This window comes from Hyperoodon ampullatus (genome assembly GCF_949752795.1).
Source record: "Hyperoodon ampullatus genome assembly, chromosome: 4".
Lineage (NCBI taxonomy): Eukaryota > Metazoa > Chordata > Mammalia > Artiodactyla > Ziphiidae > Hyperoodon > Hyperoodon ampullatus.
Genome location: NC_136917.1, coordinates 38,540,116 through 38,609,952, shown reverse-complemented (window position 1 = coordinate 38,609,952; position 69,837 = coordinate 38,540,116). Strand labels below are relative to the sequence as shown.

The 69,837-nt window shown below is 49.0% G+C and overlaps 4 protein-coding genes and 1 pseudogene across 7 annotated transcripts in view; 3 read left to right on the top strand and 2 right to left on the bottom strand.

Moving 5' to 3' along the window:
* The window catches only part of HSH2D (hematopoietic SH2 domain containing), a 6,506-nt gene extending 3,451 nt beyond the window's left edge, over nucleotides 1-3,055 (top strand). Inside the window, exons 4-5 of the mRNA XM_079702834.1 lie at nucleotides 188-322; nucleotides 2,468-3,055. Of these exons, the coding sequence (XP_079558960.1) occupies nucleotides 188-322; nucleotides 2,468-2,992 (660 nt within the window). The 3' untranslated portion in view covers nucleotides 2,993-3,055. The remainder of the gene's footprint in view (nucleotides 1-187; nucleotides 323-2,467) is intronic.
* Nucleotides 3,056-5,119: 2,064 nt separating this feature from the next.
* Nucleotides 5,120-10,886, bottom strand: CIB3 (calcium and integrin binding family member 3; the record flags this gene model as incomplete). Of its 2 annotated transcripts, XM_079703023.1 has the most annotated exons (6): nucleotides 5,120-5,141; nucleotides 6,362-6,557; nucleotides 7,384-7,531; nucleotides 8,535-8,646; nucleotides 10,585-10,619; nucleotides 10,836-10,886. In XM_079703023.1, 6 exons carry the CDS (start codon nucleotides 10,884-10,886, stop codon nucleotides 5,120-5,122), a joined length of 564 nt encoding a protein of 187 aa, XP_079559149.1. The 2 variants fall into 2 exon arrangements, with proteins under 2 accessions (XP_079559149.1, XP_079559150.1); XM_079703024.1 differs by lacking the exons at nucleotides 8,535-8,646; nucleotides 10,585-10,619.
* An 11,013-nt stretch (nucleotides 10,887-21,899) lies between these two features.
* Nucleotides 21,900-27,926, top strand: FAM32A (family with sequence similarity 32 member A). Its single transcript, XM_079701960.1, has 4 exons — nucleotides 21,900-22,017; nucleotides 22,108-22,249; nucleotides 26,408-26,461; nucleotides 26,764-27,926. Exons 1-4 carry the CDS (start codon nucleotides 21,944-21,946, stop codon nucleotides 26,830-26,832), a joined length of 339 nt encoding a protein of 112 aa, XP_079558086.1. The 5' UTR covers nucleotides 21,900-21,943; the 3' UTR covers nucleotides 26,833-27,926.
* Nucleotides 27,927-30,454: 2,528 nt separating this feature from the next.
* On the top strand, nucleotides 30,455-60,574 carry AP1M1 (adaptor related protein complex 1 subunit mu 1; the record flags this gene model as incomplete). Of its 2 annotated transcripts, XM_079703702.1 has the most annotated exons (13): nucleotides 30,455-30,496; nucleotides 36,381-36,537; nucleotides 39,031-39,098; nucleotides 40,859-40,989; nucleotides 42,092-42,239; nucleotides 43,187-43,222; nucleotides 50,691-50,817; nucleotides 51,865-52,007; nucleotides 52,473-52,544; nucleotides 53,180-53,338; nucleotides 58,672-58,797; nucleotides 59,435-59,510; nucleotides 59,672-60,574. In XM_079703702.1, the coding sequence occupies 13 exons, from the start codon at nucleotides 30,455-30,457 to the stop codon at nucleotides 59,692-59,694; spliced, it is 1,308 nt and encodes a 435-aa protein (XP_079559828.1). In that variant the 3' UTR covers nucleotides 59,695-60,574. The 2 variants fall into 2 exon arrangements, with proteins under 2 accessions (XP_079559828.1, XP_079559829.1); XM_079703703.1 differs by lacking the exon at nucleotides 43,187-43,222.
* A 3,165-nt stretch (nucleotides 60,575-63,739) lies between these two features.
* Nucleotides 63,740-64,633, bottom strand: LOC307051874 (NADH-cytochrome b5 reductase 3-like; annotated as a pseudogene). The gene has a single exon. The product of its transcript is annotated as an NADH-cytochrome b5 reductase 3-like (transcript).
* Nucleotides 64,634-69,837: the final 5,204 nt, after the last annotated feature.

The following is a 69,837-nucleotide window of genomic DNA, read 5'->3' as shown; positions in this document are numbered from 1 at the left end:
GTGGCATATTCCTTATAAGGCCCAGAGGGCAGGGCCTAGCCCTCAGTAGCTGCTGTGGGAGGGGCATTCTTCCTTACAAGGTTTGTGGATGGGGCAACCTCTGAGTCCCCATTTCCAGGATCTGGGACCAGAGCCCCATCCCTGTACCCTCCTTGGGATTAAGCTGCATGTCCCCTCTGCCCCACAGAAGGATCCAGCAAATGCGGATTATAAGGATCTCTTCCTTTTCTCCAACGCATTGGCTGAGGAAGCCACCAGCTCTGCTCTTGGCCTCAGCAAACATCAGAATCCCTCCTCTTGTCGCATGGCCCCACTTGAGGAGGTATGTGACAGAAAACTGGCACCTTCAATCTGGAAGGTGGGAGGTGGGGCAGGGGGGTGCAGGAGCAGAGGTGGCCAACAGCTGCCCGAGGAGACTTTCTAGAATGAAGATTAGATCCCGTAGCTCCAAGCTTAAAACTTTTCAGGGAGACTTCCCTGGTAGTCCAGTGGTCAAGACTCTGTACTTCCAATGCACGGGGCGCGGGTTTGATCCCTGGTCAGGGAACAAAGATCCCACATGCCACGTGGGGTGTGGCAAAAAAAACCCCAAAAAACCAAAAACAAACAAAAAACTTTTCAGTGATTTCCCAAGGCACTGAGATTAAAATCCCAACTATGATCTCAGGTCCCGCTACCCATCACCAGCCCAACTTCAGCCCCTCTGCCAACCCTTCTGCTGTTCTGACACATCAAGCTAACCTCAGGGCCTTTGCATGTGCTGTGTGCTCTGCCCCCAGATTTCCCATGCCTGGCTTCTTTCATCACTTCTTCTTCAAGTATCTCTCTCCCCAGTCTCCAGACCTAAAGTAGCCCCTCTGCCTTCTCCATCACATCATCCTGTTTATTTGCAACAGAGCAGTCTGTAAAATTTGAAAAGTCTTATTTATGAGTTTTCATGTTTCCTGCCTGCCTCTCCCATCAGACTGTGAGCTTTGGGAGGCCTGGGAATCTGGCTTCTCCTGTCCCTCAGAGAGGACCTGGCACATCAGTGGGTTTGCAGGTGAGGGTGGGGGAACAGTCAGGGAAGGCTTCCTGGAGTAGGTGGCATAGAGCTGAGACATTCAGGATGAGGAGGAGCCAACCACACACAGAGATGCAGGGAGGGCATTCCAGACAGAGGAAACAGCACATGCAAATGTCCTGAGGCTCAGGATGAAAAACAGAAGAACAACAAAAGCCAATGTGTGGACAGAGTGGAGTGAGCAAAAGGGAGATTGTTGGGAGGTGAGGGGCCAGAGTCGGCAGGGGTCATTCATGCAGGGTCTTGGGGCCAGGGTGAGGCGCTTGGATCTATTCCAGGTGTGCTGGGGAGCCATGAGAGAGCTTGAGCATGGTGGGATTGATGGTGTTCCCTGTGGCTGCTGACTGCAGAAGGGGCTGTCTGGGGGCGGGAAGGAGGCAGGGACAGTATCCACGTGGGAGAAACTAGAAAGGGAGCCCTAAAGGTGGATCTTGCTGATGGCTTGGAGGTGGAGGGTGAAGGGAAGAGGGTCATTGTCATGGTTTGAGTCCCTCAGTCATCCATTATTTGGGAAGTGATCCCAGGAGGTGCCATGAGGGGAGCAGGAAAGTGGGTCAGGAGAGAGAGGGCCACCAAAAGAGGGTGCTGTAATGAGCAGGTTACCCCTGTGGACTCTGTGGAACACGCACTTCAGTTATCCCACCTTAGGGGCAAGGAGCTGTGGTACTGATCCTCCCTTCCATTAATCATTAGTCAAGCGCTGTCTCTGGGAGGTTTTAATTCTCTGGTACCTCTGGTCTGCAAAGTGGTCAAAGAAGTCCCCAAGGCAGAGTCCCCACTCCTGGCATTTGGGAGTGGAGCTGGGGGCACCAAAATGCTCAGGACAAAGGGATGTGAATGGGGCATTGACAGCATCTGCCACAAATGACACCCAAGTTGGGGAACTGAACAACCTGGTAGATCAGGGGTTGGCAAACTACTGCCCAAGGACCACATCTGGCCCACTGCCTCCTTCTGTATGGCCCATGAGCTAAGCATGACTTTTACGTTTTTGAATGGCTGAAAGAAATCAAAAGAAAAATAGTATTTCATGACCCTTGAAAATCAGATGAAACCCACATTTCCGTGTCCATAAAGTATTATAGGAACACAGGCACGCTCGCTCACTGACGTATGATCTCTGGCTGCTTTGGCCCTACAATGTAATGAAACATAGACTGACCTGCAAAGCTGAAAACATTTCCTCTCTGACCCCTTACAGAAAAAGTTTGCCAACCACTGAGGGAGACAGTGAAGCCCTTTACTGAGGCAGGAAGGGTGGGTCGTGGGATCAGGCTTGGGGGTTCTCACTGGGACTTTCTTGGCCCCAGGACGTCTGGGTGGAACCCAGATCCCAATTTCTGGGGCAGATTCAGAGCTGTGGTAGGTGGGGTAGCCCCAGGTCTCACCTGCTCTCGGTTTCAGGCCTTCACAAACCCAGTCCTGCTCCATCGGCGAAAAGAAAGGAAGCCGTTGGCAGAGCCGGACGGGGCGTCCACGGAGGAAGCTACTTCCTCCTGCCCCCCGAAATCTCCTCTTGACGAGGCCCGCCAGAAAATCTGGAGGAATCTCAAGATGCTCCCCCGGACGGGCAAGAAGGTCCAGCAGCAGCTGAAATCCCAGCTGGTGGCTGCGAGCTCATCGCTCTGGGACGCCAGGCCATTGGTGGTGACCCATAGTTCTGGAGCTGGAGCAGGGGACTCAGCCCGGAAAAATAACGTCTACACAGACCGCCAAGCTCCAAGAAACAGAGATGAGCCCTCCAGGAAAGCCTCAAGGTCGGCCAGCTGGAGCGAGACAACCTCGAGGGTCAGGGACTGGCACCAGGCAGTAGTGAGGGCCCTGTCCTCACAGGTGTCCAAACCAGAGACAAGGGACTTGAAAGAACCACAGGACTGTCTCCCTGAAGAGTACCACTTACCACCACCCTTCGCCCCTGGGTACTGCTAGGTTCGCCCCGGCTCTGGGACCCTCTCTGCCGGGGGCCGTTCACACCTGGACCTTTTGCTCTCTGCCATGACCCACTAGCCCTCAGGGACCTGAGGAATGTAATAAAGACATTGCTTGGGTCTGGTCCTGCGATTGCCAGTAAGGTGACCTGGTCATTTTAATAATAATTAGTAATAGTAATAATAATAATAGTAATGTTACAGCAGTGGCGTCTAGGACACCTACCCTGTGCCTGGCCTCACACCAGACCCTCCATGTTCATTATTTCTTTTATGCCTCTGAGCAGGCCCATCAGGTAGGCTCATTCTGCACATTTTAAAGAAGAGACAGGAATTTCCCTGGCAGTCCAGTGGTTAGGGCTCTGTGCTCTCATTGTCAAGGGCCTGGGTTCGATCCCTCGTCGGGGAACTAAGATCCCACAAGCTGCGCGATGCAGCCAAAACAATTAAATTATATTAAATTAAAATTAAAAACATCAAGAAGAGCCAGGTTCAGAGAGGAGAAGAGGTGTGGCCAAGGTCACATGGCTGGGGTGTCAGCACCAGGATTCGAAGCCAGGTCAGTTTGAGCCCTTTCCCCACGTAACCTAGGCACAACTCATAGAGCACATCCTTGTCTGTAACAGGGCTGTTCATGCCTTCCCCTCAGGGTTCTTGTGCAAATGGAGGAGATGAAACTTGTGGACGGCTTGGCACACAGTAAGCACTCCTGACATCAACGGCAGCTTTAGGAGAAGCATAAGAGGCCCTTTCCTTTAATAAGGGAGAGGCATGGGGCTTCCCTGGTTGCACAGTGGTTGAGAGTCCGCCTGCCGATGCAGGGGACACGGGTTCGTGCCCTGGTCCGGGAAGATCCCACATGCCGCGGAGCGGCTGGGCCCATGAGCCATGGCCACTGAGCCTGTGCGTCTGGAGCCTGTGCTCCGCAACGGGAGAGACCACAACAGTGAGAGGCCCGCGTACCGCAAAAAATAAATAAATAAATAAATAAATAAATAAAATAAAATAAAAAGGGAGAGGCAGCCTAGGGCTGTGGATGGGGATGGGCTCTGGAGGGAATCTTGGGTTGTGGGGCTGTGTGACCTTTGGTGAGTCACTAGACATCTCTGGGCCTGTTTCCTCATCTGGAAAATGAGGAGAAGAGCAGTCCCTCTTTCTCAGGATGAACCAGCAGAATTCAAATAAAACCTAGGGCTTTAGTGCACAGTAGGTGCTTAATAAATGGGGGTTAGGGTGGGAGTGGGCACCCTAGAAATTATACACAGTGGAGGTGTCTGGGAGGGTCCCTGGGGGGCTGGTCTCTGTTGCAGGAATGACCACTCCTTGGATTGACTGGGGACATGGAATGGGCCCCCAGGCTAACCATAGGTGGACTGGGTATGGGGCTTCCCAAATCTGCAAGATGTAGAGGTCTGGGATCTGGAGTGAAGTGGGCCTGGGTTCAAGTCCACTCTGCAGATGACTTCAGGTGTGGCCTTGGGCAAGTCACCCCGTTGCCTCTGAATGAAGTGTGAGTTCTCCTCAGCCAACCCTGCTGGGATATCACAGGCAGCCAATGTGATGAAAGAATGGCAGGTGTTTCATGAACTGTAAAGCACTGTGCCAGCCTCAGTGAATGACATTCCTGCCACCACACCATTTCCAGAGGCCTCCTCTGGCGATTCTAATGAATCAGTGCGGAGGTGAAGCTTTAGTCTCCTTGAGGAATTCAGGGATTGAGGGGGAAAAAGGCAACTTGAGCAGTCAAGGGTAGGGCCTTGGGAGGCCCTGAGCTGGGACAGCACGGGCCTGATCTCCACACCTCGCCTCTGCCCACCGAGACCCACAGTGAGGCACTTCCAGCCCTCTCAGTGGAGAGACATCCAGAAGTCACCCCTTTCCTTGTACAAATGGGGAAATTGTGGCCCAGAGAGGGTACAGCCACACCCAGGATCACATAGGGAGAACAGAGGTTAGATCCTTGGCCGCCTCCCTCTTGTCTGCCAGGTTTAAGTTGGGAAACATGTTTTCGGAGCAGCTGTGGCTCAGTGATGCGTGTTTATTCCCGGAGCCCAGGGAGACCAGATTCTACAGTGAGATGAGGGGTCGCCCTGCCTTCCTCTGGCCCGGCTCCTCCTCCGCGGTACCCTCAGATGCGGATGTGGAAGGTGCTGGGTGCAAAGAGAAAAGGAGTCTGTCAGCAGGCAGAGGGTACCCTTCCTTCGTCCTTCTCCCCAACACTCCCACCGGGAGTCCCCGAGGCATGCAAGGAGCCACAGTGGGTGGGGGAGAGATGGACCCCCTCAATAAACCCCAGGCCATGGCCTTCCTGACCCCCACAGGGATTGAGAGCACATCACTTTGGATCAGAGTTTACATCCTGGCTCCGCCCCAGACTCTAAGTGCATGGCTACCCCTCTCTGGGCCTCAGTTTACTCCCCTGTAAAATGGGGATAAGCTGTCCCTCCTTCACTGTGCTGTAATAAGGGCTAAAAAGAGGCCAATGTACAGCGCGGGACATGTAGTAGGTGCTCAATTAGTAGCAAGGGATTCATCCTGGTGTCATCATTCATGTCTCTGTGGCAGGAGACCAGCTTTGCTTATCCAGGGTAGAGGAAGGAGGCCCTCTGGTCATGAAAGGATACCACTAATGATAACAGCCACAACAGCAACCATAAAGCACAGTTATTGAGCACCTACTGTATGCCAGGCACTGCTCTAAATTCTTTCCATGTACTAGCTCAGAGGTCACTCAACTTTTCTCTGCAAAGGGCCAAATAGTTGATATTTCCAACTTTGCACAATGACTCAGCGCCACCATGTAGCTCAAAAGCAGCCATAGACACTATGTATACAAATAGGCATGGCTGTGTGCCAATAAAACTAGCATTAGACACGGAAATTTGAATTTCATATGGCTTTCATGTGTCGTGGAGTATGATTATTCTTTTATTTTCTCCCCCAACCATTTAAAACTGTAAAAACCATTCTTAGCTCACGGGAGGTACAAAAACAGGTGGTGGGCCACCCCCTGTATTAACTCATTTAACCCATGCTATCCGCCCTACAGTGGGAGCACTGATTCTCCCCAGGGCTGCCAAGTGCTATTGTACAGTCTGTTCACTACAAAATGTTCAAGCAACTGAGGGCTGAAGTCCAACCATATTCCACTCACCCAAAGAGCTGTGTCCGCCTGGAGGAGATGTTCACAAGGTCTCTAATTATCCCCATTTTAAAGACACAGGGACTGAGGCTAGGGAGGTCGGAAAAGTTCCCCAAGGTCATAAATGAATGAACAGAGGGATTTTCACAAAGGGAGTCTATGAACCCTTTCCATAAGAGCCTCTCTCATACATGGGAACGGATTGTGCAGGGTGGAGAGGAATGTCACCTGAGGAAGTCCGGCGCCCGCAGGATCATGTTCTGGAAGTCTTCCAGGGACAGTCGCCCGTCGTGGTCCCCATCGGCCTCATCCAGAACCTTCTCACACACCAGGCTCACCTCCTCAGCGCTCAGCTCTCCCCGTGTTAGCTTGGTCACCGTCTGCTCCAGGTCCCACACACAGATGTAGTCATCGTTGTTAAAGTCTGCACAGCAGAACAGGTGGGGCTGTGGTGGTGAGGGGACACAGGGGCAGGCAGGCTGGGCCAGTCATGGACACATCTTTTCCCTGTCTTACAGAGGAGGAAACTGAGCCACTGGAGGGAACCCAAGACCCTAGGGTAATATCTGGATCTTGCTTTGGAATTGGGCAGGGAACTGCTGGGAGGTCATTCATTCATTCAAGTATTTATTGAGCACCTACTATGTGTCAGGCGTGTGATAATTGTTATTCATTCCCTCTTTCAACAAGTATTTATTGAGTGCCTACTGTGTGCCAGGCACTGTGATAAATTTTCATTCATTCATTCATTCAGCAAATATTTACTGAGTACCTACCATGTGTCAGGCGCAGAGACAGATGGTGAACCAAAAAGACACTGTCACTGCCCTTGTGTCTCCTCAGAGAGAAAGTCAATAAGGAGTGAACAGATGAATGAACAAGAAATTAAGCAACATTGCTCCATGCAAGGAGAGAAATAGGCTGTGGCATGGAGAGTAACTCGGGGGCAGGAGTTACTTTTCACCAAAATTTCAAGGTAAGAAGGAGCCAGGGGAAAGGTATTCTAGACAAGGGCACAACAGAGGCAAAGGCCTAGAGGCAGAAAGAGTTTGGTGTGTTGGGGAAACAGCCAGGCCATTGTGGCTGGAATGGAGTCAGTAAACGGATGAGGTGGGGAGGTACCAGGGTGAGGTGAAGGACAGGGCCATGCAGGGCCTCGGAGCCCTTGGGGAGACATTTGTGATGGCAGGGCAGCCCCTGGCCCGACCCGGTCTCATTCCCGCTTCCCCACCCCGGGGCCCTGCACACACCATAAATTTTAAAAGCGTAGTAGGCTTTGAGGTCACGGGGAGCCATTTCACTCATCACAGAAAACATGTCCAAGAAGTTGTCCAAGGTCATGTGGCCATCCCCATCCTCGGAGAAGACCTGGGCGATCCTCTGACGGAAAGGGTTGTCCTAGAGACAGGAAGCAGGGAGCCAATCCCTGACCAGGACCTTGTGGGGAGGGCTCCGCATGGTTTCACTCTCAACCCCTCCCTTCCTGGGAACCTCCAAGTACCCCTCACCAAGACTCTCTTCCTCCCATGCTCCCTGGAGAGGACTTCAGGCAACTCCAATCTCCACCCCAGTAGTCTGGGTGTCGTTAACCCCATTTCCAGCTTCAGAGGCAGTCACATGACCCGGGTGAGGCCAATCAGGGATTTCCATTCACCTGGTAACCGTGATTGCCTCTGGGATGAGCATATGACTCAAACTTGCCAATCAGAGGCTGCCCTGGGAGAGTTGCTGAAAAGTTGGGGTGGGGGGACCTTATTTCTGCTTGTTGCAGAGCTTATGGGAGGAAATCTGAGGCAGCTGGTGTTTCCCTTCACTACCTCAAGAGAACAAGCTGCCTGAGACTAAAGCCTCTTCCTGGGAGAAGCTGAAAGATGGAGGGAGATTCCCAAGCATATCCTCAGAGACCCTGGTTCCAGCTGTACGTGATGCTAGGCCTCTCCCTGCAGTTTTTGCTCATGTGATCGAACCTATTCTGTCCCTCTTGAATGAGGTTTCTGTCCCCTGTGATAAAATAATCTCTATTCACAGTCCCTCACCCCAAAAGTCCCCTCCAGAGTAACAAACTATGTGTCAAACATCCAGCTGAGAAAAACCCACATTTAATAGTTCCTACTATGAAAAGAAAAACTAATGTTCCCTGAGTACTTACCATGTCACAGGCCCTGTACTGAGCCCTTTACCTGCATTATCTCATCTCATCTTCCCAACAACCCAGGGTTTAAATCCTGTCTATGTCATGTCTTAGCTGTGTGATTATGAACAAGTATCTTAACCTCTCTGAAATTCAGTTTCTTCATATGTAATATGTAAAATGGAAATAATCACAGTACTCACCTCATAGGAATGCAGCAAGGGGCATCCCTACTATTTTTTCCCTGCCTGCCCCATGGCCCAGGCATACCTTCAGCTCAGGCATGCTGCCAATGAGCTCGTAGGGAACCTTCACATCAGGGTAGCTGGTATAGTCGAGAGGGACAAGCTGGGGGGCAAGGTCCTGGTAGCGATAGAAGAGCCTGGTGTGGGGACGGAAACAACGAGAAGGTCTGGGAGATGGGTGTGTGTGGCCTTGTCCCTACTCTCTCACTCTTGCAGCTGCTTACTCTACACTGAAAGATGCTGAGTCCCCAAGAGCCATTAGCCGTGGGCCTAAGCCTCACACACACAAAGCCAGACACAGGTGCCTCTATCACCCTGGGGACAAGGCCAAGGTAAAGAGAGGACTCCAGAACTAGGGAAAACTAGAGTGCAGGAAGCAAGCCAGGGAGGAGGAAATTCTTCCTGGAGGAGGGGGCATTGATGCTGGGTTTTGAAGCATGAGTAGGAGCTTACCAAGCAGATGGGGTTGACAAAGGGAGAGTGTTCATTCATACATTCCCTCTTTCAACAAGTAGTTATTGAGTGCCTACAGTGTGCCAGGCACTGTGATAAATTTTCATTCATTCATTCATTCATTCATTCAACAAGTATTTACTGAGTACCTACTATGTGCCAGGCACAGAGACGGATGGTGAACAAAACAGACACTGTCTCTGCCCTTGGGTCTCCTCAGAGAGAAAGTCAGTAAGAAGTAAGCAGATGAAAGAAAAAAAATTAAACAGTGTTGCTCCATGCTAGGAGAGAAATAGCATTCACATTTAGCATTCAGAGAATCTGAGCCAATCTATGTATCTCTGGACATTATCACACTGTTGGCAAGGCCTCTAAAGGCCCACATCGTCACACTTTCCTTCTCTCCCTTCATAATGGGGGGCAGGGTTCTCTCAATGGGGCGGAGCAAACACAAAAGTCTAATATTCAGGTTTTTCAAAAGGGTAAATGAAAGACATTTTGCAAAACACCAAATGCCATACACACTACCTAGATGGTAGAGCCAGCTCTCCACCCTAATGCCCTCACCTGGTGACACCATACCATCATTGAAGCATGCTGAGCAGTAGCCTTGTAGAGACCATCCTTGATGAGTCAGAGGTCCCCAAGTTGCTAGGGACTGTCTCTGAGGGCGACAGGAGCCCCTTGGTCACATGATGGCTAGGAACTCGAGGAGGACATATCTGGAACTTCAGTCCTGAGTTCCTTCAGAGAATAGCCTGGGCTTGGGTTTGGGCTTCTGTATGGCCTTGACTAAAGCCTCATCCCCCTTTCTCCTCATCCCCCTTTCCTCTCAGTAGGTCTGTCTGACAAGGGAGAAGCTTGAGGCAGACAAAATGTTAGTCTCCAACTCCTTGGGGCTCTACCCATCTACCCAGGGGCCTGGGGTCAGCCTCCCCTGTCTGAGCCTCAGTTTCCCCATCAGTAATCCAATCGTGATGGCCAGGATGACCTTGCAAGCTGTCCTCACCCAGACAATGGGGCTCACTGGTGAAAGGTGTGTCCATCAATAATGGATGTCCTGTGCCCACACAGTTGGGGCCTTGGCCCCGATCACCCTGCAGCCAAACCCCAGCCAGCTTCAGTTTCACAGCTCCAAGTTCATGGGTCGGGGCCTCTGGATAACAGCTCCATGGGATGAGTGATGATGTAGAATACCCATCTATGCCTGTCTCGCTCACACCAGGGACCTGCAGCAGCCTGGAGCCACCTTCTCACTCTCTAACATTGATGTCGACCCCACAGCCCAGAACTGGGTCTAGACTCTGCCCCTGGCCTCCCAGCCTCTTCACACTGGCCTCCGGGGGATCTTTCTAACATGCGGCTCTGCATCTGCCATGCTCACACACTTTCTATGGCTCCCCGCCACCTTTGGGAGAAAGCCCAAGCTTGTCAGCCTAGAGACATGACAGCAGGACCAGATGTGACTTCTCAGCCTTCCTGTCTCTGCATCTATCCACCGACCATGCACGCAATCCCCCAATTAGTGCTTTAACCCTTATGAAGCATTGAGCGTGGTCAAATTGCAAATCAAGCGACATATAGCAAGTTTCCATCTCTTCCTCCCTCCTCCCTAGACTGACCTCATGATTTCCTTCCTCGTGAAGAAGGTGCAGTCCTGTGGAGAGAGATGTTGGCTTGACCCAGATCCTGCCTGGGGGGCTCCTCCTTCTTCTCCCACAAGCCCACATCCATCGCTGCCTGAAACCACACACAGAGCCTCCCCAGAACGCTTGCTGACTGCACACCCAGGACGAAGAGATGTTGTTCCCATTTCTTGGGCCAGGAAACCAAGGCTGCCAAACCCACCGAGGGCTCGACCCATCACCCCTACCTGATATGCTTCCAGCTGCTCATGAGTAAAGACTGTTTGCTTGTTGCCCATGGTGAAGACCACTGCCAGGACTCTGGAACAAGCTCCCAAAGCCCCCAAACTCCTCGGGGCCACACCGGTCGGCAGGCTGCTGTGTACCAGTGTCTGGGCAAATCTCCCTGCCCTGGTTGTCACCTGCCCACCCTCCTCATCACCCCCAGCCTGGGTGAGACTCAAGTTACAGCCGAGCTCTCTGGGCAACAGCCTGAGTATGTCCACAGCCACCAGAGCAAGGAGAAGGGCTTTGGGAGGTCACAGGGTAGCCCTCAGTGGGGAGAGCACACCTGCCACCACCAGGTGAGACCGAGGGTATGGGGCACCTTTGAGAGATGGGCAGGGTGGTGGAGAGGCTGCCAGCACACCCCAGGTCAAATTCTAGCTCTTTAGCCACTAGTTGTGTAGCCTTAGGCAAGTCATCTGGCCTCTCTGAGCCTTGTTTGTAAGTTAGAAATTATATTAGTACCTACCTCATAGAGTTGTTCTGAAGATCTAATGAGGTCATTAATACAACTCCCCAAAAATACAACCCCCCCAAAAATATTTGACCACTGGATACAAGCAAGCTCTAGGCACATTATGGTAAACAAGCTAGATGAGGTATGCATTGGAGATGATGATGAGGATGATGCTATGGCTTGAGAAGAGCAATCCAATGTCTAAGTTTAGGTTAAATAACGCCAGAGTTCTTTATTGCAGGACTTGTCAGAGGCTTTAATATGTTAATGTGCACCATACATCCTCAAGGGGTAAATACAATGTAGCAGCTCCCAACCTTATTAAGACTCAGAATCCTCTTGGGCAGAAAATCTGGGAGTTGAGAGTTCCCAGCCTGGCACTCCCTGCCCTGCTCACTCTGGATCTGGCCTCCTTCCACTTTCCTCTCCTGCTCAGCCAGTTCCAGCCCCGTACCCCAGGCCCCCGAATCACTCTTGAGTCTTCCCCTTCCCTCATCCCCACTCTCCCTGGCCTGGACCATTGCAGTTCCTCCCACAAGACTCCTCTGGCCCCTGCCTCAGCTTCCATACTTTGCCCCAGCGTGTGAAGCCATCTTGTAAAATATGACTATGATCAAGCTTTAAAGACCCCCCTGAAGGTAATTTTTTTGGGGAAAAAAACTGACAACACCAAGTGTTGACAAAGATATGGAGCAACTGGAACTCTTATACATTGAGGGTGTGACGCAAAATGGTACAGCCACTATGGAAAATAGGTTGGCAGTTTTTTATAAAGTTAAACATACACTTACACATGACTCAGCAATCCCACTCCTGGGTATTTGTCCAGGGGAAATGAAAACCTATGTGCACACAAAAACCTGTATGTGTCCACAAAATAGAGACAATATTCGCAAATCATATAACTGGTAAGGGACTAGTCTCCAAGCTATATACAGAACTATTAGAATTTTACAACAAAAAGACAAATAACCCAAGAAAAAAATGGACAAATGTTGGGGGGAGGGAGGGATGAATAGGTGAAACACAGAGGATTTTTAGGGTAGTAAAACTACTCTGTATGATACTATAACGATGGCTATGCATCGTTATACATTTGCCCAAACCCACAGAATGTACAACATGAAGAGTAAGTTCTAATTAAACTATGGACTTTGGCTGATGATGGGTCAATGTAGGTTCATCACCTGTGACAAATGCACCACTCTGGTGGAGGATGTTGATATCTGGGGAGGCTGTGCATTAGTGGGGCAGGAGATGTAAGGGAAGACTCTGAATACCTTCTTCTCAATTTTGCTGTGAACCTAAAACTTCTCTAAAACCAAAGTCTATTAAAACAAAACAAAATGGGTTAAGGATTTGAATAGACATCTCTCCAAAAAAGATATACAAATGGCCAGTAAGCACGTGAAAAGATGCTCGACATCACTAGTAATTAGGTAAATGGAAATCAAAACCACAGTGAGATACCACTTCACACCCACTAGGACAGCTATACTAAAAAAGACAGACAATAACAGGTGTTAGCCAGGATGTGGAGATATTGGGAACATCATACACTGCTGGTGGGAATGTAAAATGGTGCAGCCGCTTTGGGAAACAGTCTGGCAGTTCTTTAAAAAGTTAAACTTATAGTTACCATATGACCCAGCAATTTTTACTCCTAGGTGAAGAGAATTGAAAATATATGTCCACATAAAAACTTGTACATGAAAGAAAAGTAGAAATAACCCAAATGGCCATCAATGGGTGAATGGATAAAGAAATTGCGGTCTATCCATATAACGGAATACTATCCAGTCATACCAAGGAATGATGCACTGATTCATGCTATGACGTGGATGAAGCTCAAAACCATTATGCTGAGTGAAAGAAGCCAGACACAAAATGTCACATATTGTATGATCCCATTTATATAAAATGTCCAGAACAGGCAAATCCACAGAGACAGAAAATAGATACATGGTTGCCAGAGGCTGAGGGAGGGGGAATGGGGAGTGACTTCTAATGGGTATGGGGTTTCTTTTTTCTTTTCTTTTTTTTTTGGTGTTACGCGGGCCTCTCACCGTTGTGGCCTCTCCCGTTGCGGAGCACAGGCTCCAGACACGCAGGCTCAGCGGCCATGGCTCACGGGCTCAGCTGCTCCGTGGCATGTGGGATCCTCCCAGACCGGGGCACGAACCCGTGTCCCCTGCATCGGCAGGTGGACTCTCAACCACTGCGCCACCAGGGAAGCCCCTGGGGTTTCTTTTTGAGGTGATGAAAATGTTCTGGAATTGAATAGTGGTGAAGGTTACACAACACTGTGAACGTACTGAATGTGACTGAATTGTACACTTTAAAGGGTGACTTTTATGGCATGTGAATTATATTTCAGCTTTAAAAGAATTTTTTGTACATAAATTTTTATAGCAGCCTTATTCATAACCTTCAAAAATGGGAAACAACACAAATGTCCTTCACCTGGGGAATGGATAAACAAACTGGTTTGTCCATACAATAGAATACTACTTAGCCATAAAAAAGAATGACCTATTGATATGCACAATGTGAATGAATCTCAAATGCATTACGCTTAGTGAAAGAAGCCTCACTTCTTTCAAGTGAGTCAAGAAGACATCTACTAGATGATTTCATCCACTTATGTGACATTCTCAAAAAGACAAGACTATAGGAACAGAAAATATATTAATGGTTGCCAGGGGCTGGGGGGTGGGAGGAGGAACAAGGGAATTTGGGGGGTGATGGAACTGTTCTATATCTTGATTGTAGTGTTGGTGACATGGCTGTATTCATTTGTGAAAACTCATAGTACTGTACACAAAATGGTGAATTTTATTGCTTGTCAATACATGTTTTAAATGAAGACAATAACAAAACTAATTTTTAAAGACCTCCTTGCTCCCCATTGCCTCATGGTTGAAATCCAAATTCCTATGCCTGACCCCATCAAACACTTTGTGATTTGGTTATGTAACTCCCCCCCCCAATTAATTAATGTTCAATTAATGATCAAACATGTACTGTGTGCCAGGCACTGTCCTAGGTCCTGGTAATACATTCGTGGAAAAAATGAGTTCCTGATCTCATGGATCTCACATTCCAGTGAGCAAGCAACCAAATAAACACATAATTAGTCAGGAGGGCTAAGTTCTAAGAAGAAAAATAAAACCGGGCAGAGATAGAGATGAGGGTGAGCTATGTAGATTAGGAAGGGAAGGCACCTCTGTTGGGGTGACATATGAGTAGTGACTGGAAGGAAGTGAGTGGGAAGTAAGCTGAGTGGGAAGAGAGTCCTTGGCAGTGGGAACAGCAAGTGCAAAGGCCCTGAGGCTGGAGCAAGCATCACACAGTTGAGAGAGAGCAAGCCAGCCAGTGCTGTATGTAGGGGCTCAGCAAACACTAACTATGATTAAGTTAATTAATAACTGTTAATTAAGCTGCTGCTCATGTCTGCCATTAGAGGCTGCTTCTCTGATACACCAGCTCCAATGATGGAATTTTTTTTTTTTGCATTTCCAAGAAATCATTTTTCATGGTATAAATAAATTAATTTTATCTTGGCATAGATCAATTTCAGCTTTATTATGATAAACTATATGCAACAATATCTTATAGTATATCCTGGACTTCAACCATGAGGCAATGGGAAACAAGGAGATCTTTTTAAGTCCCCCTATAATATAGTCTATAGGACTTCCCTGGTTGCACAGTGGTTAAGAATCTGCCTGCCAATACAGGGAACATGGGTTCGATCCCTGGCTTGGGAAGATCCCACATGCCACAGAGCAACAAAGCCTGTGCACCACAACTGCTGAGCCTGCGCTCTAGAGCCTGTGAGCCACAACTACTGAGCCCGTGTGCTGCAACTACTGAAAACTGTGTGACTAGAACCCGTGCTCCGCAACAAGAGAAGCCATTGCCATGAGAAACCTGCGCACCGCAAGAAAAGTAGTCGCCGCTCTCCGCAACTAGAGAAAACCCACGTGCAGCAAAGAAGACCCAACACAGCCAAAAAAAAAAAAAACACCCAATAATAATATAGGCTGTAGAACCCAGAATCAACAATACTGCATGTCACTAACCATCAGGGAAATGCAAATCAAAACCAGAATGAGGGCTTCCCTGGTGGCACAGTGGTTGAGAGTCCGCCTGCCGATGCAGGGGACACGGGGTCCGGGAAGATCCCACGTGCCGCGGAGCAGCTAGGCCCGTGAGCCATGGCCGCTGAGCCTGCACATCCGGAGCCTGTTCTCCGCAACGGGAGAGGCCACAACAGTGAGAAGCCCGCGTACCGCAAAAAAAACCCCCCAAAAACCCCCACACAATGAGATATCACTTCACATCTGCAAAAACAAAACAAAACAAAATAAACACAAAAAACAAGTGTTGGCAAGGATGTGGAGAAATTGGAACACTTGCACACTGTGGGTGGGAATGCAAAATGGTGCAGCCTCTGTGGAAAACAGTATGGAGGTTCCTCAAAAATTAAAAATAGAACTACCATATGATCCAGCAATCCCACTTCTGGGTATACATCTAAAAGAAGGTAAATCAGGACCTTGAAGAGATGTTAGCATTCTTATGTCCACTGTAGCACTGTTCACAGTACCCACAATATGGAAACAGCCTGAAAGTCCATCGATGAATGAATGGATAAAGATGTGGTATATATATAAACAGTGCAATATTATTCAACCTGTAAAAAGAAGGAAATTCTGCAATATGTGACAACATGGTTGAACTTTGAGGATGTTTGCTAAGTGAAATAAACCGGTCACAGAAAGACAAACACTGCATGATTCCACTTATATGAGATATCTAAAATAAATTCTTGGAAGCAGAGAGTAGAAATGGTTGGCAGGGACTTGAGGGAGGAAATGAAACGTACTAATCAATAGGCATAATGTTTCAATCATGCAAGATGAATAAGCTCCAGAGATCTGCTGGACAACATTGTATCTCTAGCCAACAATAATGTAGTATACACTTTGTTAAGAGGGTAGATCTCAAGTTAAGTGTTCTTACCACAATAAAATAAAATAAACAAAATACATGCAACTACCATACGACCCAGCACTTGCACTCATGGGCAACCCCCAGAGAAATGAAAACTTATATTCACACAAAAACCTAAAATGGCTATTTTATTCATAATAGCCCCAAACAGGAAACACCTCATTTGCCCTTCTTCATTGTAATTGAACCAAACTTGGGTCTGCTTGCCTGCATGCAGCAAACCCAATCTACTGACACCAGGTCTTGCTGAAGGAAAGTTCAGTGTTTTTTGCAAGGTGCCCAATGCAGGGCCAAACAAGAATGGGCAGCTCATGCTCAAAAGACCTGAACTCCCGGATGGTTTTCAGGGAAGTGTTTTTAAAGGCTAGGTGAGGGAGAGGGTCATAGGGTGCGGGATCAGCTCGTGTATGTCCTTTTGATTGGTTGGTGGTGAGGTAGCAGGGCAGTATTTGGGGAATCTCAATCATCAACCTTCTGGTTCCAACCGGTCTGGGGTCTACGTGCTGGTGGTCAGCATGCAGTTAACGTCTTCCATCTGGTAGGGGTTTTAGTATCTGCAAAACAACTCAAGGATATGGCTCAGAATATTATCTATAGACCTTGAGGAGGAACCAAAGGTCCCTTACTTTGTTTAATGGCTAAACTATTATTATTTTGTCTCACTTGACTGTTTTCTTTTGTTTCTGCATCTTCTCACTTCTCTGATTAAGTTTGCTCTTTGGAACTTGGGGAAGGCGTAGGAGGCTAAAGCTTGTCTACAAACAAGAGGTGGAGGACATGGGGTGTGTCCCCAGGAAGGCCCTGCAGAGTCCTGCTCAGTTTCATCATCACATCATACCAGGAGCTATGCCATGTCACCAACAACATTGGCTTTGATCACTTGGAAGACGATATGTCCCATGTTTTCCCACCATACCCTATGTTTTTTCCCTTTCCATACCCTATTCTTTGGAAACAGTGTGGATTGTCTTAAGAAATGCTCCTTATGGGAGTCCTTGATGGCACAGAGGGAGATGTCACATGATAAAGCACAGGCATTGACAACCTAGAGTTGGAAAGTGACTTTGAAGAGTATACTCTGAATATGCAGACATTTAGGAAGCCTTAACTGATTTACTGGTTTTCTTTGTATGTATACACAGCAGTAGCATATAATGAAAATCTCAAGACGCTTTAAAAGGATATAAAATAAAAATTTTAAGGGATCAAAAGCATTGTGTCATAGTTCACTTGTCACATTTTCCCTCTTAGAACACAAATTATCAGTGGGGGTAATACTGCCCCCAAGGGGGTGAAAATTGGTTTGGGGGGAGGAGGTGACAAAAAAATCTTAGATATTTCAGTGGTTTGTGGCCCTCCAAAGATTAACCCTCCCTGGCAAAATCTTATTTATCAGCATTTAACTTCTCTAATTAAATTAAATTAAAATGGTCTCTTTAGGGGGGAGTAAGGGGGGGAAAGGTTGAAAAACACTTTCTTAAGGTTTATAAGACAGTGACGCATCTAATTTGAGTGGATGGCCTCATAGTGGTTGACAAAAGCAAGGCTCATACACTACTCAGTGTGCATTGGATTATGTCTGTGTCTCAGTTTCCCGACCTGTAAAATCAGGATGGTTTACATAATAGGGTGGCTGTGAAAGTAAATTAGATGATCTCCATATGAGTCCATATAAAGTATTAGCTGTTACTGTTATCATCATCATCACTCCCATTTTATAAAAGAGGAAAGAGAAGCTCAGAGAGGTCAGACCACTTGCTCCAGGGCACACAGCCTTGGAAGTGCCAAAAAGGAGCTCCAAGGCTGCTGGGTTGGCTTGGAGAGGACAGATTTCCACACCTGAATCTGTCCTGTCCCTCCCTGCGGAGTTCATTCTGTCGTGGACAGCCCCACAAGTAAGCTGGCGCCACTTGGTCGCCCCATTCACTGGTGCAGGGAAGCCCCTTCTTTCTTTTTCTTTTTTTAAAATTTGTATTGGGGTACAGTTGATTTACAATGTTATGTTACTTTCAGGAGTACAACAAAGTGAATCTGTTATATATATATTTACATCCACTCCTTTCTTGGCGATCTCATCAATTCCGGTTCGCAAAAGGTTGAGCCTATGGCTGGAGAATTGAGCAGTCATTTGCTGCCCCCTGCAGGTAGAATGGGAAAAGGCAGGCATCGTGCCCTCCTTTGTCAACCCCCTCTAGATTTGGGAGCGCTTGCTTCTCTCTTCTTCTCTCTCCTCCACCCCCATAATGCCCTCCAAAAAAGGTCCCTGGCACAATTTGGGCAACAGCAGTCCAAATTTAAATGCACAAATGCACATACTCTTGGACTCAGCAATTCCACTGCTACAGATTCAGGCCACTTGCAAAATTCAGATAAGATTTGTGGGCACCTAGATGGTCCTTGGTTGGGGAGGGCTTCACTCAGCCATAAGACATCCAGCTTTGAGGAAGGTGGGGTGGAAGTGTACCTGCTGTCTTGTAAAGAGCTTCAAGACATTTTGATAAGTGAAAAGCTGAAGGCAGAAATAAAAGAACATCGCAAAGATATATATATGTATATATATGTATGTATATATATATATATATATGTTGGTATATACACATTTTGTGCTGCAAAAAATCAAAATGAACTTGTTAATCGCTTTGGAAGGAGGTGGGAAGGGAAGCTTCTACTTTTTTGTTTTCCTTTTTCTTTCTTTCTTTTAACCTTTTTTTTACTGTGTGGTTTTCTTACATGGAACATGTGGATTTATACATATATCTTAATGTCAGCAAAAGATTATGGGAGATTTTGGGGTCCTTCCCTGTTTCTCTCAGTGTTAAAAATCCAATGATAAAATTTTTAACTCAGTACATGAAAGCAGTCACAGTATTCTGATGGGGCAAGGGTCAGTGACAAAGCAAGTATAGAATAAGATCCCATTTTTATTTTTTAAAATTATAAATAATAATAGACTGAAATAAAGAAATCAAAACACTAACATTTTTTTTTTCTGGACGGGAGTGATTTCTACTGTCTTCTTTGGGTTTCTCTGTATTTTTTTCTATTATGTATTCCACAATTAATGTTTGTATATCTTTTGTAATCTGAAAAAAATAGATACACAGCATTGTGAATGCATTTAATGTTGGTGAGTTGTACAATTTAAAGTGGTTACAATGGTAAGTTTTATGTTTTATGCTATTTACCTGGTTGGTTATTGCAAGGTTACTTTTCTTTAGGGGATGGTAGGAGTCTATCAGGCAGATGACCTAACTAGTGCTGACCAGGTAATTTCTGATTGACTAGTTGAGATTCCATTTCTGGAAAAGCCAAAACTGTAATTAAGTCTCAGTTTGGTGATGTGGTACTTAGTATAAGTGACTCCATTTGAGGTCTTTCCATTTATTGAATTGAGGCTTATTTACTACATAAAGTGAGTTTCCTCTATGTCACATGAAAAAATGAGAGGAGAGCCATGGGGCTGACAGCATTTTCATCCAGGGCAGAGGAAGATGATCCACAATGAAAAATATAATGTTTAAAAGAATGGAAGGAAACAAAGATAGAACTGTGTTTTTGTTATGACAATAGTTCTGCTTATTCAACAAACAAATTACTTGTGATATCAGGGAATTAAAAGCCCAACTCACTGGAGTCCCAAGTGTTATGACACTATTAGATCAGGTTTTTTGGTACACCTTCTGCAACTATTTTCTCTTATCAGAGCCTCAAAGCCAGAGTGGCTGAGAATCAACATTTTATTCTGAGGAAAACCAAATCTTGCTACAATTCTACCTCAAGAAGCAAAGGCATCTGGAGTGAGCCCAAGAGAAATGAGAAATATGTCCACACAAAGATATATACTATGTTCACAGAAGCTCTATTCATTATAGCCACAAACTGGAAACAACCCAGATATCTATCCACGGGTGAGTGGATAAGCAAGTTGAATACATTTATATATAATGTTGTTACCAAACCAAACTTGGGTCTGCTTGCTTCTGTGCAGTAAAGCCAATCTACTGACACTGGATTGTGGTGAAGGAAAGTGTAGCGTTTATCGCAGGGTGCCAAGCAAGGAGTCCAGGTGGCTAGTGCTTAAAAGGCCTGAACTCCCTGAAGACTTTCATGGAAAGATTTTTAATGACAGTGTGAGGAAGGGGGATTGTGGGGTATGTGATCAGCTCATGGGCTTTCTTCTGATTGTTTGGTCATGAGGCAATTGGGAGTCAACATCATCAATCTTCTGGTTCCAACAGGTCTGGGATCTATGTGCTTGTGGTCAGCATACAGTTAACTTCTTCTACCTGGTGGGGAAACTCTCAAAGGGTATGGCTCAGAATATTATCTGTAGCCCTTGAGGAGGAACTGAATGTCCTTGACTTTGTTTTTGTTTTTTAAGTATTTATTTATTTATTTGGCTACGCTGGGTCTTAGTAGCGGCATGTGGACTCTTAGTTGCGGCATGCATGCGGGATCTAGTTCCCCAACCAGGGATCGAATCCAGGCTCCCTGCATTGGGAGCACAGAGTCTTAGCCACTGGCCCACCAAGCAAGTCCCCTTGACTTTGTTTAATGGCTAAACTATTATTACTTTGTCTTCCTTTCTTTCTGCATTGTCTCACTCCTCAGATTAAATTTACACTTTGGAACTTGGGGACAGCCTAGGAGGCTAAAGCTCTTCTACAAACGAGAGGCAGGCAGAAGAGATGGTGGGTGAGTGGGTGGGGGAGAGTGTGTTCCAGGAAGGGTCCTACTCAGTTACAATGGAATAACACTTACCAATAAAAATGCAGTACTGTTATACCCAACAACAGGAAGAATCTCAAACACAGTATGCCCAGTGCAAGTACTCTAACTCAAGAGAACACGTTTTATGATTCCACCTATATGAAACTTAAAAAAAAAAAAAGACCATTATGACCTATAGTGAGAGAAAACAAATTTAGAGTTGCCTGGGGAAAGGGATGGGAGAATTAACAACTGTAAAGAGGAACAAAGGAATTTGGGGGTGAAGGAATGTTCTTTATCTTGATTCTGAAGGTGATTACATAGGTGTATAAATGTGACTACAATACACTCGTGGAAGGCTACAGTTTAAATGGGTGCATTTTACTGTTTATAAATTGTACCTCAATGAAATCGATTTTTATTTTAAATACCACGAACATATATTTCACATACTACCGTCATTTACCCAAAGCTGAAAAACTAAGGAGTACTTATTAGGCTTACAAAATTGGGTTATCTATTGAACCCTCAAAATATGGCAATAAAGGAGAACAGAACATTCAAATACGCGTAAAACACTCAATAAAACGTTGGGTTTTAGGAAACCGATGCTTTGTCAAAAAGGCTTCCAAGGTCTAGGTGCCCAAGGCGGGGGAAATTGGAAGTGGGCGCCAAAGCCGGAAGTGTGGCAGGAAACCGGATGCAGAAGCTGGGGACGCGCTTGACGCTCCAAGTCCGGCCCTGAACCCGGAAGTGTGGCCCACGTCCAGATGCAACTACGCATGCGCACAACCTAGATCGGCCAATCAAAACGAAGGAAGGCGGGCGTTCGGGTGAAAATCGGGAAGGGTGGCCTTTTTACGTTCCGGACGTCAGCCGAGCGCCATGGAGGCCTACGAGCAGGTCCAGAAGGCCCCCCTGAAGCTGAAAGGCGTGGCAGAGCTCGGAGTGACTAAGCGGTGAGTCCCGAGAGGCTGTCCCTTTGAGCCTCTTCCTGAGACCCCGGAGCGTTGCCCTCTGACCCGCCGTTACCCCGTCTCCCCTCCCAGGAAGAAGAAAAAGAAGGACAAAGACAAGGCGAAACTGCTGGAAGCGATGGGAACAAGCAAAAAGAACGAGGAGGAGAAGCGGCGCGGCCTGGACAAGCGGACACCGGCCCAGGCGGCCTTCGAGAAGATGCAGGAGAAGCGGGTAAGGCGGGTGGGAAGCCTAGGGATGCCCCGCATCGCTGGCCTGGGTCTCCTGGGGTGGATTCAGAGGCAGGACCCGGAGACCCGTAACCGGGGTCTACCCCAGAACGCTCCGGGGAGGGCAAGCGGTCAATGAGGACCTTAATTCCGGGGAGAAGATGCTGCGTGAGTGAGGGAGGAAGAGTCCACGGTGGGGGAGCTCCGAGGACAAGAAGGTCTTCTGGCCGGATTGGACCGTAGAGGGGAGAGCTAGAGACCCGGCTTTGGATTCCAGCGCTGTCGCTCGTTTGACCCGTAACACTGGTCGGTGACTCACCTCTTGATGCCTCAGTTTCCACATATGTAGGGGTCAGGATCATGCTTTCTCCTAAGAGGGATGGGAACTTTGGATGAGGTAACGCGGGCAAATGGCACCCAGTCTGGCATAAAGTCAGTGCTCAATGGATGTTAGCTGTTGACATTAAATGGGCATACTCACTGCTGTAGGTCACCACGAAGTGTTCCCATGACGACTTTGGCGGCTTCAGATACGTTGTATTTTCAGGCCCTGAAAAATGATTTCTCTTAATATTAAATACTTAATAAATTTGGGTGGCGAAGGGTAGGAGAGGTCAGCGTAGCATAGATACGTTCAGCCCATTATGTTTGGGGGGAATAATCAGTCTAGGTCAGTGGTTCTCAACTGGGGGCCATTTTGTCCCCCACCTCCACCCCCAAGAAGACATTTGGCAATGTTTAGAGACATTTTTGTTTGTTACAACTTGGGTGGGGCGGGGGTGGGCAGGGATGCTGCTCAACATCCTGAAGTGCTTGAGACAATGTCCCCCAGAGCAAAGATTGATCTGGCCCAAAATGTCAGTAGTGCCCAGGCTGAGAAACGCTAATGGTGGTCTTGGTGATTTGGTCCAGTAACATCAGGAAAAAGTTAACTCATTACTCCCAGGCCTAATTGAGTCATAGGAGAGAAAAAGGAGAGAGAGAGAGAGAGAGAGAGAGGCTCACTGGCTTTGACACGACAGACCTGCGTCCCATTCTGTCTCTACCACTGTTGGTGGTGTAACTCTGGACAAGTTGGCTCACCTCCCACACCTTAATTTCTTCATCTGTAAAGTGGGACTCAAGTTCCAATCTCATAGGTAGTGAGGATTTAACAAGTGAATGCACTTAAGCCCGTTCCTTAAGGTTATAGTCAGAGGCAGGGCTGGGATTTTACTGCTGGAGTTGGGGTGGAGAGGGGGAGAGGCTCATGCAACCATCAGAGTGACTAATAATGGCCCCTCAGAGTAGGGCAGCAATAGTGGAGGTGATGGAATGTATCGGGTTTGGGATAGGTTTTTTTTTTTTTTTTTTTTTTGCGGTATGCGGGCCTCTCACTGTTGTGGCCTGTCCCGTTGCGGAGCACAGCCTCCGGACGCGCAGGCTCAGCGGCCATGGCTCACAGGCCCAGCTGCTCCACGGCATGTGGGATCTTCCCGGACCGGGGCCCGAACCCGTGTCCCCTGCATCGGCAGGCGGGCTCTCAACCATTGCGCCACCAGGGAAGCCCTGGGATAGGTTTTGAAGGAAGAACAGCCAGATTAGCTGATGGGTTGGGTGTGGGCTGGGAAAGAAGAATCAAGGATGACCAAGATTTTTGGTGGGAGAAGCTGGGTGAATGAAGGTGCTGTTTTACTGAAACAGGAAGGACTGTAAGTAAAGCAGGTTTCTAAAGTGGGGGGATCAAGATCTTCGTTTTAGAGGTTAAATTTGAGGTGCCTGTTAGAAACCCAAGTGGAGAATTCTCATGGACAGTTCGATACCTGAATCTGCAGTTTAGAGGAAAGGTCTGGGCCCAGATAAACATTTGGGAAGTGCTCTGGGGACTGCATGAGATCCTTTGAGGAGGGATAGTGACAGAGGAGGTCTAGGATCTGACCCCTGGTGATCAGAGGGTGGCAGAAAAGAAATTGCAAAGGAGCACAGGACAGAGGGATACCAGGAGAGAGTGTGTCCTTAGGAGCCAAGTGGAGAAAGTGTTTCAAGAAGGAAGACATGGGCTTCCCTGGTGGCGCAGTGGTTGAGAGTCCGCCTGCCGATGCAGGGGACAGGGGTTCGTGCCCCGGTTCGGGAAGATCCCACATGCCGCGGAGCGGCTGGGCCTGTGAGCCATGGCCGCTGAGCCTGCGCGGCCGGAGCCTGTGCTCCGCAATGGGAGAGGCCACAACAGTGAGAGGCCCACATACCACAAAAAAAAAAAAAAAGGAAGACGTGATCAACTATGTCATATGCTGGCAGGAGGTCTAGGCGGGTGAGCACTCAGAGCCCTTAGTTGGCATTTGGTGTGAGAAGGAGGAAAGGCTGATTAGAGTGGATCCAAGTGGGGGCAGGGAAAGGCAGAGATGGAGACAAGGATTAGAAATAAGTCTTGGGAGATTTGCTGTCAAAGGGAATGGAGAAATGGGCCTCTAGCTGGAGGGTAGAAGGTCAAGGTGAAGTTTTTGTTGTTGGCAATGAATACCAGAAATACTCCTGAGGGTTTTGTTTGACCCAGCGGAAGGAAAGAGGGGGGTAGGAAGAGAGAGAGAAAGAGGGGAAGAGAGGGAGGTACATGAGATGGATGAGAGAGAAGGGAGCAGGTGTGGACAAAGCGAAGTACAGTTGGGAAATGCAGATTCCCTTGTGGAAGAGTGTTGGATTGAGCACAGTGGGCTTTATAGGCTGGACAGCTCCTGGAAGGAAGGCTCCAGCCTGGTGGAAAGGATCAGAGCTTGGCATTTCCAGCCCCATCACCCACTGTGCACTCTGGTCCTCATTTTCTCTTGTCTGTGAAGTGGGGTTTGCAACAGCACCCGTGACACCCTCTGAACTTGGTGCGTGGAGTGAGAAGAGGGAGGGCAGAGCCCCCCAAAGTGCCTGGCATTGGTGACAGCTGGTCAAGTCAGTGTGGCCTCTTGTGAGGAGACACGGCCGTCACGTGGGCTCACAGCAGCAGGAAGGGGCAGGGATGGACAAGGCAGGTACTTCAGAGGGAGAGGGAGTGTCAGCCAGGTGGGAGCTGACTGGACATAGAGGGAGATGAAGAGGCAGCAAAGGAGAAGAGGAGGGAAAGGGAGGGGCAGCCAGCGGGCAGTCTACAGTATATCTCATGCTTTTGTGGGTTGCCTGGGCTTAGCTGGGTGGTTCTGCTGGCCTCCCTTGGAACCTGGTGCAGTCAGATGGCAGCTGGGGCTGGAGGCCCATCTGGGCTGGAAATCCAAGATGGCTTCACCATCACATGTCTGGTGCCTCATTGCTCCTCCATGGCCTCCCTTCCCACATGTCATCTCATTCTCCAGGTCCTTTCTTTGCAGCAAGGTCATCAGACTTCCCAAAGGGTGGCTAGCTTCCAAGAACACAAGGCAAAACCTGCTAGGTCTCCTTATAGCTTCAGCCCAGCACTGGCACTGCATTCTGTTAAGTAAACCGTGCCACAGGACCAACCCAGGGTCAGTGCGACAGAGGACTGCACCAGGGCCCCAGTACCAGGCAGCTCGGTTCATGGTGGGGGCGGCCACCAAAGTGAGTCGTCCACAGTCACCCAGCTGGTAAGTGTAGAGCCCGGTGTGGCCCCAGGTCTGCGTGGCTCTGCATCCCATGCTCTCACCTCATACCAGGTATAATTGGTGTTAAGCATGAGGGTAGGTCGTGGTGGTACAGGGTGCGTGTTCCAGCATCATACTTGTCCAGGCGATCTGGATCTTGTAACCCTCTTGGCGCTGTGTACTGTCACTCAAGCACCTTCTCTGTCAGGCTCTTTACCTTCCTCATTTATCATCCTTCCTCAGACCCCTTCTGAGGCTTTCTTTTTCTGCAAACTGGGAATGCAGTCAGTTGCCCAAGGATGCAGGAAGCACATGTACAGCTCCCAGCAGAGTGTCTCTCCTTAAGTCAGTGCTAGGACATTTCCCACCACTCAGACCAAAGGGCAGCTGATGTGAGTTCCCACTGGGGTGTGTTATGGTCAGGCATCCCTGCTGGACCCACCTGAGTGGAGTTGAGGGAGGGGCGAGGTGTTCACCCTGAGACCTCCAGCCATTCTAAGTGTGAGAGCCAGGCTGGCTGGGGGCTCTCATCTTCCATCGTGTGCTGGCCTGGGCTGCATCAGGCATGTGACTCACCTCCATTTCTCTCCTCTCTTCAGCAAATGGAAAGGATCCTGAAGAAAGCATCCAAAACCCACAAGCAGAGAGTAGAGGTAAGTCACGTGCTGGTGGGGGGGGCTGAGCCATGTAGGGACCAGGCTGGGCCCAGAGGCTAGGAGCCTGGTAGAGGAGCCATTGGAGTGTTGGCGGGGAGGGGCTTTACCCAGCCTCCCCAGGGTCATATAAGGGCAAGGCCAGGGTTCAGGCATCTATAATGCCTGGCAGAGTGGCTTTGAGAGGAAGGGGCTCACTGAGGAGAGACAGGATGTGGAGAAGTGGGAGTGGGCAGTGCTGCATATCCCTAGTGCCCTGCTTGGGTCTGTGTTGACATGGGCTTTCTCCTCGGCTTCCCCAGGACTTCAACAGACACCTGGACACACTCACGGAGCACTATGACATTCCCAAAGTCAGCTGGACAAAGTAGCCTCCCCTCCTGGGGTATGGAGTGGCATCAAGAAGAAGCAGAAGGCAAAGTTGGGGTTATATTTGGTGCCTTTGGTATTTTCTAGAAACATTCTTTTACACACATCCTTGCATCATCTGCTGAGACAGTGCTTTTCAAAGTTGTATGTCCTCATTCTGGAACTTGATTAAAATAAGACCGTCCTTTTACTCTATTTTGATTTCTCAGTAGCACATAGAAGAGAAACATTTTTAGTTTGGAAAGTGTATCCAGAGATTAAGGTTATTTCTGTGTAAGTGCCATGGAAAAGTGGTTTTACCCCCGAGTTGTATCTGACTCTTTGACAGCCAGCCAGCTGGCTTTGCCTGGATGAAACTGACTCCAGAGGACAAGGAGCTAATGCCAGCGTGGCTTGCAGCATGTACACCCCTGTAGGGCCCTGCACAGGCTGCCCTTCCAAGCTCCCTCTAGGTTGGGGCTTATGCTCTCCCATCCAGGGGTTGGGGAAGCCACTTGCAGCTATGGTCTTCAGTCTGCCCCCTCAGCCTCCTGGCCAGTGAGACAACACAGCCTGGGAAACAGAACAACCACCTAAGGCAAGGATGGAACGTACACCTTGTCCCTTTCTAAACCTGTGGCCAGCATGTATCCTCTTCTCCCAATATCCCCATTCCAGACATGTCTAGTGGGTGTTGCCATGACAGGCATTGCCAGTCAAGCACAGCATTCTTTGTAATGGAACCCAGACACAGCCTGCCATCTTACCTTCAACCCTGGGCTCCAAGCAGCCCCCCGTATTTATTCAGAGTTGGCACATAACATGTTTGGCGTTACTGGCCTAAGGACGCCTCGAGGGTGATGGGACTGAGGCAGACCCCTAGCACAGACAGACGTGAGTGTAGTCGAAAGGAAGGACTCAGGTTCCCGTGCTGGAGAGCCAGGATCTTTGAGGGCCTCTGTATACCCACCGGATAAGGATCAGATTGCATATGCTGTTGGGAAAAAATGTGTTGACATAGACGCTGAGAGAATAAGAAAGGCAGAAAACAAAACCATGTGTTGGGTTTGGGACTGTCATATGTGAAATGCAGAATAAAACAAAAAAAAGTTATTAACTATGAGTCTGAGTATCATAATTACAGGCTGTTTGACTACCACTAGAAACACTGCCTTTAGGATTATCACACACAAAGAATGTGTGCACCACAAAACAACTATTCTCCCTCAATTTGGAGAAAACTAGATGACATGTGTTTCCACCTGGGGTTTGCAACCTACCTAAAGGAGGTGACATACTCTCTCGTTAGCATGGCTTCTTGCGGTGGATTCCCCCACTGACTGGTAGAAAGCACTTTCAGGCCTTTGCCATCCATGAGTCAGCAGTTGGGGTCTGTGAGCATGATGCGGTGGCGCTGTGAAAAACCTCCTTCAGTAGTGGGGAAGACAGCTATTCCAATTCTCCCTGCCCATCAGATCACTCCAAAACTGAGTGAAAACAGTGGAATTTCTCACAATTCTGTGTATTGACCATGCTCAGCTGGATGGTTCTGCTCCATGAGGTGTAGTTTAGTTCACGTGTAAGTTACATTGACTTGCCTGGGGCCAGAACGTCCTCCAGAATCTCCCTTTACATACCTGTTCCATCGCCAACACAAGTCATTGCCAAACCCACTCTGGGAGGGAATTACACAGGGCACGGACACCAGAAGATGTGGTTTATTGAGGGCCATCACTTACAGTCTACCACAGTGGCTCTCAAAATCTGTATGTTAGGCTCTCCTGGGGAGCATTAAGAACCACTGATGCTGCCTGGGGTGGGGTTCTGTCATGAGGTTTTTCAGAGCTCCCCAGGTGACCCCAGGATGCAGCAAAGTTTGAAAAACTCTGGTCTAGCACAATCAGTATGGTCTTTTCTGAGATGTCACAGAGGTCAAATCTGACTTATACATTAACTGCCAAGAATGAAATTCAGATATGATTCAAATTCCTTCCTCCACATATGGAGAAAAGGAGGTTAGAAGTAATTCATGTGTAAACAGTGTTTACTGTGACGGTACTCTTGGCACTTGGAAGTCTTTGTTTCCTCAAAAGACTTTTGTCCTCCTAGCCCCCCGATACTGTATTAAACATCTAAAATGCCCACAGCAAGCCTGAAAAGAAATCCTCCATAATGGAGAGTTGCCTCTCCTGGGTGGCTTTTCTTTTTGCCTTACTCTTTTTGGCATTTCCTCAGTTTTTCTTCAGTGAGATGTACAGTTTTGTAGTTAGAAAAAAGACATGTTTTTCTAAAACACTGCAATAAATGGGGCAAGGTATGAGGCTAGGCATGGTAGGATTTCTTAAGAGAGAGTTGGTGTCAAAAAGCCTCAGTTGGCTGCTTTGTGGAAGAATTCTTCCAGCCCAGGATTCACTTGATAACCTTTAAAGATTCCAGTTTTCTTCTCTGGATTTTCTTGCACTTACATCTCTACCCCAAGTAGAGGATATATAACCACAGAGTTGCAAAAACTATCTTTGAAAACCCCAAGTGGAGGTAGTAGAGAAGATAAAATATAAGAGAGAGGCAGGGCTTCCTTGGTGGCGCAGTGGTTGAGAGTCCGCCTGCCGATGCAGGGGACGCGGGTTCGTGCGCCGGTCCAGGAGGATCCCACATGCCGCAGAGCGGCTGGGCCCGTGAGCCATGGCCGTTGGGCCTGCGCGTCCGGAGCCTGTGCTCCTCAACGGGAGAGGCCACGGCAGTGAGAGGCCCGCGTACCGCAAAAAACAAAAACAAAAACAAAAAAACAAAAAAAAAGAGGCAAGCAGCCTGGGTAAATGGTTCTGATACTGCAGGACTGGGCCCGGGGCACTGTGATGGTTCATTGGGACAGAATACAGACATTTCTCCAAAGGCCGAGTATTCATAAAAGCAAATGAGATATAATTCAATTAGATTAATTGGGGTCACAGTTTGCATTACCCACAGTGACCACTAACTACAGAAATAAATCACCTGCTTTTTGCCTAGGTTCAGTGGGGTGTGGCTTTCAGGAGATCATTTCAGGCAATAAACTGGCACTCTTGTCCACTGACAAACGTTGACACTGACAGGTGACAGGAACTGACTGTTGATACGGCTCAATTGCCAGAGAGTTTAACTTCTTTCCAAGTAACCACCACCTTACCCCTCCCTATAAAGGGTATCACAATTGGTGACTGTATATTTGTTTTCGACTTCCCCACCAGGCTATGAGGTCCATACGGCTGGGCCCCAGGTGGGTTCAACCACCAGGATCTCTTACCTAACTTGGCCCACAAAGTTGGGTTTTCAACTGCAGGGGCTTCGCGCAGTCAGGCAGCTAGAGTGCCCTGCCTCAATCGGCCCGGCCCCGCCCCGCCCCGCCCCTCTCGGCTTACTTCCGGGATGCTTGAGGGAGGAGCGGGAAATTAGGGCGCATTGGACATACTGCGCCTGCGTACCCTGCGCCCTGCGCCGGCGCATTCTTGGCATCTCGTCCCTGGCCGGACATAACGGTCCGCGCGCGGCTCCCCGGACCGGAAGTGGAAACGAACTGTCGCGGGGCGCACCCGGCCTGGCTCACCGCCTGGCAGTCCCTGCTGTCGCCGCCGCCCTCGGCCAGTGCCGAGGCTTTCCGCAGCCGCCATGTCCGCCAGTGCCGTCTACGTGCTGGACCTGAAGGGCAAGGTACCGAGGGCGCCCCACCTTCCGCGTTGCCAGGCAACTGGCGGGGGCCTCGCCCCATGGGGACCCACCCTGTTGCTAGTTAACCGGCCAATGGGAGCCATCCTGGTCTTAGGCAAGGAAGCCGTTTAGCCGCACCTGAGGCCTCAACGCTGTTGCTAAGTATTCAGGAAGGGGTCTTAGATCCGCCTTAGCCCTGCCTCGTCGCTAGGTAACGCAGTGGGCTGCCGCCGTTGCCAGGTAGCCGGCTGCAAGACCCTCATCCCCTACCCCTGTGGGCTGGCGGCCCAGGCCTCCGTGGGGGCCGCGGGGAACCCGAGGCCACGGGGAGCGCGGGCCGCAGCCCGCTTGGAAGCCAGGCCTGGCGCTGAGGGGCTGCACGACCCTTGACCAGAGGTGGTGAGGCGTTGCGGGGACAGTGTGCCCTCGGGCCAGTCCCGCCCTCTGGGAGCGCAGCAGCTTATGTTTATTCAGCGATTTTTCTGTGCCAGTCCCTGTAGGGATTTATTAACGTTCACTGTGACATTGAGTTACAAGGGTCAGGTGAAGTGGGTGGTGGGAGTGCCATTTAACAGAGGGAGAAACTGAGGCACAGAGAGGCGATGCAACCTGCCCAAGGTCACACCGGTCACAGAGAAGTGGCAGGTCTAGGAGTTGAACCCAGAAACATTTGTTCATTCAGCTGATATTTGAGGAGCACCTACTAAGTGCCAGGCAGGGTGCTAAGCCTTGGGCTGCCTTTGGGGAGCAAAACCAGAATCAGTCCCTGTCCTTCTGGAGCTCACAATCTGGTGAGCAAGAGGGACACTGATCTCAAAAAGCACAAATAAATATAAATTGCAGTGGTGGAGCAGTGATGATATAATAGGGAGAGTCAGCCTCTGCTGGGGGTCAGGAAGGGCTGCCCAGGGGGAGTGACAAACCCGGCTGAGACATGAAGGGGGAATTGGACATAACTAGGACTTGGGTGCCTTTCCCAGGGGTTTTTGGGAAAGCTTCATAAAGGAGGGATCTCAAAACTTTTCAGAAGTGACCTGCTGCCTTCCCCCAAATCCATCCCGGCTAGAAGCCAAGCGAGTATCTGGCCTCTTGCATTGGGGAGTAACAAGAATAGGACAGGACCAACAATATTAAACAAGCCCCACATCAGTGAGTGAGAGAAACACGGGTGTCGGGCCTAGGTGAAGTGGGCAGGAGTTAGCTCAGAAGCAGTAGGGAGTGAAGGGTGAAGTGACTGTCCCTTGCTCCTCCACTCCCCACCCCCAGCACTTTCCCAGAGTCCCTTAAGTGGGTTGCCTGCCTTGGATGCCACCCAAAGTCAACAGCTAGTGAGATCCAGTACTAGGCTCCCTTCTTCAACCTTCTTGGAGGCAAAGAAAGACACAGGGCACACCAGGGGCTGGGAGGGTGCAATGTTCCCCAAGTCTTTGTAGCACGTGTTCTTGTTTCCTCCCTGGCCACTGTGTCACCAGAGGTCCTACAGGCTGCCTACTCAGATCACTCATTTCTTCAGCAAACATTTCATGAGCACCTAGTAGGCACCAATTCCAGTGCGGACCATTGCTCTGTGACTGAGGAGTTAGGGCTGAGCTCAAAACCTGTCTCTGCTGCTCAGCTGCATGACCTAGGGCAAGTGTGTGAACTCGCTGAGCAGATGCACCAGACAGGCTCAGCACCACCCATGGTCCACAGGCCATATTAGTCCCCACGGACCTTGAGCTCTGGTAGGGGAGGTGCATGGAAGCTGACAGATCCAAGCAGACACATGGATCCAAATGGTCAGATCCTATTAGCCACAAGGACAAGGCCCCAGGTAATGCAGTTACCCAACCTCCGTTTGGGCTGGCGGGAGGAGAAGTGTTTACAAACGGCTTCCTGGAGGAGGGAGATGCCAGAGCTGGGAAGGTGACCAGGTGGCAGTCAGGTGAATGAGGAGGTGTCACAGTGGGCTGGCTGGCGCTGGCAAGCCAAAAGTCCTGGGTAATGCTGGAGCCTGGAGGATGGCACCAAGAGGGCCGTGGGTGTTGAGGATGTCCAGACGGGAGAGCAGGACAGAGGGAACCACTTTGATCCCAAGAAGGAACAGCCACCATAAGGAGACAATAGCCTGGAAGAAGCATGATTATACGTGCCTTTCAGGAAGCTCCTGAGGCAGCTGTGGGTTTGCCTCCCATCCTCAGTGACCATCACACCATTTATTATTCCACTCCCCATGGACCTCATGTTTTGAAAGTTTGCCTTCTGCGCAGACTTCATTTAATAAAAAATAAGGTCAGGAAATTCACAACCACACATCTACCTGCCAGCCAGAGCCTCTGATCACTGAGGAAACCAGCGGGGCCACATTCAGCTGATAGAAAGCCCTCCATGGATTTCTCTGCCCTTATCTTTCTCGCTTCTTTGCAGCTTCTGACACCACTACTACGCTCCTCCTCAGCAGGCTTCTGTTGGCCTCGAGGTTGCTGTGCTCTCTATTTTCCCCGTTTCTCTCACTGACTGCTGCCCCTCATCTTCTGCCCTCCCCTTGGACGTCGGCTCCTCATGCTTGGGCCTGGCGTGCCTCCTGTACTGTTGCTCTCCTTGCGGCAGGCTTTGATTTATGTCACTGTGCCAATGACTCTGAAATTTGTTCCAAAGTCCAGAGCACTTATCTGGAGATCCACGGGCCTCCAGGACACCTTGGAGGTCTCACGGCCACCGCAAACTTGGCATTTCCCCAGATGAGCTCCCCGCCACCTGCCAGCCCTGCTCTCTCTCCCCATCTCAGTGACTGACACCACCATCCATGCAGCTGCCCACATTGGAGACATGGGCATTATCCTAGTTTCCTTTTCCTCACTGCGTGTTCACTGCACAGACTTTACTGAGCAGCTACTATGGGCCAGGGTCTGTTGTGGGTGCTGGGACACAGCCGTAAACGAGACGAAAGTGGTCACTGTTCTCAGGGAGTGTTAGGCTCTGGTAGAAGCGACAGATGATAAATGAGGATATGAATATATAATGCAGTGGTGATGTGGACAGTGAAGGTAAAGTGGGCTTGGGAGTGGAAAGGGGCAGGATATGATCTTAGCCAGGGTGAGCAGGGAAGACTTCTTGGAGGAGGTGACATCTGAGCTCAGGTCTGAGAACCGAGAAGATCTAGGCCAGGGCATTCTGGGCAGAGGGAACTGCAAGTGCGAAGTCCCTGAGGCAGGAGCAAATGTAGATTGCTTAGAGAGAGCTAGAGTGCTGACCAGGATGGCTGGAATGGGGTGAGCCCAGGGAGCATGGATGGAGAGGCATTGGAGGGGCTGCGAAGACATGCCATGCAGATGGACTTGGAGTTCGTTCTGTATGAGGGGAGGCTGGGGTAGCAGCAGTTTAAACAAGAAGCAATCTGATCTGATTCTGTTTAAGAAGGCCTGTCTCGGGCCTCCCTGGTGGCGCAGTGGTTGAGAGTCCGCCTGCCGATGCAGGGGATACGGGTTCGTGCCCCGGTCTGGGAGGATCCCATATGCCGCGGAGCGGCTGGGCCCGTGAGCCATGGCTGCTGAGCCTGCGCATCCGGAGCCTGTGCTCCGCAACGGGAGAGGCCACAACAGTGAGAGGCCCGCATACCAAAAAAAAAAAAAAAAAAAAAAAAAAAAAAAAAAAAAAAAAAAAAAGAAGGCCTGTCTCACTCTCTGCGAGGAAGGAATTGTGGGGTCAAGATCAGCAACAGGGGTTGAGGATTGTCCCCTCATTGTTGCCTGCCTCCCTCCAGTCTGTCCTGTCTCCTGCCTTTGTCCTGACCTGCAGCCTGAGCTCCAAGGCTGCCCCTACTCTACCTAATCAGTGCTCCTAGGTATGCCCACATGGGCTGTACCCCAACCCCATGGCTTTAGCCACACTGGTCCCTCTGCTTCTATCCTGCCTGTCCCCTCAGGCCTCAGTTTGAAGGTCATACCCTTGCAGAGTCTCTCATTTCCCCCTGACCAGCTGTCTCAGTGCAGGGACCCTGTTTGTCTTGGTCACCCCTGTGTCTCCAGGCCCAGCATGATGTATGGTAGACGGTATGAATGAGTGGACCTCTCTGCAGCCTTGGTGATGAAGGTGAGCAAAATAAATTGCTCCCTGCTCTTTCCTTTGAACACACTGGGGGCCTGGGGACTCCATGCCCGTGGCATCCCCCAAAATTGGATACATGGGGTAGAAGGTGGGCTTGGGAAGCCCAGGAAAGCAATATTTATCAAGCAGAAGTGGCCCTGAAGGGAGTGAGAAGCGGGGTTAGAATCCTGGCTCACCTTTGTTCGCTGTGTGACCTCAGGCATGTGGTGCCACCTCTCTGGACATCACTGTCCATCTCTTTAAAAATATCAGTCCTGCTTCATGGTGGGGGGAGTATATGAGGCAATATATACTCCTGGCAAAGAATATATGAGAGGGTATGTGGGAATCCCTGTGCCAGGGCCTGGTCCAGGCACCCACAAGCTCACCCACTGGGTGATGAGTCTATAAGAGGCCTTCTGAACAGCAGTGAGGGCACAGGGTCCCTTGCCCATAGGCCACAAAGGAGAAACTAGAAAATGAAGGTTCTCTCTCGCCCGCTCACTCGCCTGCTCTCTCTCTCTCTGTCTCTCTCTGTCTCTCTCTGTCTCTCTCTCTGGCTTGTAACAGTAAGACAATGTATCTTATGAAACTGCAGGTTCTGAGGCAGGCGGCTCCCAGGCTGGTCAGCTCTGTGGTGTCATTCTCAGCATATTACTGAGTTATGCCGCCAGCTGTCCTCATGGACACACAAGAGTGGCAGCAGCTCTAGGCGGCATCTCCAAATGGGGCCTTGCTCAGAATGGCATAGCTTCACACCTCCTTTTTCATTCCTTCAGGGAGGTGTAACTTCCATGTAACAGATTTTGTTTATTTAAAACACATAGTTTGATGAGTTCAGTCATTGTGTATACCCAGGAAACCATAAGCACACATTCTATCACCCCCTAAAGCTTCCTCACACCCGTCTGTATCCAGCCTGTCCCCAGGCAGCCACTGATATGTTTTCGGTTACCATTTCCCAGGATTTATTTATTTAAGTGGAATCACGTAGATATGTTCTCCATTGTCTGGTTTCTTTCACTCGGCTCAGTGATCCTGAGATTCTCTCATGCTGCCGCCAGTGTCAGTAGTCGTTCCTTTTCATAGCTGAGGAGTGTTCCATGGTGTGGCTGGACACGGTTTATGTCTGCATTCACCTGTTGAAGGACGTTGGCATTCTCGCCAGCCTGAGTCTATTTAAAATAAGCTGCTGTGAGCATCCATGCATGCATCTTCATGTGGACGTATGGTTCCTTTCTCTTGGGTGAATACCTAAGAGAGTAATGGCTGGGTTATAAGCTGGATTATAACTTTCTGAGAACCTGTCAAACTTTACCAAAGTGGTTGTCCCATTTTCCTTTCCTATCGGCAGTGATGCTTCACATCCAAACCCACAGGCCATGAGAGAGAGATGAGGAGAAGAACTTCTCTTCAGGCCACAGGCAGGTTCTAGTAGATGTGAACACTTAGCAGTGTCCCTCTCCTGACACAGACAGAAGAGCAGGGCTCATTAGCACAGAAAGGCTCTGAGAAGATCTGCAATGAGAGCCTATGGGACATTGTTTAACCTGGCATCTCCCGAGTGATGCGGTCCTGGACTCTTGCCCCATAGCCCCCCTCCACGCTCCCTCTGGGAAGATTCCCACTGGCCCCTGTGGAAGTTCACTTGGCGAAATGCTTTCCTTGAGGAATCCCCTGGGGGATGGAGATCGGATGGCCCTTTGATGGACAGGTGTGTTTGGGGTCCCTGGAGGGAAGGAAGCTGGTGCATCTCACCCCAGCCATCCAGCTGGTGGAACTCAAGATGAAAGTGTCTCCCCTGTCTTCCACCTCCACCCAGGTGCTCATCTGCCGGAACTACCGCGGCGACGTGGACATGTCGGAGGTGGAGCACTTCATGCCCATCCTGATGGAGAAAGAGGAGGAGGGGATGCTGTCACCTATCCTGGCCCATGGGGGAGTCCGCTTCATGTGGATCAAGCACAACAACCTGTATCGTATCCCTTGGCTAGGGTGCTCCCAGGGGGCTCCTGTGTGGACATGTGTGTGCATACACACACACGTGCAACTGAGGGCTGCCGGCCCCTGCCCCCGGCTGACCCAGGGCTGGCTCAGGCCAGTGGGGGCCATAAGGCACAGCCCTGTCTTTCTGGAGCTCCCTGCTGCCCAAGGATGACCAGTGTGACAGAGGTCCAAGGAGCCAGGAAGGGTTCCCTGAGGAGGTGACATTCTGGAGGAGACCTGCAGGAAGGCCAGGTGTCTGCCAGCCACAGGAGTTGGCCGGCATGAGGAGCACTAGCCCAGGCGAAGTCTCATTCCGAAGCTGTAGTGGGGGTGACTGGAGCACTGGAGGGGGTTGCATGGTAGGAGCAGGGCCCAAGTGGTCAGCAGGGTGGGCACTGCAAGGCCTCATAGGAATTCACCTTAAGTGTGTTGGGAAGTCTTTGGAAGGTTTCAGGCAGAGAGGTGACATGGGCATGTTTGCATTTTCTGAAAGTCTCTGGCTGCTGAGTGGACGCCAGACTTCAGGGATCAGAAGTGGACATAGGGAGGGGTGGGGAGGCAGAGGTTGGCATCCAGGTGGGCAGGGTGGTGGCCTGGATCATGAAGGGTGGTGGGTTACAGAGGAGGGGAGGGATTCCTCTCAACCCTGCCCAGATCTCAGAGCCCCCCGTGCTCAGGCTCATGTGGAGACCTGGCTGAGCCAGTTTCCATCCGTGAGGTCTGACTGGCCCCCCCATGGCTTTGGTCAGGCACATTCTGGTATCCGTACTGCTGCAAGAAGGGCATGGCTTTGCAGCACACAGCCCTGTTCAGACCCAAGCTCCAGTAGCTATGTGACTGGAGGCAAGTCCTCACCTTCCCACAGTCCAGTGAGAGCAGGACTGAGCTGGTGCGTATGCATCACACCCAGCAGACGTGGGTTCTGTCCCCTTTCCCATGTTCGTGGAGACACACAGGACCTCGCTAGTGCAGGTGTGGTCCACGGGCCCGAGCATCCCCTGGGAGCCTTTTGGAAATGCAGAATCCCAGATCCCATGCAGCCTTGCCGGGTCAGAATCTGCACTGTAGCAAGGCCATCCCTAGTGATTTGTGTACATGTTACAGGGTGGGAGGTGTTGGCCTGGGACCTTCATCCAGTGCCCTGAGGTCTGGCTCCCTTCATCGTGCCTCTGTTTCTTCACCCCTCTCTGGAAGGCCTCAGGGGCAGCTCTGTAGAGTATGGCAGGTGGCCTGTGAGCCAAGAGTTGGCTATCTTGGAAGCTGCCCTGCGTCTGGGCAGTGGTTGCCCAGGTATGGAGAGGAGGGAGGGGCAGCTGTGTCAGCGCAGCAGGAGCCGTCAGACCAGTTTCCAGTTGGGCCCCAGTGTTTCACGCATGGGCAGCCAGGGAGGAGACATCGAGGGCTTGCCCCTCTGGGTGCCAGTGCCCAGCACACCCTGCCTGAGTGGACAACCTCTCATCTCCAGCCTGAGTGCCATCGTCAGGTGGAAGTTTCCAGCAAGGCCCAGCCATGAGGGTCAGAGGTGCCCTCTGCCCCTCCTTAGAGAGCACCTGGACGGCATGTTGCCCGGACTAGAGGTGGGAAGCCAGCACTCCTTTGACTGGCCCAGCTCCATTTCCTGGGGCCCTGCGCTGGGCCAGTTGAGGCAGGAAGTGAGGTGGAGGCAGTCCCTTTCTCCCTTCCAGAGCTCACAGCTTGGCACTGGAGTGGCACAGGCTTGTTGTGAATGGCCAGGGCGCAGTGCACAGGAACTGGCCTCCCTGGGTGGCTTGAGGCCCTTTAAGGAAAGAGGAACAGGAAGTGCCCAGTATACACTGACCCCAAGAAGTGGGGACATACCCCACACCCACCCGCCGTCCCCCCCGCCCATCAGAGGGAGTTTGCCAGACACTTTACATACATCACCTCAGTAAATCCACTCTCAGGCCCCCATCAGACTAGTGAGAAAATGGAGGCTTCATTCAAAAGGTTTGCTTCAGGGGCAAAGGCTCAAAGAAAGGCTTGAGCTAGAATTGGCCCCGGCTGCTTCCGCTGGAGCCTGCCTGGGGAGCCCTGGACCTCAGGAGGGTCACGTAAGCGATGGGCTTTGGAGAAGGGCCGGCTGTGCTCCTGCTTTCCGCTCTGGGATGACCCGCACTACCTCCTCCTGCCCCAGGCTGCTCACCCCATCTGACGTGCCCTCTACCACACCCTGGGCTTCAGCCCTCAGCTCAGGCATCACCTCCTCAGGGCAGCCCCCGCTACCCAGCAGCTGGGGTGGGTTCCCTGTGCCCCCTGCTGCCCCTCTGTCAGCTGAGCGCTCCCTGGGAGCCGGGACTTCCTCTGGCTGTAACTGCTGTGTCCCAGGCCCAGCTCAGACCAGGAGGTCGGTAACCCGCTGAGGGCCGAGTCATGGCTCGGGGTGGCTCCAAAACATGCAGTGAACTGGGGTCTGTGGGGTGGCAGCCCAGGCCTCTGACTGCTCCTTAACTGCAGCCGCCACGCAGTGGTCGCCACCTCTAAGAAGAACGCGTGCGTGTCACTGGTATTCTCCTTCCTCTACAAGGTGGTGCAGGTGAGTTGAGCCACAGGGGCCACAGGGGTATCCGTCACCCTGGCACTGCGGTGTGCCTCACCATACCAGCCTCCCGAGGGCTGCAGCATCCCTAGGGAGTTTGGAGCTGGAACCCCAGAAGTGAGATGGGGGAGCTCCACGTGATCTGTGAGTGGGATTCTGCGGCCTTAGTTGCCCCTCTGCCTGGTGAGGAGAGGAAAGTGAACGGGAGGTGGGGCTCAGGCCAGGTGCGCCATGACTCCAAGAGGGACAGGTATGCCCCCTAGCTGGCTGTGGAAGGGTGGAGGGTAACCAGATGAGTCAGAGATTAGGAAGGTGGGATAAGCAGGAGGAGGGCGGAGCCAAGTTCTGCTCAGAATCTTGTGGGGGTGGGGGTGGGGGCCTAAAGGCACAGAGGCCTGAGGCCCTACCTTGGAGAGAGGTGACACACAGCAGGCCCAGCTGACAGTGAGCTGGGGAGGCAGAGAGCAGCACATGCAAAGGCCCTGGGGGAGGAGTGCACGTGGTGCACTCAGGGAACATCAGGTGGGCCAGTGTGCTCAGGACAGAGTGTGGGGCTGCTATCAGCAAGGTGATGGGGCTAGACCATAGGGGTGGGCGGGGTGGGCAGGGGGGGCAGGGGCGGGATGTACAGGGCCTAGTGAGGAGTTCAGATTTCATTCCAAGCCTCGCGAGAGGTGGTGGAGGGCACAAGCAGGAGACTGACAAGACCTGATTCGAGGTAAGATCATCTCTGGCTGCTGAGTAGAAAAAGCACTTGAAGGCAGCTGGGAGGCCAGGCCGGTTTCCAGGAGAGAGATGGAGGGGCACGGGCAAAGTGGGGGCTGTGGGGTTGAAGGGCAGCTGGGCCCAGGAGGCCTGGGGTGGGCCCAGGAAAGCTTTCATCCCTCAGGTGGTGCCCTGTGCAGCCCGATCAGGAGCCACCTGCGCCAGACGCTGGGGAACAGGCTGGTGTGGGCAGTGAGGACATGGGGTCAGGAGAGCAGCATGTCCCCCGGGGAGGCCCCGAGTGCAGGCTGAGGAGTAGGCCTGCATTTCGGAGCTGTCTCAGGCCGGGCTGCGCTGCCTGTGATTTCAGAGGAGAGGCCCAGCGGTTGCAGTCCTGGGGTGTGGAGACGGGGAAGCGGGAAGGAGGAAGGTTCTCCTCCCTGAAGTGTTTGGCATTGCCTTTCTGCTTCAGTGTTTGTGCTCATGAAAGAGCTTCTACCAAGCCCCTCTTCCCTTTGTCTCCTTTGGCATCCCTGCTTTGATCCTCTTGATTTTCTGTTGAAATGGGGCAGATTCGTCTGCAGGCACAGCTGTACAGACTGGAGTTCAGGGAGGCCAAAGGAGGCCGGAAGAGCCACTTGTCCCGTCCTCAGTGGTTCTTGTCCCTCACCTGAGTCACTCCTGGCTCAGAGGCAAAGGGTGATAGTTACAGTCAGGATTAAAGAGGAGATGGGAAGGGGCCCCAGGCCTGGGAGTGTCCGTCAGGGTGGGGAGGAGAGTGGGCCAGCAGCGGTGGGGCTTCTGACCAAGCCTGACGCCTGTACTATCCCAGCCTGGTTCCCGCCTCATAGGCGGCCACTGCTGTCCTCCTGCCCACATTCCCTGAGCCCAAGGCCTCGTCCATAGCACTCTGGGAAACAGGCAAATGCAGCTCGTGGACAAAAGGGCTGTTAGCAGGGGCCTCAGGGCACAAAGGGCAAATGAACTCGTGCAAGCCTTCATCCCCTCCTCGTCCTTCCTCTCAACTATCTGCCCCCCACGCAACACCACAGGTATTTTCGGAATATTTCAAGGAGCTGGAAGAGGAGAGTATCCGCGACAACTTCGTCATCATCTACGAGCTGCTGGATGAGCTCATGGACTTCGGCTACCCCCAGACCACAGACAGCAAGATCCTGCAGGAGTGAGTGGGTGGGATGGGGCCCGGGGATCGGGGGGCAGGGGTCAGGCCCCTCCTGGGTGACATCACAACATTGATGTAGTCGGCAGGTTTGGAGGTGGAGGAAGCAAACGTATGGTCATGTTGTTGGTCCCCCTGCCCTGTCTCCAGCCACACCAGAAGTTTACTAAGTCACTGGGACAGTTGTGGGTCCTTTTTCCACTCAGCATCCATGCGTAGCATGAGCGTTTTTCCTGTTGCGAGGTCTTCATTTCCATCCACAGAAGTGTGCTAAATGGCTTGTTATTAGGGAGTCACCTGCCTTTGTTTCTACTGTCATAAATGAAGCTATGATGAAAAATCTCCCTCCTTTGGAATCCTGCCCATCAAATAACAGTCACCGTGGATTAAGCACTTCCTGTGAACCAGGCCCTGTGCAAGCACTTTTTTCACTCCATTCACAGTCGGGGGTGCTGTCTTCCCATTTTACAGGGGAGCAGAGGGGCACTCAGAGAAGCCACATTAACCAGCACATCTCACATCTGTTGTTCCCCAAGTGGAATCAGGGTCACCAGGTTACACCCCCAGGAGGTTGGTCCCTTCTGCACCCCCAGCGGGGGAACACTTCATGCCCGCTTCTTGTTTTCCTCACCAACACTGTCTCCTTGGCCCCCTAAACGTGACCACTCTGCACTCACTGTAACTGAAGAGTTTGTTGGAGGCTTTGGAAATCGTAAGATACTCTTGTGTTAAACAGCCTCAGGTGAAACCAGAGCCTGCCTTTCCTGGCACCTGCTACAGGGAGGGGCTGTTTTTGTTGTTGTTTTTTTTTTTTTTTTTTTTTTTTTTTTTTTTTTTTTTTTTTTTTTTGCTGTACGCGGGCCTCTCACTGTTGTGGCCTCTCCCGTTGTGGAGCACAGGCTGTGGACGCGCAGGCTCAGTGGCCATGGCTCACGGGCCCAGCCGCTCCGTGGCATGCGGGATCTTCCCGGACCGGGGCACAAACCCGTGTCCCCTGCATCGGCAGGCGGACTCTCAACCACTGCGCCACCAGGGAAGCCCAGGGAGGGGCTGTTTTGAAGAATGTCAGTGCCTGAGCTGCTTAACTGTGAGCCCGGGCCCACAGGTACATAACTCAGGAAGGCCACAAGTTGGAAACAGGGGCCCCACGGCCCCCAGCCACCGTCACCAATGCAGTGTCCTGGCGCTCTGAGGGCATCAAGTACCGGAAGAACGAGGTGTTCTTGGACGTCATTGAGTCCGTCAATCTTCTGGTAGGCTTCCTTTTCTTTTTTTAAAATTTTATCTTCTCCATGATTGGAAATAAAAGCAGCTCGACTTTTAAAACTAGCAGGGCCCTGAGAAACAGGTAGTTTCTGTGTGATAGCAGATCAGCGGGATTCAGTTTGGGCTGCTCATTGCAATGCGAGCTTGTTTTATCTTCATTAGTTTCTGTTCTTATTTAGAGTGAATGCATGCATATCACTTAAAAAAAAAAAAAGAAGCAGTGTATAGAGTTTGAAAGTGAAGGGCTCTGTAATCAGAAAGGCCACATTGCTTAAGGATTCATTGTCATCCTTTGGGACCTCGTGCTGTAGATATACAGACATACGTTGTTTTTCTGTGAAACTGAGAGCATAAGATATAGTTCTCCTGTGACTTGTTTTTGGGGTTTTTTGGTTTTTGGTTTTTACTGTTTTGTGTATGTTTGTTTGTTTGTTTTTTAATTTTATTTTTTAAGTTACTATTTGGTAATTGACCATATTTTCTATGAATTTTAGCACATGTACAGATTTGTGTACCCATTATCATAACCAGGAATCAGAACAGCTCCATCACCTCAAAAACCTCCCTGGATGCTGCCTCTTGGTAGTCACACCCCCCTACCTGTTCCCAATCCCTGGCAACTGCTGATCTGGTCTTCATCACTATAGTTCTGTCTTTTTGAGATTGTTGTGTGAGTGGAATCATACAGTGTGTGTCAGTTTGAATCTGGCTTCTTTCAATATAATGCCTTTGAGATTCATCTGAGTTGCTCTATTATCAGAAAGTTTATTTCTTCTTATATTTGCTTATTTTATATTTTGAACTACAGTATGCTTATCCATTCACCCATCAAAGGACATCTGGGTTGTTTCCAATGTTTGGCAGTTGTTAAAAGAGTTGCTATAAACATTTCATGTATAGGTTTATGTGTGGACAGAAGTTTTCATCTCTCTACGGCAGATACCCTGCAGTGGGATTGCTGGGTCATATGGTAAGTGTATGTTTAACTGTGTAAGAAACTGCCAAACTGTTTTCCAGAGTTGCTGTTAACATTTTTGCATTTTCACCAGTAGCGGATGAGAGTTACGGTTGCTCCACATCCTTGATCAACATTTTTATTTTTGTCATCCTAATAGGTGTCTCATCATGGCTTTAATGTGCATTTCCCTAATGGTTAATGATGTTGAGCATCTTTCTATGTGCTTCTTTGTCATCATTATGCTCTTTGGAGAAGTGTCTCTTCATATCTTCTGATCATTTTTGAGTTGTTTGTTTTCTGATTGTTGAGTTTTGAAAGTTCTTTATATATTCTGAATAAAGTCTTCTGTCAGATGTGTGATTTGCAAATATTTTCTCCTAGTCTGTCACTTTTCTTTTCATTCTATTGGCATTGTCTTTCACGGAGCAAAAGTTTTTAATTTTGAGAAAGTCCAAATGTCAGTTTTTTAAATTGATTAAGCTTTTGGTGCCATGTCTGAGAACTCATTGTCAAACCCAAGGTCACATAGATTTTCTCCTAAATTTTCTTCTAAAAGTTTTATAGTTTTACATTTAGGTCTATGATATTTTTGACTTAAATTTTATTTGAGGTATGATGCATATATCCATTTTTTTGCATATTGAACAATTTTTTTCATTTGTTGTAAAATCATTTTGGAAAATATTATCCTTTTTCCATTGAATTGCTTTTGCATTTTTGTCAAAGAACAATTGGCCATATTGTGCAAGTCTATTTCTGGACTCTGTTCTTTTCCATCGATCTGTATATCTGTTCCTTCACCAATAACCACAATGTCTTGATAACTGTAACTTTATAGTAAGTTTGAAAATCAGATAATGTGACTCTCACAACATTCTTCTTTTTCAAAATTGTTTAGCTCTTTAGTTCCTTTGTGTAGAGTTTTAGAATCAGCTTGTCTGGGATTTTGATTGGTGTTGTGTTAAGTAACTCTTTTAATCAATTTGGGGAGATTTGATACCTTTAGTATATTAAGTCTCACAATCCATGAGTGCAGTATGTCTCTCTATATATATTTAGGTCATCTTTGATTTCTTTCATCAGCTTTTTCTAGTTTTTACCATGTACAAATTTTTTGTTAGATTTATACCTAAGTATTTCATTTTTTGGAAGCCATTGTAAAATTGCTTATTTTTTATTTTATTTGGTAGAATTCACCTGCAAAACTGTCTGAGCCTGGAGACTTATTTTTCAGAATATTTTTCAGTACAAATTTCAATTATTTAATGGTTATAGGATTATTTGGGTTTTCTGTTTCATCTCGAGTGAGTTTTGGTAGTTTGCTGTTTTTAAGAAATTGATCTATTTCATCTAAGTCACTGAGTTTATATGCACAGTGTTGTTTATAGTATTCCCTTATTACCTTTTTCATGTGTACAGGGTCTGTACTGATACACTCTCTTTCATTTCCGATATTGGTAATTTATGTTCTCTTTCTTTTCTCTTTGTCAATCTTATGAGAGGTTTACCTGTTTTATTGATTTTCACAAAGAATCAACTTTTGATTTCATTGATTTCCTCTATTATTTTTCTGTTTTCAATCACAGTGATTTCTGCTCTTATCTCTAATATTTTCTTCCTCATGATTTTGGCTTATTTTGCTCTTCTTTTTCTAGTTTCTTAAAGTGGAAACTAAAGATACTAATTTGAAACTTTCTTCTTTCTAATGTAAACATTTAATGCTATAAATTTCTCTCTAAGCACTACTTTAGCTGTATCCTACACTGATATGTTGGATTTTCATTTTTGTTCAAAATATTTTCAAATTTCCCTTGAGACTTTCTTTTTGACCCATGGCTTATTTAATAAAAGTGTTGTTTAATTTCTAAATGTTTGCAGGTTTTTCTGTTATCTCAATGTCATTGATTTTTTAAAAAGATTTATTTATTATTTATTTATATATATATATTTTATTATTTATTTTTGGCTGCATCAGGTCTTAGTCGCAGCATGTGGGATCTTCATTGCGGCACACGGGCTTCTCTCTACTTGTGGCGTGCAGGTTTTCTCTTCTCTAGTTGTGGCGCCCAGGCTCCAGGGTGCATGGGCTCTGTAGTTGTGTTGTGCAGGTTCCAGAGCACATGAGCTCTGTAGTTTGAGGCACACAGGCTCTCTAGTTGAGGCGCGCAAGCTCAGTAGTTGTGGCACGCGGGCTTAGTTGCCCTGTGGCACGTGGGATCTTAGTTCCCTGACCAGGGATCGAACCCACGTCCCCGGCATTTTAAGGTGGATTCTTTACCACTGGACCACCAGGGAAGTCCCTGTCATTGATTTTTAATTTAATTCTATTATTATCTGAGAATATAGTTTATATACTGTCAATTCTTTAAAGTTTGTTAAGGTCTGTTTTAATGATCCAGAATATGATCTATCTTGGTGAATGTTCCATGTACCCTTGAAAAAAATGTATATTCTGCTCTTGTTGGAGAGAGTGTTCTGTAAATACCAATTAAATCCAGTTGGTTAATGGCATTGTTCACTTCTTCTAGCAATTCTTGCTAATTTTCTGTCTACTGGTTCTATCTGTTACTGAGGAGCGTTAAGATCTCCAGCTATAATTGTGAGTTTGTCTGTGTCTTTGCTTCACATATTTTAAAGTTCTGCTATTAGGTCCAAATGGATTTAGGATTCTTCTGTTTTCTTCGTGAACTGACCCCTTTATCATTATATAATGTCCCTCTTTATTCCTGATAATTTTTTTGCTCTGAGGTCTATTTTGCTATTAATATTGTCACTCCAGAATTCTTTTGATTAGTGTTTACATGGTATATGTCTTTCTATCCTTTTACTCCTTTTTTCTTTCAAATCCTTTTACTTTTAACTTACCTGTGTCATATATCTTGTAGAAAACATATAATTGAGTCATTTTTAAAAACCATTCTGACAGTCTCTTTTATATATTTAGAGCATTTATACTTACTGTAACTGTTAATTTGCTTGGATTAAAATATACCACTTTATTACTTGCCTTCTGTTTTTCATTCCTTTGTTTCCTTTTCCTATCTTTCTGTGATCTTTTTGAACATTTGTAGTGTTCCATTTTGTTTCTTCACTCTATCTTTTTTTTCTTCGTATAGTTTTTTTAGTGGTTGCTATAAAATACTCTACTTAGAGTTAATATTTTACAGCTTCAATTGGAATTTAGAAACTTTACTGCCCCGTTATAGAGTTGTCCTATATATTCATCTATATACATTGAAAACCATATCAGACAGTGTTAAAATTTTTGCTTTCGATTGTCAAACATACTTTAAAGAACTCAAGAGGAGAAAAAGAAGACTCTCTACCATATTTACCCAGATATTTACTATTTCTGTTGCTCTCCCCTCATTCCCAGTTTTCCAGGTTTCCTTCTGGTACAATTTCAGTTCCATCTAAAAAGATTCTTTTAGCAATTCTTTCAAAACAGGCCTACTGGCTACAGGTTCCCTTCGTTTTCCTTCATCTGAGAATGTCTTTATTTCATCTTCATTCCAAAAGGATATTGTCACTGGATATCAAATTCTGGGTTAACAGTTCTCTTTTAGTACCTTAAAAATGTTGTGTCACTTCCTTCTGGGCTCCATGGTATCTGATGAAAATCCACAGTCACTCGAATCGGTATTCCCCTGTAGATAATGTGTTGTTTTTCTCTGGCTGTTTTCCACATTTTTTCTTTGTCTTTAGTTTTCAGCAGATAGCTTATAATGTGTCTAGGTATGGATGTCTTTGGATTCCTACTGTTTGGGACTTGTTCAGCTTCTTGGATTTGGAGATTTATGTATTTTACCAAACTCGGGATTTTTCATCCATTATTTCTTAAAATATGTTTTCACCATTTCACTCTTTCTCGTTTCCATCTGGACTCTAGTGACATAAATGTTAGACCTTTTGTTATTGTCCCAAGGGTCTCTGAGGCTATGTTCATTCTATTCCATCTTTTTTTCTCTCTTGTTTAGACTGGATAAGTCCTATTGATCTGCTTTCAAGTTCACTGACCCTTTCCTATGTTATCTCCATTCTGCTATTAAACCCATTCAGTGATTTTTTTATTTGTTACTGTATTTTTCAGTTCTAAAGTTTCCATTTGATTCTTCTTCTTATAGTCTTGTTTCTTTCCCAAGACTTTCTAGTTTGACATTTGTTTCAAGAGTGTTTGCAGTTTTTATCCTAGCTATGTAATGTCTTTGTCAGATAATCCCAATATCCATATCATTGTTGGTGTCTGTTGATTGTATTTTCCACGTGAGCTGAAATTTTCATGGTTCTTTGTATGCTGAGTAATTTTAGATTATATCCTGGGGTAAGATTCTAGGTCTTATTTAAATTATACAGAAAATGTTGATTTTGTTTGTTTGTTTGTTTTAGCTGACAGTTGTCCTGGTTAGGTTCAGGCCACAAGTTTCAACCCCCAATCTATGGGCCATGAGAATCAGTTCAGTTTTCAAAGCCTTTGTGCCCTTTGCTATTTAAATCTATCCCAAATATGCAGTGCCCAGTGGTCCGTCAGGGACTGGGGAGAGTTTGGTTTTTGATGTCTTTGGCGTGCTAATTAGGATCAAATCCATGCATGCCTGGCTCTAGAGAGATCTGGAGACATAAACAACTTCATGAGGTTGCTTACCTGAACTTTTCACTCTCTGCTCTCTACCTGGTGCTTTCTGGCTGGGGGCTTCCCTTTTTGGTTCTGTGGCCAAAAACTTGGGGCTCTAGATCCCTAGTCTCGCACTTGTCTGCACTTGGGCTGAAATCCTGGGTTTGCCCCACCCTCTCGGAAAGGCAGCTGAATTGCCTAGGGCCTGGGACGTGAGAAAACAGAGAAAAGGGAGTAAATGAGGGATTTCCATACTCCTTCTGAGCGGCAGGAGTTCCCCTTCTGGCCCTGGAGCTAGAGCCAGAGGCTTCCACAAGCTCTGACTGCACCGTACTTCTTGGTTCCACTTCCAGGTTTCTGCTGCACTTTCACATGGGTAGGGGGGTAAAGAGGACTGCTCATTCAGTCGGCTCCTCCCAGACCCATCTTTTCAGTCTTCCAGTAGCTGCCCATGCATCCTGCCCAGGTTTTGTAGCTGTAGTCAGTGGTAGAGAAAGGGTGATGCAGGCCAGCTCCATCTCACCTGCAGCCTGCCTGTCACCGCACGGGAGAGGGCCTCACTCCCATTACTTGGGCAGACAAGGATTGGCTGGGCCAATCCAGTCATGTAGGCCACTTAGGTGTGCCCATTTCTGACTGTTACAGCCAGTGCAGAAATGAGCATGAGTGCTCATCCTCAGTTGTGTGTTTGGGCATCTCCCTTATCTGGGCAGGATTTCTGGAGGGCCGAGTTCCCAGACATGCAATTGCTAAGTAACAGTACTTTCCAAAAACATTCTCCCAGTGGACTAAATATAAACGTATTTGCTGTCTTACTTACTAAGCCATGAGGCAAGACAGTGGCCTCACTCAATGCGTTCCCCTCCTGCCTGAGGACCTTCGTCTGAATTGTTTACTGAGCCCAGAACATGACTGTAGGGTGTCCTAAGGTGGAGCAACAATCCCAGGGAGCAGCTTATAAACAACTGCCTGGGAAAGTACTGGGAGTTCAGGGGTGTCCCACCCGCAGTGTGTCCCTACACATGGCACTGCCCAAGGACCCCTGTTCTTCCATACAAGGGGCAGCAAGAGGCAGGTATGGACATCCCAGCCATGTTGGAACACACCTTCCTAAGTCTGATTGCAGAACTGGCGGCCTTCAGAGTCAACATGGCCTCCAGATTCTGAAAATCTTGTTGTACTAGTATAATTAGGCAGCCGATCCCCCGGCAAACATCTCCTCCACGCCCACCCTGGGGAAGGCACCAGCTTTGGGCTGCCAGTCACGCCTCAGCACCGTCCTGGTTGCTGCCTGGAGGGCCAGGATTAGCCTTAGAGGCTGCATGGCTTTTGTCTCCACTTCCTGAGCCTTCTTTCCCATCATTCAGCTATAGAGGGTGGTGCAGTCCCAACTCCCCAAGGGGAGATAGCCCCCCAGAGAAGGGGGTCTAAGGGCAGACTGTCGGGGGGAACACGGAGGACCCGCAGAGTAAGGCAGGTGGTAGTGCCAGCTGCCCAGAGCCCAGGGGCGAAGGGCCATGTCTGCACGGGCTTGCCGAGTGCCCGCTGCCCCAGGCACTGTCCTCGTGCTGGACCCAGCAGTGAGCAGCCTGACATGACCCCTCACCAGAGCGTGGGCAGGATGGATAGAAAGGAAGACAGGGCTGGCAAGAGGCAGAGGAGGAAGCAGCTTCTGTGTGCTGTGGGGTCAGGTTGCTACCTGATGAGGCAAGGACAGTGAGAGGCCAGCGTGGTCAGAGTATAGTGAGCGACGGGAAGTGACGGAGCCACACCCTGCAGGGCCTTCTGTCCTGTTCTGTGCCTTTCTCGGGGTCGTCGTCCACATGACGCCTCAGTTCTCCACTTCCCTGGGAGGCGAAGGGCTTTCACGTGTGCACGTGTTACTTGGAGACATCTGAGTTAAAGACTGGACAGATTTTCCTGCTTCTCTGCAGAAATCGGAAACTCAGGCCCTCCAAGGAACGGCCCATATGGCCCTAGGGCCTCTGAGTTTGTAGCCCTCTGTTTCTCTTGCTGGTGTGGATGTGGCCTCATGCAGAATGGCACTACGGGGTGGTGGTCCAGGCTGTGGTCCCAGCACCTCTGCCAGCCACTCTGTGCCCTCGGCGTGTGGCATCCCCTCTGTGCCTCAGTGTCCTCGTCTCTAAAATGTGCCCAAGGAGAGGTGCTCCAGCAGCCTGGCTCCCTGAGGACAGTCTCCGGGTTTGCCCATCGTCCTGCTGTGATTTTTAGTTGCACTCTCAGATGCCTTCCGGTTTGCACAGGAGTTAAAAGGTCACCCAAGTCACAGCCCCGCCCTGTTGAGGAGGAGCTGCTCAGTCACTGTTGTAGCTGTGATTGTATTTGCTTAAGTGTATTGTTATTTTGGATCAGTGGTTATCAGACATCAGGGCAGCCCTGGGAGCAGGGCCCAGGAAGCTCCGTCTTCAACAAGCCCTAGGGACTTTGCCAGGCCCCACATGGAGAAACAGAGATTTCCAGGAAAGTGAGTCTGGCCTGCTCCAAGAGAGCCCAGCAGATGAGCAGACCTGATAGAGTCCCTGCCCAGGCCAGCCGAGCACACAGCCTCAAGCCACCAGGTCTGCCCTGGGCATCCCAAGAGCAACTTAGAGTAGAGCCCTCAGAGAGGATTCCAGGCACAGTATCACCTGGCCCATCTGAGAGGGAGGAGCCTAGTGTGGCCTGAGGACTAGAAGGCGGGACCTGTAAGTGTCTGCCTCCCTGGCCTGGCCTGGCACCGCCTCCCCAGCTCAGGGGACAGTGAGAAGGGCTTCGAGAATGGAAGTGGCCAGGAGGGTCACACAGCGTGGTGGGGGACAGTGACTGGTGCGTGGGGCCTCCCCTCACCCCCTCCTCGCCACCCCCTAGGTCAGTGCCAACGGTAACGTCCTACGCAGTGAGATTGTGGGCTCCATCAAGATGCGGGTCTTCCTGTCGGGCATGCCTGAGCTGCGCCTGGGCCTCAACGACAAGGTTCTCTTCGACAACACGGGCCGTGAGTATGCCACCGGGGCCCGGGTTTCACCCCTGGGTCAGCTGAGGGACTGTTCACCTGCGTGATGAACAAATTCATCTCAAGCACTTGGCTTAGAAACATTTTCACGTTGTTTACAAGACAACTGTGAAAACGAATAAACTAACACCTACACTTAGAGGACATGGGAGAGTGAAAATACTCAAGTCAAGCCCCCTTGTTGCTCCGAGGGCCAGAGGTACAGGTGAGTACCTTAGGTGCCAAAGCGCGTGTAGCATCATACAACAGGTCCTCAACTCCACCCTACTGGAAGGTACTGCGGGGCTGGCTCTCCCCTCCCTGACCCAGTTTCTGCCCTCACCTCTAGCGTTGGGTCTGGGCTGTTCAAAAGCCACACACAGTGGTTCGAGCATGCACTGCCTGGCCTGGATGTAGCACTTCCCATGGTGGGGCATGGCCAGAGTGGCCTCAGGAGCCCAGGGTGGCTGGGGCTCCGTGTTTGCAAACTGGACCACCAGCCTCCCTGCCAACCACAGGTCCACTGGCAGCCGGAGCGGTGGCGCGTGTTGTCATAGTTACGTCTGCAGCATCGCTAGTGAGGGCCTCTCTGACGTCAGCCCATCAGAGCAGCTCCTCTCTCAGGACTGAGCTCAATCCACACAGCCTCTCTGGGCTGGGAAACCAAGACAGGACCCCAGGGATGACAGGACCAGGGCCCTCAGGGAGCCCCAAGCCATCACCGAGCACCCCCAGTGGGGTCTGTTAATCATTCAGCAAACATGTCCCAGACAGCAACCCTGGCTGGGGACTCATTGTGAACTAGGCCTACTAGCCCTGTCCTCAGCCCAATCTTGGGACGTGATGGGGCTTCCAGGGGGTGAGGAGAGGGGGCCGTGGCTGCCTCAGAAGCCAGCCCCCTTGGTGTTCGTGGCCCAAGATACTCTCACAGATCTGGGGGCAGCTCTGCTCTGCTCTGTCAGGAGTGAACCCTAGACAGTGGGAGCATTGCTGAGAGAGTGACCTGGGGGGCCTAGGCACTGTCCCGCCCTCACCCCCACCCCCCCTCAGGTGGCAAAAGCAAGTCCGTGGAGCTGGAGGACGTGAAGTTCCACCAGTGCGTGCGGCTCTCTCGCTTTGAGAACGACCGCACCATCTCCTTCATCCCACCCGACGGCGAGTTCGAGCTCATGTCCTACCGCCTCAACACCCATGTGAGTGCACCAGCCGCCAGCCAAGAGGGCCCCCAAGCCCCCACCCCTGCTCCTCCCCTGGGGCAGCCTCCCTCCTCTTCCCTGCTGGCTGGGAGCCGTCCCCGTCCACAGTGAGTCTCACGTCTTGTGAGGTGATGCCCAGGACGGGGCACAGCTCCCCACGAGCAGCCTGAGCTCCAAGGAGCCTGTTTGACAATGCAAGGCTCTGAACTTTCTGAACTGAGGGGCCAGACCCCTTTGACACCACTGCCTCTTTCCCAGGCATCCCCACCAGAGCATCCTTGGTGATGTTTTCTGCATTTTCTCTAATGCTCTGACCCATCCTGGCACCAGCTGTGGAGCCCCGAGCAGCAGTGTGCTGGGCTCACACCTGGCCCAGTGGTCCCTTGCCCTCAGTTTCCCCTCTGTGAAACAGGGCTTTGTAAAACGACTGGTTGTGAGCGCCATCTTCACTCTCCCCGACAGGTCAAGCCCTTGATCTGGATCGAGTCCGTGATTGAAAAGCATTCCCACAGCCGCATCGAGTACATGATCAAGGTGTGTGTGCATCCTGCACACAGCATCAGCCAGGCGTGCGGGGCATAAGAGGGGGGATTTGGGCTCCCCCGCCTAGTGCAGGCCTTCTGGTATCTCTGGCCTGTCCGGGGCCTTTGGCACAGCGTCCTAACCCAGGACTGGGGGCACACTGGGGCTCTGTGACCTGTCCAGGGTGTGAGGCCTGTGGCTGTCATCCGTGCTGCCTCACTGTGAGCTCATGCACAGCGTGGGCCTTGGGCACAGAGAGGACACACTGCCCGGGTCTTGTGTGCGGCCACCGTGTCAGTGGCCTGTGACCAAGTGTCCAGGTGGAGCACTCCTGCCACTCAGTGACCTCGCCTAGCCCAGGCCAGCCCTGGTCACACAGACATTTTCCCTGGAGGCCAGGGCCAGAAGGAGGGATCGGGAGTCCCAAAGGCCAAGGGGACAGGAGGACAGAGACTGACCGTCCAAGGTTGAGCTTAAGGAAAACCTCAGGGGGCGGGAGGGGGCGTGGGGGTCAGCTCGCTGCTGGGAGTGGGACTCCCAGAGGCCAGGCCAAGGGGCATGTGGCCCTTGGGGGAGCAGGCTGGGTGGGAGCCAGGCTGTCTCACCTTCGCCTGCCGCAACCTTGGCCACATTGGCCTCGTCTCCAGGCCAAGAGCCAGTTCAAGCGGCGGTCAACAGCCAACAACGTGGAGATCCACATCCCCGTGCCCAACGATGCCGACTCCCCCAAGTTCAAGACGACAGTGGGGAGCGTCAAGTGGGTCCCTGAGAACAGTGAAATTGTGTGGTCCATCAAGTCCTTCCCGGTGAGCACCCTTCTCGGCGGGGCACCCCCTCCAGGCAGGCATGGGCAGAGGCCTGCTCCGCTCAGCCTGGCTGGGGCAGGGGTGGGGCTGGGGCGCAAGGTAGGGGGGCACTCCACCTTCCTCTTGTGTGTGAACCGGCCTGTTCTCAGAGTCACGGCAAGGGTCCCTCTCTCCCTCCTTTTTTCTCCCTCTGACACTCCTGTTTAGAACTCAGCTTCCCTCCTGGGAAACAGACGGCCTTGGGGCCAGAGCCTCACAGGAATCCAGCACCAGCTCCAGGAAGGTAGAGCGCTTCCTTCCCCGGCCCACAGGCTGGTATAGCCACCTGGCTTGTGTTCAGGATTTTGAGCACTTGAGTCTGGGTTTGTGGGAAGAGTGCCCTGGGACTGGAAGATGGGTAAGCGGCTGTGCCGACTTAGGGTGTGGCCCATTGCCATTCTCATGATAGACAAGATGGAGCACTTTTTCATGTCTCAGAGGACTGTTTGCTTCTTTCTCTGGAAACTGTAGCAGCTGCCTCTTGCTCACTTCTCTATCAAGTGTGCTCATTTTCTTCTTAGTTTCCAAAAGCTGTTTACACATGGGCAAGATTAGTACCTTTTCTTTGATATCAGTTGCAAATGGTATTTCTCAGTGTTTGGTGTTTGTCTTTTGACTTTGCTTCTGGTGTTTTTTGCTGTGTAACCTTTTCGATTGCTTCTTCTTTTAATTGTTGTTTAATGTAGTCACATTTCTCAGTCTTTTTCTTTTATTGTGTTTGGATTTTAAGTCGTGATTTGAAAGGCTTCCCCATTCCAGGCTATAAAGCAATTCACCCATGTTTGCTTCTAGAACGAGTACAGTAGTATTTTTCACCTTAGACTTTAGGTCCTTTTGGAGCACAGTCTGGTAAATGGGTGACATACAGATCCAACTTTATCTTTTCCCACATGGCTATCCAGTTTCCTAGCATCATTCACCAAAAAGTCCCATCTTTTCCCCAGTGGTTTGAAATGCTGTGTTTTTCAAAAATCAAATTTTCATGCGGCATTAGGTCTCTTTCTGAGCATCCTCTTGTCTGTCTCTCCATGCCGCAAGGCCACATTTTAACTTTATTCTATGTTTTAACATCTGGTAGGTCCAACCCTACCCCCACCGTAACTCCCCACAACCCCACTGCTTGTCTGTTTCCTGGCAACTCTTGCTTGTTTCATTTTTCTTATAAATTTTAGAATCAGTTTGTTTGCACTAAATTTGTAAGTTAATTGGGAAGGATTAACACCTTTTTGAGGCCTAATTATCCTATCAATAGCCTTGCCCCACTCTCACCTTTGTGCCTTATGGGAATGTTTTAATGCTTACCTTATATATACCTCATATGGCCTTTCCCATTGTTTTTAAAGGTACTTTTATTTAAATATAACATGCAGAAAAGTAACAAGTGATATGTGTACAACTCAGTGAATTTCCTCAGAGTGAACACAACTGAACTGGATAAAAGCCACAGAACACTCCTTGCCTCCAGGACACCCCAAGGATCTCTTCTGGTTTTGCATATGTCTCATTAAGATAAATTTTAAGTTGGTGTTTTGGTAAATGGGGTCTTCTCTTCCATTGTGTCTTACAACAGGTTGCTAACATTTGTATGGTAATTTTGTTTCCTGGTACCTTATTAATTTTTTGTTTGTGGTAGTTTTTCTTTCAATTCTCATGGGTTTTTAGATATTCTTCCACACTGTTTGCAGCCAGATGCAGTTTCCCCTTTTCCTCTCCCATTCTTGGGCACGTTATGGCTTCTGGCGTCTCACTGTTTCACTTGCTGTCTCCATTGCCTGTAAATGGCGGTGGAGAGAGCAGCCTCCTGGCTTTGCCCCCAACTGGAGCTGGCAGGGTTTCCCCTCTTAAGTGTGTTGCTGCTTTGGGCTACAATTCACTTCAGTCCTACTTTACTGTGTTTTTATTTTTTATTTTATTTTATTTTTTTATATTTACATATTTTTATTTGGTTGCGCTGGGTCTTAGTTGGGGCAGGCAGGCTCCTTAGTTGTAGCACACAGGCTCCTTAGTTGTGTCATGCGGACTCTTAGTTGCTGCGTGTGAACTGTTAGTTGCTGCATGCATGTGGGATCTAGTTCCCTGACCAGGGATCAAACCTGGGCCCCCTGCATTGGGAGCGCAGAGTCCTAACCACTGCGCCACCAGGGAAGTCCCCTTTACTGTGTTTTTAGCACAAATGGCCAAAGAATTTACCCAAACGCCTCTTCAGTGTCTGTAAGTTCCTATATTAATATAGGATGGATCTTGAACCATCCATGCATTCTGGCAAGCTCCACTTGATCATGATCTATTTTCTCTTTAATGTGCTATTAATCCTGTTGGTTAACATTGTATGTGGGATTTTTACATTGAGATTCATAACTGAGATTGATTTTTTTTTTGGTACAGTCTCTATCAGGTATCAATATTGTACCCATTTCATTATTTTTTTGTCTCCCTTTTCCATGATTCAGAAGTTTAAGTAGCCTTGAGATCGTCTCGCCTTGAGAGGATTGGTAGAATTTGGCTGTGTGACCATCTGTATCTCTGTTACTTTCTCTACCTCATCTGTGGAAATTAGACCATTTAGAGTTTCTATTTCTGTTGGAGTCAGTTTAGGTAAATTGTATTTTCCTACAAAATTATCCATCCTAACCAGGTTTTCAAATTTGTCTACACAGAGTTGTAGAAAATTGGTGTCTTTTTTTCCCCTTCTCTTATGACAATTACTTCTCCCTTGTTATATCTTATTTTGCGTACTTGTGCCTTCTTTTTTCCTTGATAAGGTTACCTGGTGGTTTGCGTATTTTTTTTCCAGATTCACTTTTTAGTTTATTTGTTGTAATAGTTTTCAGTTTTATAAGTCTTTAATTTTAGTTTCTTCATCCTTTCTTTGCTCTAGTTTTCAAGTTATGTATTTTAATTTGATTATTTTGTTTTAAAATTTGTATTGATATAAATGAATATTTAAGCCACAAATGTTCCTCTGAACCCTGCCTTAGCTGTATAGCCCATAGATTTGGCATGTAATATTTGATATTATCTAGAAATTCTGTAATTGAATGGAGAGTGTTTTTTTGTTTTGTTTTGTTTTGTTTTGTTTGAATTTCCTAGTCAAGGGTTTTTTTCCATTTTGTCTTCACTATAAATTTGTTGCTTTGAGACCAGAGAATGTTATTCATGCTGTTTCTACTTTTAGAATTTATTGAAGTGTTCATTGTGCACTAATAGAAGGTCAAAGTTTGTGAATATCCCATATGTAGTTGAGAAGAAGATAGGGCCTCTGTTATTGGGGTAGAGAATTTGACACATGTGCCATGAGGTCTGCCATGATGCCATGACAGCATCAGTCAGACAGAGAGCTGGGCCAGCTCTGCCTTCCTCTGGTTCTCTTCTCCTCTCTTGTAGCATCTGCTTAACAAAAGTTGCTGCCATGTTATTTGGTGCATAGATACTCCTCCTATCTATTGTATCCTCCCTATGGATCATAGGAATAGCCTTTAGGATTGTGGACTATCATCCTCTGCATCTGTAATTCCTTTGCCCTGAATTCTCCGCTGTGGCAGCAGCCCTGCTCTGTTTTGTTTGACTTTGGCTGGCATGCCTTCACCCATTCTTTCTACTGGTTTAGCCTTTCTCACTCTGCTTTTACAGTGTGGAGTTGGGTTTTGGTCTGTGAGCCAACCTCTAAGTCTTTCTCATTAATAGGAGAAGTAAACCCATTTACATGGACATGACTGACACAAGGTAGGCTTGCAGAGCCACCCACCCCCCCCAGAGAGGGCCTGCCTCTCTGCATATTGTTTTGCTTTCATTTTCCACTTTGCTTTTTCTTTAATTACTACTCTTAACTGTTTTTTTTGTTTGTTTGTTTTTTGGACTGCGTTTGGGTCTTCGTTGCTGCGTGCGGGTTTTCTCTAGTTGCGGTGAGCAGGGGCTACTCTTTGTTGTGGTGTGCAGGCATCTCGTTGCGATGGCTTCTCTTGTTACGGAGCATGGGCTATAGGTGCGTGGGCTTCAGTAGTTGCGGCATGCAGGCTCAGTAGTTGCAGTACGTGGGCCCTAGAGCGCACAGGCTTCATCAGTTGTGGCTTGCGGGCTCTAGAGCACAGGCTCAGTAGTTGTGGCGCATGGGCTTAGTTGCTCCGTGGCGTGTGGGATCTTCCCGAACCAGGGATTGAACCCGTGACCCCTGCATTGGCAGGCAGATTCTTAACCACTGCGCCACCCTCCACTTTGTTTTTATAAGGCTCAGATTTTTGGTCAGGTTATTGTTTCATACACAGGCTGATGGAGCTGATTTTATTCCTTTGCTGCCTGCTTCGTCTGTTGCTGAGACCACATTATTCTCCCCTTGTTGTCCCAGAATCTTCACTCAGCACATAGCACCGAGTCAGGCAAAGTCCACATTCCTGCACTGATGAGCAGAGACTGACCACTCACTTCATCCCGGGGAGGGGAGCATGAGCTCAGCCCTGGGGAGGCGTGGCTCTCCCCTGCCCTGCCCGAGGCATGCAGAAGTAACTCTGGTCGGCAGTGGCTCCTGTTGCCAGAGGCCTGGGGATCAAAGCCCTCCATGTCCTGGGTGTGACGAGAGCTGTGCTCCCCACTGCTCCCTGCTGTTCTGGGTGAGACTCACCGGGCGCTTGGACAACCAGGCCAAGACTCCTGACTCCTCGTGGCCGAGAGGAGGGTTCCAGTCATTCCTGGCCCTGCTCCAAGCCCCATCTCTGGAGTCATTCATTGCTCAGCTTCCAGGGCCAGAGCCACGCCCTTTGGGGACAAGACCCAGGGCCAGCTCATCAGTCAGCCCCCGACCTTGGTCTCTTATTTTTATTGCCTCTCCCTGTTCCCTTTTCTTCATTTTGACACGTCCCTCTTGCTTTCACACACCTTCCTGACACTGGGCTCTGGGGGTGTTCACTTGGACTCTGGCCTGGGCAGGTAGGGGCCCTTGTCCCACGGCAGCCCACATCTGTGCTGTGTGTGCTCTCTCTCCCTCTCTGTTCTTCCCTCCCAAGGCCTGTTGGTCTTATTTTCCTTGAAGCAGCTAGGCTTCTGTGCCTGGCAACTTGTGAAATTTTCTCTTCATCCTCAGAATTCAACAGTTTTCCCCAGCAGGGCTGGTGGGGGCAGCCCGTGAGGCCTGGAGGACAAGTATGAGTGTTTTGGAGAAGCCAAGGCACTGGGTGACCGCAGGCCACACAGGAAGGGGCTTGGTGGCCGAGCCAGCAGCCTGGCATTCTCCAGGGGCAGCTGTTGGCTGAGCTTGCCCGGGGCCTCAGCCTGACCACCTCCACCCTGGTGTTCTCCCCCAGGGCGGCAAGGAGTACCTGATGCGGGCCCACTTCGGCCTGCCCAGCGTGGAGGCGGAGGACAAGGAGGGCAAGCCCCCAATCAGTGTCAAGTTTGAGATCCCCTACTTCACTACCTCCGGCATCCAGGTACATGCAGCCAGGGCTGCCAGGGCCCCAGAGCAGACATGGACAGGCCCAAGGGGGCCTCACAGGGACCGGCACCAGGTGTCAGTCCAGGCTCAGAGGGTTGCAGGTGACAGACATCAGTGCAACCAGTTAGAAAAGGGTGCTAATTGGCTTGTCCCAGGGCTCCGCGGTGCTCCCCGGCTCTGCCTGTCTCCGAGGGCAGCCCGGCCCTAATGGAAAGAGGCCCACAGTTGTCTACCCAGACCTGACCTGTGCTTGAGCTCCAAGCTCAGAGATGCATTCAGTCCCCACAACTAGAGTTTGAACCTCTAGCATCCACACACTTGCCACCATGGGACCCGTTTTCTTGGGCACCTCCGCAGAAGACCTGCATGGGGAAGAGAACCCTGGACGGCACCCCTTCTCCAGGAATCTGCTAGAGGGCTGTGCCCGAGAGTGCACATCTGGCTCTTTGCCGCATCTTCTAGAAGTACCTCCGCCCTCCCTCAGCCTCAGAGAGTTTCAGACAGATCAAGGCCCTTTGCCCCCTCCCTCGCCCTCCTGGTCACAACCTGGCGCCGGGAGGAATGACTAAGGGGGGACCAGGAAGGGGGATGGGGGTGTGTGCATGCTTAGGGCCCTGGTACCTGTGCCCCAGGTGCGCTACCTGAAGATCATCGAGAAGAGCGGCTACCAAGCCCTACCGTGGGTTCGTTACATCACTCAGAACGGAGGTGCGTGCGGCCCACCCGTGGGGCAGGTCGTGGGAGTGCTGAAAAGGTCCCTGGTGGGCATGCCGCTGTCTCCAGGGTGGTGCTCACGGAGCAGCCCCAGGGTCGGGGCAGGTGGGTCCAGGGTGCAGAACAGACAACAGACGCCTCCTCCTCACTCCTAGATTACCAGCTCCGGACCCAGTGAGGGGCCACGGTGGCCAACGCTCCCGGCCCGGCACCGGGGCTCCTGGTGGAAGCACCGGGAGGAAGCACCTGCCAAGCCTGCTGGAAGGAAGGGCTCCCCTGGACACCAGCCACCCTCCCGGCTCCACCCAGGGGCCCCTCCTCCTCCAGGTGCACCTGCTGTGCCGTCACCACTCTCATCCCCCAAGTTCCTTTTCCCAGAAGAGGCTTATCTTCAAGAAGTCTTGTCTCTTTGCCCCGGAGTCAGTTTGAAGGGAAGGAAAGAAATCTTTCCCTCCAGAGATCAAATACAGCCTTCTGTGCTGTTTAGCTCCTAGTCATGAAAAGATTGGGAAACGCTCGCCAGACCACTGCCTGGCCGGGCTGGCAGGGCCACCGTTTTGTTGCCATTCTGTTGAATGTTGTAGGTTTATTGAGTGTTCCTGGATTTTTGTCTTGGTCCGTTGCTGTTTACGTGAACTTCACTCTCCACGCCTCCTGCCCCTCATCCTGAAGCGCTCAGGCAGCACTTAGCGAGGACAGGACCTCCCCGTTCCTCACCCTCCTCCCCAGAAAGGCTGACGCTGGGTCGCCTTTCCACATCAGGCCAGAACCTGGCACTTTGATCGGAGGCTGCAGCTTATGGCTGTTCCTTGGAGGCTCCTTGGCCTGGACGCATAGGCTTCAACAGAGGTGCCTTCTTAGGACCAGCCTGTGCCACACGATGCTGTCACTCAGCCACATCAGTGTTTGTCCCACCAGGGGTGGTGGGGTCCAGGAAGGGCCCCTGGCCTCAGAGGGTGGGGCACACGGGTCATCCACATCCGTGCTTGGACACCACCCCCTTCAACCCTGTCTGTGTTTGTGTCATGAGTACATTAAATTCCATCAGTTAAACATGCTGCCTGCCTTCCATCTGATGCAGCGTGGGATGGATGACCCCATGGATGACCAAGGATGACCATGGATGACCAAGGGGAGGTGCACGCTCACGCCAACCTATGTGTGGCTCCGTGTGGTGTCACCAGCTCCCAGTGCCCCTACATCCCCCAGGGAAGACGGGAACAGGCAATGGGACAGCAGAGCCATTGCACTGGGCCACCAGGGCCACCCCTTCTAGGGGGGCCACACAGAGGAGAGCACACGAGCAAAATGTATCCCTCTCATCTGAGATGACTGTTACAACCCCCAACCCTCAGATCACCAACAGCTTGCCCCCGTCCCTCCCCAGCCCAGTGGTCTTCCTTAGAGTGTGGTCCTGGTACCAGCAACATCAGCGTCCCCTTCGAGCTCACTACAAATGCAGGTTCACAAGCCCACCCTGACCTGCTGAGGCAGAGTCTCGGGATGGGGCCCAGGAGACCGGTTAACAGGCTGTACATGTGATTCGTGCACGCACTGGAGTCTGAAAACCGCTGGCTGGTCCATAGAGGGGATCACGGTGGGCACATGGGCAGGATGAGCTTGTCTTCCCACTGCAGGCACCGGCACCCACTGTCCCGCCAACGCTGATGGCCCTGCCTGCCCCACACCCTCTTACCTTCAAGGGCTGTGTTTTCTTCCGCCTCTCCCATATCACCCAGCTCCTCCTTGGAGGTCTAGTGGGCATCAGCCTGAGTGGAATCTTGGCCTTTTACCGTGTGCAGTAAAGGACGTTGCCCTGGCCCAGGGCTCAGGCCAAAGCCCTTGCAGGCATCCTTAATGTCCCACCCCTCACTCGCATGCCCACACCTGCAGCAAACCCTGGTGGCCTCCCTCCAGGAGACCCTGGGGGGCCACAATATACAAAGAGACAATGACCAGAATTTTCCAAAATTAAACATTTTAAATGTAAAATCTTTACATTCTCAGATTCAGAAAACCAGTGAGCCCAAATCAGGATAAATCTAAGTCTAAAACTAAAAAACATCACAGTCAAAATGCAGAACATTAGGGACTCAGTGAAGATCATAAAAAGCAATGCAAAGAAGATAAAAACAAAACACACAAAAAAGAAAAAAGCAATTAGGCTGAGAGCTGGTTTCACAACTGCAAGAATGGAAGTCAGAAGATAAAGAATAGGCTCAAATTGCTGAGAGAAGATGACTAATCTGTGATGACCGATTCTGTGCCCAGCAAAAGAACAAAATTAAAAGTTTAACAATAGACCCTCACGAAGCAACTTGGCATACAACAAGAAGGAGATTCAGAACTTCCCTGGTGGCTCAGTGGTTAAGAATCCGCCTGCCAATGCAGGGGACACGGGTTTGAGCCCTGGTCTGGGACGATGCCACATGTTGCGGAGCAACTAAACCCATGCGCCACAACTGCTGGATCCTGTGTGCTGCAACTACTGAAGCCCATGCACCTAGAGCCCGTGCTCCACAACAAGAGAAGCCACCACAAAATGAGAAGCCTGCACACCGCAACGAAGAGTAGCCACCCACTCTCCACAACTAGAGAAAGCCTGTGCACAGCAACGAAGACCCAACACTGCCAACAAAAAAAAAAAAAAAAAAAAAAAGGATTCAGTGCAGGAGGAAGGAAAGAGACTTGAGGAGGATTGCTGAAAAAGCTTGGAAAACATTGGGAATATCTAAACTATCATTGACTGTATAAAGCAGTGGTAATGATGTGTTGGTAATGTCTGAGTAGTAACATAAGGTACAAAACTAAAATTCTGGACAGCATCCTGCAAAATACATAGGCAGTTGGCATCCATACCTCCCAAAGTCTTTATACTATTTGGGAAGAAGATGGACTAAAGTCTAAAAAAGCTACATATTCTTGTATAACTTCCAAACCAGTGGATGGGAAACAGTTTAAAGAAAATTTTAACAAACCAACAGGAAAGGAGAGAGGAGCATGAAAAAGCGGGATAAATACAAGGTGTCGTAAGAACCTTTTAATAATAAACTTAAAACTGCACAACTTTTTATACTGTGCCATAGAAACCACAAAATAAAATTGTAGAAATAAATCCAAATGTTAGGAATCACAATAAATGTAAATGAAGCAAACCTGCTAGTTTTAAGATACAAAATCCAGCTATATCCTGTTTGTGAAATACACACCTGAAATATAAGTACACAACACAGTTAAACGGAAAATAATGCTAACCAATACCAAAATAAACCTCATGTAGTTATATTAATATCAGACCAAATAGACTTCAGGCCAAAAAAAAAAAAGTGTACTAGACCCTGAAACACTTTTCACAAATTCCCAAGAATTTTTGGTATTAGAGTCCACATTCTCTAAGGAATTCTCAAGAGAATTAAGTTAGAATTCAACAACAAATGAATTTCTTTAAAATGTTTACAAATATAATTAGTTTTCTTTTTTTTTCCAAATCAGCAAAGTTTTACTTCAATGTTATGTTTGCTCATAAATTACTCTAAAAAGCCAATATGCAAGAGGCTGACACGCTGTGGTCTAAAGGCAACGTCGAGGCCACTGAGAATATCCCTCAGACAAGAGGCTCTGCTCAAAATCTCCCCCACCTGGGGTGAGGGCAGCAGGAGAGGGGTCTGGGACAGAGGGATAAATACATCATCTTAGCTCTGCCATTAGGGCTGGCAGCCCGGGACCCCAGGCTGGTCAATCAGAGGTCGACCGCTTGGAGCTTCCAAAGCTGCCCGAATGTGTGTTTTGGGGAAATGCTGAGGCTTTGGGAGGGCCCATGTGCCAGCTGGAAGGGCCCTCGGCCAGCCCCCTCCTCCTACTCCAGCCCCAGGGAGAGTGCAACTCCCTGCTGGCCGGACCTGCTGTACCCTGGGGTCGAGGCAGCCTCTCACCCAGCAGCCCCTGCCAGGAGGGGGTGGGGAAGGGCATCTCCAGTGAGGCCCAGACAGGAATATGCCCTAAAGGTGGCTGACAGCGGCCCACCTGTAACAGAGCCCTGCTCCCAAAGGGGCCCCTTGGGGACCAGCCCAGCGGGGTGACCTCCCAGGCACGGGCAGGCCAGGCTGAACCCGGCCGCAGCAGGAGATGTGGGGGAGAGTGGTGTTAACAGACAACAGCAGGAGGGGTGGGTGCAGACAGGGCACAGTGAGTGTGGGGCGGAGCCAGCAGCCCAGGCCCGCCCATCAGAAGGCGAAGGAGCGCTCCTTGGGGTGGCCCACGCTGTCCAGGTTGGGCAGGCAGGCATACTGGATCATGCACGGGGGTCCGCACATCAGCACCAGCGGCTCCTCCTCCAGGGGTGGAAGGTGGTCCCGGATCATCTCCTCGTTCACGAAGCCCTGGCTGTAGTCCCAGGCTTCAGGGGCTCTGTCTACCATGTACCAGAGCTTGAAGCACTCAGAATGTTCGTTCTTCAGTTCCTCCAGCTCCGGCCGCAGCAACAGGTCCTTCTCAGTCTTGTTGGCAAAGCGCAGGTGGCCACAGTGTGATCATCCATGTCCTTCATGATGGCGCGGATCACCTGCAGCACTGGGGTGATGTCCGTTCCTCCCGCAAACATGCCCACAGACTTCACTGTCTTGATGACAGGGTTGGATTTCTTGTCCGCACAGATGGCAAACTTTCCTTTGCCCTGGTAGACCAGCAGCCCATTTGGGCCTTGGAACTCAATGGTGCCTCCAATCTTCATGCTTTACAGGTACTGGGACATCTTCCCGCCAGCGGGAAACCTGGGGTGGGTGTCTTTGAAGTAAACCTTGATGACCAGGTCCACAAAGCCCTTGTCATCGCTGGAGACGGGTGTGTAGGGCCGAATGACCAGGTTCCCATCGATTTGAGCCGAGATGTAGATGTGCTAGCCCTATGGGGAGGCCCAGGACGTGCTGGGGCGATGGTAGAGCAAAGTGGAACCATCAGGTGTCAAGGCTGATGACCTCCTTGTCAATCAGCCGCAGCAGGTACTTGACGTCCAGGTTCTCGAGGGTGATGGCTGGGGTGGAGCTTTGGAACAACTTCATGAGCAGGCTGTACAGGAACCAGACTGGGGAGAGGACCACGTGGCCCAATGTGCTCAGCCGGGCCCCTGTGGTGGTTCCGCTCTGCTCTAGCTCCGCCGCTGCCGCCAAGACTGCCACACCCCGGGCCTGCCCCTGCCACCGCCACGTCACTGAGCCCAAATATAGTTTTTAAGGACACTTCTAAATTACCATGTGGATTAAAGAAGAAAATGTAATGGAAATTAGAAAATACCAGTGGTTTTTTTTTTAATCTGGATGCAGGTTACATGAGTGTTCTCACTTTTGAAAATTCATCAAGCATTTATGATTGCTCACTCTTCTGTATATATGTTACACTTCAGTAAAATTTATAAAGAAAAAAAAGGCAACAAATCTGTAAAGCAGCTGGGGGTGGAAAACACATTAACTTCAAAAGTGTGACAAGGTAAACAGCCTACTTTTCATCAGCAAAAAAGGAAGCCAGATGAAAGCAAAATGACATTTTCAATGTGCTGAAAGAAAACTGCCAACCCAACAAAAATATTTCAAGAATGAGGTTGAAATAAAAACTTTTTCAGACAAAGCCCGTAAGAGTTTGCCAGCAGCCAACTCACACTAAAGAAAATTCTAAATTATATTACTTCAGGCAAAAAGAAAGTGATCCCAGATGGAAGGTCAAGATGTAAGAAGGAATAAAGGAGTAAATACATGGGAAAACCTAAACAAATATAGGTTGCATAAAACAATAATAATGTTTCCTGGAGTTAAAAAAGTGATAGAATTAAAATGTACAACAGAAAAAAAAAAGTCCTCAGGGAGTAAATGGAGTTAAAGTGTTCCAAGTCCACGATTGTGTGGGACAAAAGTAAAAAACATTGATGAAATCTGCATTTTGATAAGCACGCATTATAACTTCTAAAGGAATCACTACAATAATAAAAGCAGAATTGTAACTTCCAGATGTTCAGAGGGAAGACAATGATTTTTTTAAAAGGCCACAGACAACCTCAAAGGAGGCCAGAGAGGCCAGAGAGGGGATAAAAAGGAAAATAGAAGGGGTAAAAATAGAAAGTAAATTAATAGGGTAGATTTAAATCTAGATTTAAGTGTGATATCAATTATTACATTAAATGTAAATGGACTATACACTCCAGCTAAAGGTCAGTTTGTCAAACTGGATTTTTAAAAATTTCAACTCTGTGTTATTTATAAGAGACACATAAAAACCATTAAAATACAGAAAGTTAAAAAATAACAGGATGGGGACTTCCCTGGTGGTGCAGTGGTTAAGAATCTGCCTGACAATGCAGGGTACATGGGTTCGAGCCCTGGTCCGGGAAGATCCCACATGCAGCGGAGCAACTAAGCCCATGAGCCACAACTACTGAGCCTGTGTGCTGCAACCACTGAAGCCCACGAGCCTAGAGCCCGTGCACTGCAACGAAGAGTAGCCCCAGCTTTCCACAACCAGAGGAAGCCTATGCACAGCAAAAAAGACCCAACGCAGCCAAAGATAAAATTAACTAATTAATTTTTAAAAATATATAACAGATGGGGCAAATAACCATAGAAATACCATAAGAAAGCTGGAATTGTTATATTAATATTAGACAACATATGCTTTAAGGCAAAATCATTGCTGGAGATAAAGCGGGACATATTATTATAATAATAATAAAAGATTCATTTTATCAGGAAGATAAAAATATTTTTAATTTGTGTGACCCTAATAACATGGCCTCAAAATACATAAAGCAAAATTTGACACAACTACCAGGAGAGATAGTTAAATCCACAGTAATAATGAGCAATTTAAATTCATCTCTCTCAGCAGTTGATAGAACAAGTAAATCAAAAAAGTCAGTAAAGATACAGAATATTTGAACTATACAATTAATAAATTTGACCTAATGGGCCTGTATATTTAGAACATTGTATTCAGCAACTACAAAATACATTTTTCTTTGAAGCACACACTAGGTTATAAAGCAAGATTGAAGGAAATAGTCCCTTTACCAAAACGTTATTTAGTTAGGAATCAATTTTAAAACAATAATAAGAAAAATCTCCATTTTTTGGAAACCCATTCTAAATAACCCATTGATCAAGGAAGGAATTTTAGGAAAATTATATTTTGGGAAATTAATTTTTAGGAAATAATTAAATTTTTGGAAAATTATCTTCAACTGAGAGATAATGAAAACACTTCATTTAAAAACTTGTGCAGGGGCTTCCCTGGTGGCGCAGTGGTTGAGAGTCTGCCTGCCGATGCAGGGGACACGGGTTCGTGCCCCGGTCTGGGAAGATCCCACATGCCGCGGAGCGGCTAGGCCCATGAGCCATGGCCGTGAGCCTGAGCGTCGGAGCCTGTGCTCCGCAACGGGAGAGGCCACAACAGTGAGAGGCCCATGTACCGCAAAAAAAACCCCACAAAACAAAAACTTGTGCAGTGCAGCTAAAGTAGCATTTTGAAGGAAATTTGTAGCCTTAAGTGTATTTATACCAGATATTAAAATATATGCAATATATGTTGCATATATGTAATATGTAATACAACATTATATATATTGATAAAATATATGTTATAAAAGATAGACAGAAAATGATGAGCTAAGCATCTGTCTCCAGAATTTAGGAAAAGAACACAATAAACCTAAGAGTATAGATAGGAAATAATAAGGAGCAGATATGAAGGAAATAGGAAACAAACATTCAAATAAAAAGAATCAACAAGTCAGCTATTTTAAAAGATGAATGAAATTGAAAAACTGCTGGAAATTTTGAGCAAGATGAAAAAAAGGCACTAATAGCTATTATTGGAAATGGGGGGGGGAAGACATTACTGTAGCTTTTGAAACATTAAAAAGATGAGAACAAGGCAAATGCCACTTCACAAATACACTCAGCCCACTTTCTGTCTACCAAGCTGTGTGCCTGGCCCAGAGCTTCATCCACCTCGAGGAGGACTGTCTTTTTCTAATCCACCTGAAGATACCATATGGGCAAGGAGTACTGGATAAAGGGGTATTGTGAACAACTTTATGCCAGCAAACTTGAAAATTTTAGATAACTTGGATAAATTCCTAGAGGGGAAAAAAACTGACTCAAAAGAAATGAAAAATCTGAATTGTTCTATAACTACTAAAGAAATTAAACTAGTCAAAACTCCAGATCCAGATGACTTTATTGGGAAAGTTTTACCAAACATTAAAGAAAAAATGGGCATCAAGACCTACTTAATGGATAGTGATTCAGACACACAACATAAACAGTGTGATTCCTTTGGGATGAAGTTCAACAAAAACAGGCTTAAACTAGACTATATTTTTCAGGGATGCTTCCAGAGGAAGGGAAAAACTCTAAAAAGCCAGATGAAGGTTAAGTCAGAACAGGGCTACCTGGGAGAGGGAGAGGAGAGGAGAAGGACCAGGGGGGTGTGGGCTGGGATGCTGCCCGTACTCTGTTTCTTGAGTGGATGGTGGTAGCACAGATGTTTGCCTCATAATTCTGTTAAACTGTACATTTCTGTTTCATGTACTTTACAGTATGATATTATAATTCCCCCCAATTTAATGTATTACAAATCAGGTGACTCTAATTCCAGGCAATCAAAATGGTGGAAAGCTCCCCAGTTCAGTCTTTGAAGCAGCCAGCACTTGAATACCCAGACCAGTTAAAGATAGGGGAAAAGGGGCTTCCCTGGTGGCTCAGTGGTTAAGAATCTGCCTGCCAATGCAAGGGACACGGGTTCGAACCCTGGCCCGGGAAGATCCCCCATGCCGCAGAGCAACTAAGTCCGTGTGCCACAACTTCTGAGCCTGTGCTCAAGAGCCCGCAAGCCACAACTACTGAGCCCACGTGCCACAACTACTGAAGCCTGCGTGCCTAGAGCCCATGCTCCGCAACAAGAGAAGCCACGACAATGAGAAGCCCGTGCACTGCAACGAAGAGTAGCCCCCCTCGCTGCAACTAGAGAAAGCCCGCGTGCAGCAATGAATACCCAACGCAACCAAAAATAAAAACAAACAAATAAATAAAAAAAATTTTTTAAAGATAGGGGGGAAAAAAGGAAACTGTAGATGAGCCTTACTTTAGAAGCAAAACTTCTAAACAAAATATTAGCAACCAGAATTGAGCGGCAAGTCAATACTACAACACGCTCTGACTAAGCAAGGTTTATTCCAGGAAGGATATGGGTTCCAGGGTACACTCGATCCACATAACGCATCCCACCACCAAACTGAATCATATCAGTACATTTGGGAATGGAATGCTTAAGACACAGCAGACTTTTCTAATGGAAACAGGTGTAGGGATAGAAGGAAGCTACTTCCCCATCATAAACGATTCCCCATTTACCATCAAACATCAGAAAGTGCCCCTCTCGGAGATCCTAGTAGACAAGTACAGAAGGAAAGGCTTTCTCTGGCACAGGCACACAGCCGGCAGGAGAGGCCAGTAATCGATGCCCCACTAAGCCCCCTATGATTTCACAGCCCCGCCTCAGAAATGCTGAATTTTAATTAGAGGCTAAAGTAACGATGTCATTGTCCGATGGCCCTGGCCCAAATTCCATCACAAGTCCCCTGTATACCCCTCACACAAGCACAAACGGTCCAAGAACACTCACCATAGCTCTGGAAGAGCTAACAATGAGAAATAACCAAATGGGAGCTGGTGGGATGATGGCAGAACAGTTGTCAATTTATCCAGGCACATATTCTGCTCGCTCAGTGAGTGGCCCAGGGCTGGGTATGCTGACACGGCCACATCTCTCAGCTACGCCCAGTGGTCTCTACCAAAGCTGACCATTTGCCCAGCCTGCGACTCTACAGTTCCACCTCTGGGCATTCACCCAAGAGAACTGAGCACACATGACATGAAAAGACAGGGACTCAAATGTTCACAGCAGCCTGACACATGATAGCCCCAGACTAGAAACACAAGGCGTAGATGAGCCACACAATGGAATATTATACAGCGACAAAAAAAGCAGAAGGGCTCTCCCCATGCCACCACAAAACGGATCACAGGCACGAGCAAAAGCAGCTGCTGCTGGGACCAGGAGGCTACTAATTGGAGGGAACCTTCTGGAATGATGGGAAAGCTCTACATTGTGACCTGGGTGCTGCTTACACACATGTAAGTCACATACACTGAAGACATGCACTTTAAACACTTTATGTGCACGTGTTATACCTCAGTTTTTCAAAGTTTAAAAATAAACTGAAAAACTAATAGCTATAAATATATAAAGCTTGTTAATGAAATGAGCAAACTGCAGG

Bases quoted from the DNA above. Each gene is read 5' to 3' on its own strand.
- FAM32A (XM_079701960.1), top strand. From the start codon at position 21,944: ATGGAGGCCTACGAGCAGGTCCAGAAGGCCCCCCTGAAGCTGAAAGGC. The intron at 22,250-26,407 runs GTAAGGCGGGTG...TCCTCTCTTCAG, and splicing joins AGAAGATGCAGGAGAAGCGG to CAAATGGAAAGGATCCTGAA. The intron at 26,462-26,763 runs GTAAGTCACGTG...CGGCTTCCCCAG, and splicing joins CCCACAAGCAGAGAGTAGAG to GACTTCAACAGACACCTGGA.